Source organism: Mesocricetus auratus, unplaced genomic scaffold (genome assembly GCF_017639785.1).
Source record: "Mesocricetus auratus isolate SY011 unplaced genomic scaffold, BCM_Maur_2.0 Super-Scaffold_100020, whole genome shotgun sequence".
Taxonomy (NCBI): domain Eukaryota; kingdom Metazoa; phylum Chordata; class Mammalia; order Rodentia; family Cricetidae; genus Mesocricetus; species Mesocricetus auratus.
Window position 1 is genome coordinate 41383086 of NW_024429201.1, and position 72089 is coordinate 41455174.

The 72089-nt window shown below is 40.3% G+C and overlaps 1 long non-coding RNA gene across 1 annotated transcript; it reads left to right on the forward strand.

Moving 5' to 3' along the window:
- The first annotated feature begins 13958 nt into the window (after positions 1 to 13958).
- Positions 13959 to 56848, forward strand: LOC121133212. Its single transcript, XR_005870005.1, has 4 exons — positions 13959 to 14079; positions 30302 to 30362; positions 55416 to 55517; positions 56811 to 56848. It is a non-coding gene; the product is annotated as an uncharacterized LOC121133212 (long non-coding RNA).
- The last annotated feature ends 15241 nt before the right edge of the window (positions 56849 to 72089 follow it).

The following is a 72089-nucleotide window of genomic DNA, read 5'->3' on the forward strand; positions in this document are numbered from 1 at the left end:
AAAGAAAAATGTAGATTTTATGTTTTCAAATACAAATTGAAAAATAATTTGAGTGTTGAGTATAAAATTAATATCAGGGTATTAAAAGAATATGAACCAAATAATAAAGGATAAACTTAAATATAGCTAAAAACAGCTAAGAATAGTTTTTACAATTGTGTAGAATATTTAGCTTGCAAGGCTCAGTAGCTAATAAAAAATGAAATGTACTTGGGAACATTTTGGTTGCTTTTGGAAAGCTATGACAAAAACACCCAGCAGCACAACTTCAAGAAGGAAAGATAATTTGCTCACTTTGTCAGAGGCTTTGGTCCCTGGCTGCTGAGCTGCTGAACCTAGGTAGAGAGACATCATGGTAGTAGAGGCGTGTGTCGGGCAGGAAGCAGAGACCAGGAAGGCAGAAACCAAGGACCAGATACAACATTCAAAGATAGGCCTGCAGTAACTTCCAATTAGGAGCTACCAGCTGGGATCAAGAGTTTATTATGTGAGACTGTATATTCAAAGCATAACAATGTGCTATAGACTTCCTTCCTTCCTTCCTTCCCTCCCTCTTCCTACCCTCCTCCTTCTCCTTTTTCAAAAAGGGTTTGTTACATGTATTCCAGGCTAACCTGGAATTCTCCAAAGTCTTGCTTCGCATTCCCTCCTGAGTTCTGAAACCATAGACATGTGTCATGACCAGCTGCCTTTCATAAACACAAAAGTGTTAATCTATCTCAACAGTAAGATGTTGGAGGGAAGAAGCTGGCCCCAAGGTGTTCTTGTGCTGCTTTCAGATGGGCAGCAGAGACAATGATCCCTCATTCTACTAGTTCTTGAGTATGTATTTAGATAATACTAAAACAGTGCCTCAAAATTGGCTGAGCAATCCTAAACTTCTAATAACTGCTCTATGATAATTTTCCTCTCTCTGATGAGTCCATTTCATCTTCTTTCATGCCTTCTTTCACAGTGATACTTATTTTCATGATTCTGATAATATTATAATAGTTTGTCTAGAGACCTACTTATTCTAAAATTCACTTATAAAAATACCAACACTGAAAAGTTTAGAGAAGGGCACCCTGGCATGTAATTACACTGAACCAAATGAAGACAAATATTATCAGACTGTCACACTTGTTTTTGACGTGAATCTGAGTCTCTCATGCAATAGCAGCTATCTTAGGGCTTCTATTGCTGTGAAGAGATACCATAACCATGTTAACACTTATAAAGGAAAACATTTAATTGGGAGTGGCTTACAGTTCAGAGGTTTGGTCCATTATCATCATGTCAGGAAGCAATGTGGCATGCAGACAGACATGTTGCTGGAGAAGGAGCTGTGAGTTCTACATCTTGATCTGCAGGCATTTGAGTTCTCACAGCCCACCCCCTAGTGATGTACTTCCTCTAACAAAGCCACGCCTCTTAACAGTGCCACTCCCTATGAGCCTATGAGGCCATTTTCATTCATACCACCACAGCAGTGATTAGCAAACTTGGTGTACGCAAGAACCAACTCTAGCATTTATTAAGATATATGTACATATCCCTGTGCTCCCCAAACAGATATTCTTTTTCAGTTTGGCTGGACTAGGGCTCAGGATGATTCATTCTAATAACTTAATTAGAATTCATATGCAAGCAATTCAGAATACAGCTGCTCTACAGACAGCACTTTAAAAACATTGGCCTGTACTTGAACTTCTTACCTATCTCCAATTCTTATTTATTCACACTCAGTGGTACCTGGTACAGTATTTTCTTAATGGCTCAGTGTATTGTAATAAGTGGCAAACTGTATTTAATATGCTAATTTACACATTGGTGCTGCTCAAAATCATGCTATAAAATTATAATGCTCTCCCAGTACCAGGCTCAATTTGTTGGTCATGGAAATATAAGAGATTACCCAAACAATATGGGCTGTTGCCATTGGTTGCCACACAAGAACTGGAAAGTAGAAGGTAAGATATTATTGTTGACTGGAGGAATTGAGCTAGAACTTCCTCCATAAGGACTAGCTCTCATAGTAACTGAAGGTGCTGTGAAAACTGCCAAGGGAGAAAAGTAATTGACGATCCTACCCAAACATAAAGACTACGAACCACAACAATGCCCTGCATAGCAAGATATCCCCGAGGATGCAATAGTGGCACTTAATATCTTGGGGGTTAACCAACAGTCAAATAATTGGACTTAAAGTCTACAAATAGAATAGATTTCATGCCTAGTGCTACCTATAAACTTAACTAATTATCCATGGCTGGTGAGGTTATAGACCCTAGAGGAGAGCCTATAACTGCTGCTTTTTCAAACCAGTATAATTTCTAACTGCATTCTAATACCCATTTTTATATCCACAGATAATGGTATCCCTCACTCCCCATCAAAGAAGTTTCTTTTTTAATTAGACAGAAACCATTACAGAATTCCATAAATGGTCAATATTCAGAGAATGCCCAACTGACCATGGGATGCTCAACAGCACTGGTATGTCTATAATAACCATTACTAAACCTAAGGCTCAGGGAACATCACAGAAGGTGTAGAAAGATAATATTAGCCAGATGACCAGATATCTGCTGGGAGACATTATCTTTCATACATGATAAGGAGATGTTCCCATGAAATATCAACAAAATGATCACCTAAACAAGACCAGCACAGTGACAACAGCAGTTGACATGCCAACTTGGGTGGGGGAAAATCTCACAAGGCCCCACTCTTAGATGGAGAGTCACATTGCTGCTGAGAGTGCGATTATGTCTTCCCGCTGACAGGCACAGGCCCCCTGGTGGGTTATCCAATCCCAAATGGCCAGCCTTATTAAACACACATATGTATGAGCAACACTAAAATGGACTGGTAAGGATGCATCTCTAAACTCTGTGTGTGTGTGTGTGTGTGTGTGTGTGTGTGTGTACCAACTTTAAAAGGAGTCATAAATTTGAGAGTGAGAGAAAGAGTTTAGAGGGATGAAAGGAAGAATGAAAATATAAGTTAAGAAAAATGAATGTAGGAAATTCTCAAAAAACTTAAAAACTAAAAATCATCTAAAATTCCTTCATATGCTTATTATTTAAAAAAGAGAGGATATAGTTACATAGTTCAGGCTTACCTGGACTGCCCTTGCCTCACCTCTTAAATGCTGAGAACACAGGCATGTGCTACATACTACCATGTGTGTTTTTGCAAATATTTTCCCGCTGACTATTAATTCCCTTTCTTATTTTATTAATTGGTTTCCTTTGTAATGGAAACATTTTAATTTTTATGGGGTCTCATTTATCTAGATTGTTATAGAATGTATTTTTGATGTATCTAAAATAATTTTGTCTAATTTAAGGTCACAAAGATTTTCTCCTTGTTTAATTTTCTTTCTTTTTCTGTTCAACTCATACATTTACATATATGATCTGATCTAAGTTTTAGCTAATTTTTATGTGTGGGGTGAAGAAAGTCTCCAAGTTCATTTCTTTTTAAATATAGATATCCAGTTCTCCCTTGTCTCAGATTTCAGAACTGAGTGCTTCCTTTTGTGGCAGGCAACACCAACATAAAGGTGAATGATGCAACATTCAGCTCCACACACTTTACATACAGCAAAGAACATGTCCACAACCCGGGATATTAGAGTACAATGTAAGACTAGTGCCTTTCAGACAGATGAGTCTGAGCTTAGGAAAAACAAAACAAAACACCAAGGGATTGACTTTGACATCTTCGGGGAAAGATATGTATATGTGGGCTTCATATCATACAGTGGCTTCAGGGAAAGACATGCATATGTGAGCTTCATATCATACAGTAGATTCAATTTCTTTGGCTTCTTTGTTTTCTTAACATAGTAGCTGGCCTGTAACATGAAATAATATAAACCCAGAGACAGATATTGGGGTTCAAGCTGAAGATCAGAGAAGCAATGCAGCCAGCCATTAGCTCTTAACTCTACCTCACACTAAAAGGGTGATCCTGGCTCCGTGAATCCTCAGAGTGCAATCCTTCCCCTGTCTGGAAATGAAATCTCACATGAGACTGTTTGCTTCTTCCTTTTAGGCCTCTCTAGTGCTGGGATTAAAGGCATGAGCTCTGCTATTGTTTTTGGCTGATTCACTCTTGTGTAGCCCTGGGTGGCCTTGAATTCACCCATCTGCCTGTGTCCTGAGTCCTGGAATTAAAGGTGTGTGCCACCACAGTCTGGCTAGGGCTAGCTAGTATGGCTGTTGGGATTAATATCACTACTGCCTGACCCTATGACTGTGGTTAGCTTTGCATTTTGATCCCTAGGGCTTTATTAGATCATAAACAATGTATCGCCACATTGGCCACTGTTTATTTTTATACATACCTAAAACTTTGAGATTAAGAAAAATTCAAATATTGATGTCTGCTAATGAGTTCACACTGGGCATGCTTAAAACTGTGACCATAATGGTGTCTTAGAACTAATTATGCCTCATGTTATGCATCAGGACATTTCTTCTATGTGGACATTATAAAAGTGCCCCCGAAGTGTTCTATATATGTCATAATTATGCATATTGAAATGCTTTACCTTAGTCTCTTAGTCTGGATGCTTAGTTTCCAATGATAGAAATCACATTCTGATTATGCTGAAGCAAAAGTCACATTTATTGTTGGCTCTTTTAACCACAAAGTCTAGGTGTGGACTTGGTTTTAATATGGCAAAATTCAGGTTCTCTCTAAGAGTTCTGTTTACTGTGTAATTTAATTCGGCATCAGCCTCATTCTTGGTCAGTTGCTCTACAGGTGGTACTCAGTGATGTCACAGCAGCTCCAGACTTAATATTTGGAAGTCAAAATCAGAAGAGGCCTCTGGAGTTTATACAGAGGATGCCACCAAGAGATTCTGGTCAATGCACCTTGAGCCCTATGTCTAAGTCTGAAGAGCAGAAGACTGGCTGTTCTAGGAAAAGGAAAGTTTTGACAAAACTCTTCAGACATACAGTACGGAGAGAGGATCAAGTCTCCTGTGCATGTCAGACACAACACAGTGTATTCTAACATGTGAGAGGGTGCTGCTAAAGAGTTCACTGGCTGGCTGGGTGTTGGTGGTGCACGCCTTTAATCCCAGTTCTCGGGAGGCAGAGGCAGGCGGATCTCTGTGAGTTTGAGGCCAGCCTGGTCTACAGAGCTAGTTCCAGGACAGCCTCCAAAACAATACAGAGAAACCCTGTCTCGAAAAACCAAAATAAATAAATAAATAAATAAATAAAGTTCACTGGCCACAAAGATACAAATCTGCTAGTAGGATTATTGCATTGTTTATTATTTCAAATATAATCTATTTAACTTATTCCTTGTTTAATATTTTGTGATAATGTGAAAGCTTTCATGTATTTGACATACATTTTATTGGTATTAATTTTCAAATTGTGTCATTTTATGAATATTCTCATTGAACTTTCTTGTATAAACAATGACACTTTCATAATAAAACTACAAATTTTAGTGAGAGACATAATTAAAACATAGTCCTCTCTGATAACTTAGATCTGCTGATGGTAGTTATTTATTGGAAATTAAAAAAGAATTTTAATGGAATTTATTTCAATGCCTCGTTGAAGACTAAAAGAAGGAGTTTTTAAGTAACCACAGTTAGAAGCCTCCAGTGAACCATACTTCCATGCTGAGAATATTTTCAGTCTCAGATTGTGAGTCTAATCAACTTTTAGAAATTGGTGAACATATATGAAGGAATTATACTCGTGAATTTTAAATAGCAACTCTATGTACAATGTTTCTATCCTTATTAATATAATAGCCACTTTTAGTACCAAAGCATGTCATATATACAGATCAAAAGAATTTTTAAATATAGAAATATTTGCCTATCAAAGTTAAATGATAAAATGTAAGTTGACTTGGGTTTTAGAAAGCATGGAGGGTAGAAGGGAGAAGTACATTCATTGTTACAACATGCCCTGTTCTATTATCATTAGACCTTCTTGGACCATGTCCAGAGCTGTGTGTGTGTGTGTATGAATGTGTGTGTATAACCAGAATTCCAATACCATGGTTAATTTAAGCAAACCACATCTCCTTCTTTTAATGTTTGCCATACAGTCAGGAGCATTATGTGTGAGGAAGGATTGTTCCTAGGAAACACACTGACATATTTAGTGGAAGAGGTCAACTTACTCTCTGATGGTTTAGAACAACAATGATCATAACATGATATTCTAGCTAATGAATGTCCCATGATTTAACCAGTACTATGCAATAATTACATGTAGATGCAGATGAGAAAGCTGGATAACAAGCTCAGGTAATTAGGCTTTCGTCATGTGGCTTTATTATTTGACTGGAAATGCTATGCCTTCTAAAATTTTACTCCACAGTCATAGATAGTAGGTAGGAAGGAAAGAACAGCAGTGCAGTTAGAAGTGGTCCACTGTGTCCTCTTGGCAGTGACTAAAGAGACTATCGCAGGACAAGGCTTCAAAGCATTGCAGCTCTACAGGAGTAGAGAGAAATGCAACAAGCTCTCAGACCAGTTTAATGTGAATGAAAACATTGAAAATACAAGACAGAATAGAACAGTGGCATCAGATAAGAAAATGCTTTCCAACAAGAATTAAATCATCACTAAGTCAATTGCAAGGGCAGAATTTCAGATGGGAAAGATTGGTAAACATCATCTCCCTTGAAACTTTTCTTAGAAGTCCACAGAAACAGACAACTAAAGAAAGACCAAGTCCTCTGCCCAAGACACAGGGATTCAACACAGAGATCATTAATAAAATGTCATGAGGCATCAAGTCTAGGGGGCAACTGAGGCAGCAGACTAGAAACTTCATGGTGCAAGAAGAGAGAGGAAGTGACACGTCTCGTGAGGCTGCGCCACTACAAAATGATGACAGTGTGGTGGATCTGACGGTATACGTCAAGATTATTAGAACCTGGAGTAACAACGAATTAAGGAATTTTAGTGCCAAGTATCGTTTTAGACTGTTTAATAACTAAAAGAAATACCAATACTGACAGAATTGATTAGTCATGGGAAGAATGCCTAGAGACTGATAAATAGGACTACCAGATTATTTGGTACTATTTGATTATGTCATCATGTATATCAGTTGTTTTGATTAAATATTAAAACCAAGGTAAAGTTGAAGCTGTTCAATATAAAATAAGCTATTTAAAGATATTGATAATAGGAAAAACTAGATGTGTGATATCCTCAACTGTTATAAAAAAAGACAGTTGTAAGGCTGGAGAGATGATGGTTCAACTGTGGAAGGCTAGGCTCACAATAGCTGTTTTTAAAAGACAAACAAGAAAATGAAGCAGCGCTCATACACAGCATATGACATTAAATATAACACAATAAATTTAAAGACCATCAACATACATTATGTTGTTGATAAATATTGTCTATACACAAATATTTTTAATTATTCAATATTTCCAATGTCAAGTTATTATTTTTCACAGAAACATAGGCTTTAAAATAATATCTATGCTTAATTAACTGGCAGATACTTTTCCCTTTAGGGGATTAATATAAATTTGCATCATAGCTATTCAGTTTTCCCTCTTCACTCACATTCCAGTATCTTAAACCCCATCACTTCTGCCAGAGTGGTTGGGGAGGATGTGGCAATGAGTGTGAAAAGGGCTCAGTCGTATCTGAAAAGTGTGCTCTCTGGGGAGTCTTGTTGCTTCCATGCTCTAGTCAGTTTGGCTTAGACCAGGTTCAAAGGTAATCAGTAATGGCATAGTGAAGGAGGAGAGCTGATGCTTATCTCTTCTGAAGCTGAGACTGGGAGTATAACTTTGACCTTGGATTTCAGAGCTGTCTGATGCCTCTTGTTGCTGTCATCAGCAGACACAAAATGAAAAGTTCAGTGAAACAAAAGCATGCTGAACATTCAGTGTTCTTTAACACCTTGTAAAGGCAGTTTTGCTTATGTCCTTTCTTCAGATAGTTCTAAATCCCCCTTTATGTTTTTAAGTACTAGAATTTTCGGGAAATACCTCACATACCCTCTTTTCTCTTGGCAGAAGTAGCAAATGAAAATGAGAGCCCACAGTAGCTAAATATCGAAGCTCTAAGAATGTATTGTAAAAGCCCTAATTGGCATAATAACCTATAATTTTCTTGTCTTTTTTGGCATCATCCATGTTAAATCTTGTACTTCCAGTTTCCCTCAATCACATAATTATCTGATATTCTTGTGGGTTTTAAAAGGAGGTTTTAAAATCATATTCTTCAATTAATTGACCAGTGTGCTTCCATTAAGTGTAATCTCCAGTGCCTGGATGGGACATAGTCTAGTTTTGTAGTAAGACACTGTGAGGGCTTTTCCTGTCTTTAGCAACATTTCCTTGTTGGATGCAGCACAAGTAGCTGGCTGAAGCAAGGGATTTTAGGGGTAGTGCAAAGTATTGTCCCTTATTTTAGATGAAGATTGAGCTGCTCTTTCTGGGTACAAACTGGATTGACCATCTTTGGTTTTGTTGATTTTCACCATTTCAGTAATAGCTAAATAAATAGTTTCTTTGAACTTTCCTGATTTTTGTTATAGTTAAGGACAGAATTCTAATACCCCACCCCTGCCAGCATTTATATGTTAAGGCTTTTCACCTCCAATGCAATGGTATTGGGGGTGAGGTCTTTGGGGGGAGTGACCAAGTTTAGAAGCAATTATGAAGGCACACTTTCAAAGGGGGGCCTTAAGATATAGTAAGCAACCAGTACCTGTTCACTCTTTCTGTAGCTGCACACCAAGGAATGGTCATGTGAGCAGAAAGTAAAAGGTGGCTGTCACCAAGCCAGGGAAAGGGCCATTGACAAGAGCCAAATCTACTGGTTTCTTGATCCTTGATGTTCTATATTCTAAGACTATGACAAATATCTGTTGATTAATCTATCCAGTTTGTGGTATTTTGATACAGCAGCCTGGGTTAATTAAGACACAGGATATCTCCTATATTTCCAACATCATATTGAATTCAGTATAAATATAATAGAAGTAGACTCCCTATAGATGGAATAAGGCTGATATTACTGTTGAACTTCCTTTGAACCTAGAACTTATACTAGCTCCAGGACCATAAAGCCAAATAAAATTAGACTATTTTGGAGGTTTCTATAAATTCCTTATTTATCCTTTCATTTCATCATGCTCAGATTTTGTCATGCTCGGTAAGTACTTAGGCAAATATGATGTTTTTCTTTCCCCTGGTTCCCCTCCCAACCTGGTTATAATGCCTACTGTACTTAGAAAGTCACTATTCCCATCTTTACTTACTTCATCAATGACTCAAGGGGGAAACATTTCAACAACTCTTTTTTAAAAAATGATTTCTTTTATTTTTTGAGATTATAATGTAATTACATTATTTCTTCCTTCCCTCTTCACCTCCTTGTTTACCCTACCCACACTCTCAAATTCGTTGCCATTTTGTTTGTTTGTTTTTAAAATCATATCTTCGAACAAGGACAGCTAACTGTATTGATTGGTCTGAGATGAGCATATAACTTATTTCAGGCCAATGAGAGATAGACCAGAGGTCTTTCTTGACATCAGTGGGGCAACAGCTTTAAACCCCTACAGAGGAAAACAGTACTGAGAGATGTAATAAGAGAGAAAATTTAGGTGATATTGCTTCATTGCCTGGATCCATTTGTATACCAGCTTATAGTGAATTTTTGATCATGTAAGTAATAAATTCCCTCTTTGCTTTGGATGGGTTCAAATTTTACTTCAATTTAAGCCAAAACATTGCTTAGTAACATTATTAACGAGTCTATAGCCATCAAAAAGTATGCTCAGCTAGTCTGCCTGTGTCCTGCCTACTCCAAATTGAGCCACTTTGCTCCATCACAGTCAGGCTGCCAGGAACTGCCAGGATGCTCTTGCCTTACTTCAGGACTATAGCAGTGCAGTCAGGTGACCATGGACTGAAACCTCTGACACCTACACCTACACTTTCCCTACAAAGTGGGGTTGCTTTTGTTTTTTAACAGGATGCTATTCAGTGACCCTTTGTTAGGCTCAGACCTTTATATTTTTCCTAATTTGAAAAAAAAATTAGTTAAGCTGTGGGGTACTTTCAGACTTTACTTGGGTTTGTTACGATATCTGGATACTGGTTTTGAAAGAAAGACTGACCGACCAACACATACACACACACACACACACACACACACACACACACACACACACACACACACACGGGGTGGGAGGAGAAGTCAGCACATTAGTTACTTATATTTTTAGAAACTAAATATCTTATACTATGTACTTAGACACATTCTTATAACATAGTTAAAATTCCTTTTTGACTTTTTTATCCTAAGTATATTTTGAGATTGACAACTCCTTTTCAGAGCTTCTTGTTGCTCAGGTTACTCAGCGCTTTTGATTGTCCTAATTTTTTTAGAGCTCAGTCACCTCATGTATAAATGGCATTGGGTAAAGTTTGGTCCAGAGCCCTTCCGGTCCTAGGAATTCATAGATGTATTTTTTCCATCCCATTCTACCCATGTTCTATAGACACTGATAACAATTCTTAAGTAAAAAATGTGTTCATAGAGTGCTGAATCTTTAGAAAAATGATGCCTAAATTTTGCTATGACTCTCAGTTCTAATTTTAGAGTATCTTGAGAGATATGCAGTCAGTGATTAGAAGCTGTCATAGAGTGAGTCATGGGCTCTTCCCAGCATCCTGGTCCTTACATTGTCTTTGTTGTAGTCAGGGATATTTGACCAAACTGCTTGTCTCTGGCTAACGCATAGGAGCAGCAGTTGTGCCGTTTTCAGCCTAATTCTTTAGAGACTTTGCATGCTTCTCCTTCCGCCGTATATTTCTGATTCTGTAAGCTCAGGAGCATGACACCGGAAGTACATATATGTGTCTGAATGGGAACTGGAGCTAGTATAGGCACTGAAAACCGAAGCCAAGCCTCTTCTGTGAGACCAGCTTGATCAGCTGACCTGTGTTTTGAAGATAAATAATTTTCAAGTCTCATGTGATCTAAGACAGCATTATGTGACAACTAATTGACACAATAGGCACCCACAAATACAATTATAGAAAGGTAGACAGTGAGATGTTTTGCTGTGTATCCTGCTCCCCCAAACCCAGGTTCTATCTAGGGTACCAACAGCACAACTGCTTTCTTAGTTTTATATATATATATATATCTTCCTACAGTTTCTTTATAGCAATGCAAACCAACATGAATATATAGCGACATGTATGTGTATATACACATGTAATATTTAAGAAGATTATATATCTTCACTCTTTGTTTTCTCCAAGTTGCTTTATCTATAATACCTTGGGTATGTTTATGTACAGATCACTACGTAGAAAACATTTTTAGCTTTCTGCAGCTATGTAATTGATTGCCTCTGTTAGGGTTTTTATTGTAGTGAAGGGACACCATGACCAAGTCAACTTTTATAAAGGAAATTTAATTGGGTTATCTCACTTCTAGTTTCAGAGATTCAGTCCATTATCATCATGATGAAGGGCGTGGCAGAGTACAGACAGATGTGTTGTAGCTGAAAGTGCGACATCTTGGCTTGCAAGCAACAGGAAGTCATGTGACACACTGGGTAGTATCCTGAGCATAGGAAACCTCAAAACCTACTCTTACTGTGACACTGGTCCTCCAACAAGGCCACACCTCCTAATAGTGCCACTCCCTATGAGATTATAGGGGTCAATTACATTCAAACTACCACAATGATATTACATTAGATAGCATTATGAAAGAATCTACTAGTCCATTGATGGATACTTGGCTTGTTTCCCAGGTTTTGCTATAATTCAATAATGTATAGAGATATATGTAAGAATATTTGTAGGAAAAATTACTGAGGATAAGAAGTGTTCAAACATCAATTTTTTTTTTTTTGGTTTTTACGAGACAGGGTTTCTCTGTATTGTTTTGGAGGCTATCGGTCCAGCCCAGCCTCGAACTCACAGAGATCGGCCTGCCTCTGCCTCCCGAGTGCTGGGATTAAAGGCGTGCGCCACCATCGCCCAGCAAAACATCAAATTTTTGACGTCCTTTTATGATTAATTTATTTTTCACATTCCAATCCCAGTTTCCCCTCCCTCCTCTGCCCCCACTCTCCCATTCCCCTCTCCTCCTATTTTTTCCTTGGAGAGGGTAAGATCTCCCTAGGAAGTCTACTAAGTCTGTCCCATCATCTAGTTGAGGCAAGATCAAGGCACTTTTCTACCCCCAACACCCCTGTGTCTAGTCTGGACAAGGTATCTCACCATATAGAATGGGCTACATTAAGTCAGTTTGGGCAGTAGTGTTAGTTAGATCTTGGACCCAATGCAAGTGGCCTCATATATTGTCCCAGTCACACCAATGTCACCTATATTAAAGGAGTCTAGTTCAGTTTTATGCAGGTTCCCCATTTGTCAGACCTGAGTCACTGATCTCTCACTAGCTTGGGTCAGCTGATTCTGTGGGTTTCCTGTCATGGTCTTAACTCCTTTGTTCATATTATCGCTCCTCCCTCACTTTGATTGTACTCCGGGAGCTTGGCCCATTGGTTAGTTGTGGATTTCTGCATCTACCTGAAATCTGTATCTGGAAGAGGGTTCAGGCTTCTCTGAGTTTATGAATTGTAGACTAGGTATTTTTGCATTATGTCTGGTATGCACTTATGAGTGAGTACATACTATATTTGTCTTCTGGTTTTGTGTTGCCTCACTTAGGATGTTTTTTTTTTCTAGTTCTGTCCATTTGCCTGTGAATTTTAGGATGCCGTTGTTTCTTACCACTGAGTAGTACTCTATTGTGTAAATATACCACAGTTTCTTTATCCATTCTTCAGTTGAAGGGCATCTAGGCTGATTCCAAGATCTGGCTATTACAAATAATGTTGCTATTAACATAGTTGAGCAAATGTCCTTGTGGTGTGAATGTGCCTCATTTGGGTATATGCCCAACAGTGGTATTGTAGGGTCCTGAGGTAGGTTGATTTCTAATTTTCTGACAAATCTCCATATTGATTTCCACAACGACTGTACAAGTTTGAACTCCCACCAGAAGTGGAGGAGTGTTCCCCTTTCTCCACATCCTCTCCAGCATAAACTCATTGGTATTTTTGATTTTAGCCATTCTGATCGGTATAAGATGGAATCTCAGAGTGCCAAACATCAAATTTTGATAGTTACTTCATAGGGAAACAAGGTTTTTTTTAATAAGGTTGTTATTTTATAAGAGATATTGTAAGCTAACAATGAACTGAACTCCTGGAATCCAGTGACAGAGAGGGAGGAGTGATGAGCAAAGGGGTCAAGACTGGGCTAGTTTAGCCCACAGAAACAGCTGACTTGAACAAGGGGGAGATCTTGGACCCCAGACTGATGGCTGGGAATCCAGCATGGAACAGATCCAGACCCTCAGAATGTGTGTGTCAGTGAGGAGGCCTAGGCAATTTATGGGGATCAGTATCCACAATGAGGGATACTTTCCCAGCCTGGACTCTTGGGGAAGGGACTAGTCCTTGCCCTGAATGAAATGATAGTCTCTGGAGATCCTCCATGGAAGGCCTCACCCTCCCTAGGGATCAGAGTGGAGGGGAAGGGGGAGGAGTTAAGGGGGAGAGAGCTGGGATTGACATGTAAAGTAAGCTTGTTTCTAATTTAAATAAAAAGAGAGAGAGATTGTAAATATCTGGCAGATTTTCCTTTCACTTGGAGGGGAAAACCATCCAAAAGACTTCCCAGGTCATGATGTGCTTATCATATTGCTGTCTAAGTAACCATGCCCACAGAATAGTGCTGCTCACAGCTTAGGTTAGTGGCCTTTTGTGATGTCAGATACTCATAACCAATCACAAGACAGAGAGTAAGTGACTGTTGGCAAGGGATACTTATATATCCCTTCCTCTAAGGTTCGGGGAACATTGCAGAAGAAGAATGTAAAGTGGAGGGCGGGGGTAGGGAAGATGGGGAATGCTGACTTCTATGCATGGCATGACTGTTGAACTCTTGAATTCACGGGAGCTATGGCAACCTGCTCAAGATCTCCGTCAGAGTGGTCCCATCAAAATCCTGTCATGGAGGATTAATGTATGGATAAAGGTTGGTGGGAGAGACAGAGACATTTTCTTGGTACTGTAATCACTGATAAGGTGTCCATATGGCTATCAGCCAACTCAGTCAAGCTCTTGTAAGCAACCATAATGAAACTCACTGGGTTAGGCAAGGGAGAGTACATGCATGGGTTTGCATGCAGACTCACACACACACATATACACACTTACACACACACATACACACACAAAGTGAGAGAGGTAGAAGGGGAGCTAATTAAGAAAAGGGTGTTAGCAGGAGGGGCAAAGAAATTACAAGGTGTACGTGTGAATATAGTCTAAATATATTTTATGTACAAGTAGGAAAATGTCAGAATTGAACCCATTACATATAATTAATATATGGTAGTAAAAATTAGCATATATTAAAATCTGTAATTATAAATACTGGTTGAATTTTTTTCTTTTCTGTTTTTTAAAATTAGAAACATGCATGCTTCAAATGACAATCCCAGCTCCCCCCCCTTCTCCCTACCAGTCCGACCCCCACCCCCCCATCCCCAGCTCAATCCCCACATATTTCCCCAGGGAGGGTAAGGACCTCCTTGGGGGGATCTCCAGAGTCTGCCATTTCATCCAGGGCAGCCCTTCCCATGTGTCCAGGCTGAGAGAACATCCCTCCATGTGGAATGGGCTCCTAAAGTTCATTTGTATGCCATGATGAACACTAATCTACTACCCAAGGCCCCCGAGATTTCTGAGGCCTCCTCACTGACACTACATTCATGGAGTTTGGATCAGTCCCCTGTTGGCCCCTTAGCCATCAGTCTGGAGTTCAAGAGCTCCCCCTTGTCCAGTCAGCTGTCTTTGTGGGTTTCACCAGCACGGTTTTGACCCCTTTGCTCATCACTCCTCCATCTCTGTCACTGGGTTCCTGTAGGTCAGTTCAGTGTTTAGCTGTAAGTATCTTTCTCTGCTTCCATCAGTCCCTGGATGAAGGTTCTAGGATGTCATATAAGGAAATCATCAACCTTATCATTAGGTAGGGGCTATTATTGTAGTCTCTCCTCTATTACTTAGTTTTCCTGTTGGTGTTATCCTTGTAGATCTTTGGAAATCTCACTGGTGTCAGCTCTCTTCTCAAAGCTATAATGACTCCAACTATTATGGTATCTGTCATCCTGGTCTCCTCTACTCTTACCCCGACTCAACCTTCCTGCTCCCCCATGTCTTCTTCTACTCTCCTCTTATCCCCCTCTCTTTTTCCTGGTTCCCTCCTCTCCCTCCATGTTCCCAATCTGCTCAGGAGATCTTGCCTCTTTCCACTTCTCTGGGGTATAATGCATATCTCTTGGGAACCTCCCTGTTTCCCAGACTCACTGGCCCTGGGTTTGTAGGCTGACACTCCTCTGATCCATGTCTAAAATCCATATATGAGTGAGTACATACCATGTTTGTCTTTTTGTGACTGGGTTACCTCACTGAGGATGGTTTCTTCTAGTGCCATCCATTTGCCTGCAAATTTCAAGATTCCATTGTTTTTTCTGCTAAATAGTACTCCATTATGTAAATATATCACATTTTCTCTATCCACTCTTCAGTTGAGGGGCATCTAGGTTGCTTCCAGGTTCTGGCTATTAGAAATAATGCTGCTATGAACATAGTGGAACAGACATGAATGGGTGTCTTTGGGGTATATGCCTAAGGGTGGAATTGCTGGGTCGTGTGGTAGACTGATTCCCATTTTCCTGAGGAATCGCCATGCTGATTTCCAAAGTGGCTGTACAAGTTTGCACTCCCACCAGCAGTGGAGGAGTGTTCCCCTTTCTTCACATCCTCTCCAGCATAAGCTGTCACTGGCGTTTTGATTTTAAACATTCTGACAGGAGTAAGATGATATCTCAGTGTTGTTTTGATTTGCATTTCCCTAATGGCTAAGGATGTTTCTCAAGTGTCTCTCAGCCATTTTAGTCTCCTCTATTGAGAATTCTCTATTTAGTTCAGTCCCCCACTGGTGTTTTGGAAAATAACTTCTTGAGTTCTTCTTAAATTTTGGAGATCAGCCCTCTGTCAGATGTGGGGTTAGTGAATATCTTTTCCCAATGTGTGGGTTGCCTTTTTGTCTTGCTGACTGTGTTCTTTGCCTTACAGAAGCTACTCAGTTCCAGCAGGTCACATTTATTAATTGTTGATCTCAGTGTTTGTGCTACTAGTGTTATGTTCAAGAAGCGGTCCCCTGTACCAATTCATTCAAGGGTATCTCCCACTTTCTCTTCTAACAGGTTCAGTGTGGCTGGATTTATGTTGAGGTCTTCGATCCATTTGGATTTAAATTTTGTACAGGGTGACAGACATGGATCTATCTGCAGTCTTCTACATGCCAATATCTAGTTATGCTAGCACCATTTGTTGAATATGCTATCTTTTTTCCATTGTATAATTTTAGCTTCTTTGTTGAAAAGCATCTGTTCATTGGTTTGTGGATTAATCTCAGAGTGTTCAGTTCAATTCCATTGGTCTACCTGTCTATAATAGAGCTTGAAGTCAGGGATGGTGATGCCTCCAGATATTGCTTTGTTGAGTAAGGTTGTTTTGGCTACCCTGGGTCTTTTGTTTTGCCATATAAAGTTGAGAATTGTTCTTTCAAGGTCTGTGAAGAATTGTGCTGGGATTTTGATGGGGATTGCATTGAGTCTATAGATTGCTTTTGGCAGGATTGCCATTTTTACTACATTGATCCTACCTATCCAAGAGCATGGGAGATCTTTCCATTTTCTGGTGTCTTCTTTAATTTCTTTCTTTAAAGACTCAAAGTTCTTGCGATACAGGTCTTTCACTTGTTTGGTTAGCGTTACTCCAAGGTATTTTATGTTGTGTGTGGTAATTGTAAAGGGTGATGTTTCTCTGATTTCTTTCTCAGCCCTCTTATTGTCTGTATATAGTAGGGCTACTGATTTTCTTGAGTTGATCTTATATCCTGCCACTTTGCTGAAGGTGTTAATCAGTTGTAAGAGTTCCCTGGTAGAGCTCTTTGGATCACTTATGTAAACTATCATATCATCTGCAAATAGTGAAAGTTTTACCTCTTCCTTTCCAATTTGTATCCCCTTGATCTCCTTTTGTTGTTGTATTGCTCTAGCTAGAACTTCAAGTATAACATTGAAGAGGTATGGGGAGAGGGGACAGCCTTGTCTTGTTCCTGATTTTAGCCGAATCGCCTAGAGTTTCTGTCCATTTAGTTTGATGTTGGCTGTTGGTTTGCTGTATATAACTTTTATTATGTTGAGGTATGTTCCTGTTATCCCAGATCTCTCCAAGACCTTTACCATGAAGGGGTGTTGGATTTTGTCAAAGACTTTTTCAGCATCTAGTGAGATGATCATGTGATTTTTGTTTCTCAGCTTGTTTATATGATGGATTACATTGATAGATTTTCGTGTGTTGAACCATCCCTGCATCCCTGGAATGAAGCCTACTTGATCATGGTGGATGAGTTTTCTGATGTGTTCTTGGATCCGATTTGCCAGTAGTTTATTAAGTATTTTCACATCAATGTTATAGAGGGAAATTGGTCTGAAGTTCTCTTTCTTAGTTGTATCTTTGTGTGGCTTGGGTATCAATGTTATTGAAGCCTCATAAAAAGAGTTTGGCAAAGACCCTTTTGCTTCTATTGCATGGAATACTTTGAGGAGAATTGGTAGAAGGTGTTCTTTGAATTTCTGATAAAATTCTGCACTGAAGCCATCTGGCCTTGGGCTTTTTTTGGTTGGGAGACTTTTGATGACTGCTTCTATTTCCTTAGGTGTTATAGGTCTATTTAAATTGCTTATATATTGATTTAATTTTGGCAGGTGATGTCTATCCAGGAAGTCATCCACTTCCTTTAAATTTTTGAATTTTGTGGAGTACAGGTTTTCAAAGTATGACCTGATGATTCTCTTGGTTTCTTCAGTGTCCGTTGTGATGTCCCCCTTTTCATTTCTGATTTTGTTAATTTGCATGTTCACATTCTGCCATTTGGTGAGTTTGGATAAAGATTTGTCTATCTTGTTGATTTTCTCAAAGAACCAACTCTTTATTACATGATTCTTTGTATTATTTTCCTAGTTCTACTTTATTGATTTCAACCCTCAATTTGATTATTTCCTGGCATCTACTCCTCCTGGGTGAGTTTGATTCTTTGTGTTCTAGAGCTTTCAGCTGAGTTGTTAATTCTCTAGTGTAACTATTCTCCAGTTTCTTCATGTGGGCACTTAGTGCGATGAACTTCCCTCGTAGCACTGCTTTCAAAGTGTCCCATAAGTTTGGGTATGTTGTGTCGTCATTCTCATTGAATTCTAGGAAGTCTTTAATTTCTCTTTTTTATTTCTTCATTGGCCCAGGAGTGGTGCAATACCACATTATTCAATTTCCATGAGTTTGTAGGGTTCCTGTAGTTTGTTTTGTTGTTGAACTCTAACTTTAATGCATGGTGGTCTAATAAGATACATGGAGTTATTCCAATTTTTTTTGTACCTGTTGAGGTTTGCTATGTTACCAAGTATGTGGTCAATTTTTGAGAAGGTTCCATGTGGTGCTGAGAAGAAGGTATAATTTTTTTGTTTGGATGGAATGTTCTATATATGTCTGTCAAACCCAATTGGGTCATAACTTCTATTAGTTCCTTTGCTTTTTTGTTAAGTTTCTGTCTTGTAGTCCTGTCTAGTGGTGACAGTGGGGTGTTGAAGTCTCCTACTATAAGTGTTTGAGGTTTTATGTGTGGTTTGAGATTTAGTAATGTTTCTTTTATGAATGTGGATGCCTGTGCATTTGGGGCATAGATGTTCAGAATTGAGACTTCATCTTAGTGGATTTTTCCTGTGATGAATATGAAATGATCTTCATCTCTTTTGATTGATTTCAGTTTAAAGTCTAGTTTGTTAGATGTTAGGATTGATACCCCTGCTTGTTTCTTGGGACCATTTGATTGGAAAATCTTTTCCCAACCCTTAACTCTGAGGTAATGTCTGTCTTTGAGGCTGAGGTGTGTTTCTTGTATGCAGCAGAAGGATGGGTTCTGTCTTCAAATCCATTCTGTCAGCCTGTTCCTTTTTATGGGCGTGTTAAGGCCATTAATATTGAGGGATATTAATGACCTTTGATTGTTCATTCTCATTTGATTTGGAATGGTTGTTTTTGGTGCAATTGTATGTGGATTTCCACCTCTTTTCTCTTTTGGGTGTTGGTAAAGTGGGATTATCTTTTTCCTATGTTTTTCTAGTTGTAGTTAACTTCCTTGGACTGGAATTTTCCTTCCAGAAGTTTCTGTAGGGCTGGGTTAGTGTATATGTATTGCTTAAATCTGGTTTTGTCATGGAATATCTTGTTTTCTCCATCTATATAGTGATTGAAAGCTTTGCTGGGTATAGTAGTCTGGGTTGGCATCCTTGGTCTCTTATTATTGGTAGAATATCTATCCAGGACCTTCTGGCTTTCAGAGTTTCCATGGAGAAGTCAGGTGTGATTCTAAGTATTCTTTATTCTGTATGCTTGGGGTCTTGATTATTATGTAGTCAGGGGACTTTTTTGTGTGATCCACTCTATTTGGTGTTCTATAAGCTTCTTGTATCTTCATTGGCATCTTTAAGTTGGGAAAGTTTTCTTCTATGATTTTGTTGAGTATGTTTTCTGCCCCTTTGAGGTGTGTTTCTTCACCTTCTTGTATACCTATTATTCTTAGGTTTGGTCTTTTCACAGTGTCCCATATTTCCTGGATATTTTGTGTTAGGGATTTGTTGTTCTTAAGATTTTCTTTAATTGATGAATCTATTTCTCCTAGTGTGTCTTCAACACCTGAGATTCTCTCTTCCATCTCTTGTATTCTGTTGGTTATGCTTGCATCTGTAGTATCTGACTGTTTCCCCAGTTTTTCTCTTTCCAGCATTCCTTCAGACTGTGTTTTTTTTTATTGTCTCCATGTCAGCTTTCTTGTAATTTTTGCTTTGTGTTTTCCTCCCTTTCTTGCATTTGTTGGATTTTTTTGGTTTGTTCTTTCTTCTATTTCTTGCATTTTTTGGTTAGTTTTTTCTTTGATTTCTTTAAGGGATTTTCTTACATCCTCTTTGAGGGCCTCTATCATTTTCATGGAGGTGTTTTTATGGTCAGTCCCTTCTGCTTTATCTGCATTGAGGTGTTCAGGTCTTACTGGTGTAGAATCTCTAGACTTTGGTGGTGTCATATTTGTTTTTCTGTTGCTGAGTGTGTTCTTATATTGCCTCTTCCCCATCACTTCTTCCAGTGGGTGTAGAAAGAGTCTCTTCCTCTCCTGGTGTGTAGGTGATCAGGGTTCCCTTTTAGTGGGTGCAAATGAATCCAATATTCTCTGGCCTCTGCTGTCTGTCCTCTGCCCTCTAACCTGAGTGTGGGCAGAAGTGGACCAGCTCTCTCTGAGGCTCCTGGTTGATTGGTCGTCTGTGGGGGGAGGGGTCGACCTGGCAGCAGTCCCCAAGCCAGGGGATCACAGAGAGGGCGAGCAGGAGGAAATCGGGTCTAAGATGGGGACCAGATGCTCACCTCAGCCCTCTGCCCTGAGTGTGGGCAGAAGTGGACCAGCTCTTTCTCAGGCTCGTGGTTGCTTGGTCGTCCATCTGGAGGGGAGTCGACCTGGCTGCAGTCCCTAAGCCAGGGAATCCTCTGTCCTCTGCCCTGGGTTGAGCAGAAGTGGACCATCTCTTTCTGCAGGTTCCTGGTCGATTGGTCGTCTGTTGGGGGGGGTGGAGTCCACTGGTTGAATTTTTTTTGTTTTGTTTTTTTGTTTTTCGAGACAGGGTTTCTCTGTATTGTTTTGGAGGCTGTCCTGGAACTTGCTTTGTAGACCAGGCTGGCCTTGAACTCACAGTGATCCACCTGCCTCTGCCTCACGAGGGCTGGGATTAAAGGTGTGTGCCACCAATGCCCAGCACTGGTTGAATTTTATAGAGCATGGTTTTGAAAATGCATGTGTCTTAATTTTACAGTGGATAACTCAACCCTGAAGCAATTTAAAAAAATCACCTTGGGTCTGGAGAGATGTTAGCCATTAAGCTTGTTCACTGTTTTTTTTTTAGATGACCTGAGTTTGGTTCTTAGCACCCGTACTGGGTGGTTAACAATTGCCTGGAATTCCAGCTCTAGGGCATTCAATCCTCTCTTTTGTCTTCCATCACACACACATCTGTTTCTTTAAAGAATGTTCGTTTAATTCTCATAAGTGCTCGTACGCATGCCTTGGGTTCAATCTCTCTCTCTCTCTCTCTCTCTCTCTCTCTCTCTCTCTCTCTCTCTCTGTGTGTGTCTCTCTCTGTGTTTCTCTCTCTCTGTGTCTCTCTCTGTGTTTCTCTCTCTCTGTGTCTCTCTCTTGGTCTCTCTCTCTCTCTTTCTCTCTCTCTCTCTCTCACACACACACACAATCTCACATTACTGAGTTATAGAAAAATATGCTGGTTTTACAGAAACTCAGAGAAACAGTTGATTTTCTACTCTCACTCTGATAGTAAGATGATAATAAAGTAATATCTATTGAAAATTTACTATATACCAAACATGTTCCTGGGCCCACTTTTTATGGATCATCTTAATTTTCAATGCCACCAGGTAGTTACTCTTTACAAATAAATAAGGATTTAAAGAAACCTGAAGACTTTCTCCTGCCTGTTCAGCTAGTGGTAGTGTTAGATGCATAGTCCCCAGGTTTGTTACTTTGGTCACTTTGAAGTGTGAGTTCACCAGATGCTAGTATTCAGAGCATAGGTAAAGCTGTGAGGGAACATTGTAGACGTGATTCAGGTCCATCTTCTGTTACCTTCTGTGACAGAGGTTATCCTAGATCATCTGCAGCAGCCTGACTCAGTCAGTTGAAAGGCCGTTAGGACAGGGCTGACACACATCGTCAAGGAAGGAATCCTCTCTATGGGCTACAATCTCAGCTGCCTGAGGCCTCTGGTCTGCCCTTTCCAGTGACTTGCGCTGGGTTTCAGATTTGCCTAATCAGCCCCACATTTTCGTAATCTAATTTTACACACAACTCTGTGAACACTGAAGTCTTTGTTATTGTTTTGGTTTCTGAGTGAATCTCAAGCTAGACTGGAACTCATAATCCTTTCCCAGCCCCTGCTGGGACTGCAGGCAGGTATGCAGGGCCACACCCAGCTTACGATTCTCATAGTTATACCTCTCCCGCTGGTTCCAGCTCTGTGCTAGTAGAAAGCTCAGGCAATAACTAGAGTGCTGTACTCATCCTTGTATATAGCAAATTAGGAATCTGAACCGTAGTCCAGTACTCTGTGCACACGCTTCTGAGTCACTCATTGTGTTTACCATAGCGTGTCTCTTCCGTTCAGTTTCACATTGCGTACACTCCAACATGATATGCGCTATGAAGGAAGACACCAGGTTTTACTCACCTGACTTTCCCTATATTGTGTCCTACAAACCCAACACAACCGTATTGTCAAATTTGCTGTCTCTTTCTTTTTCATTGCTTCAAGTGTGGGGGCAATCTTGTTTCTCATAATTTTTCTTTTACCTTTCTACCTTAATCTTTACTTTTTAGTCTTCTAAGAGTTTAGAACTTAATGTTGCCATACTTTCTCTTATCTATGGTTAGAAATTATCCTAGGAAATTTATTTATTTATTTTTTATTATTTATTTTTAAGTTTAAATTTAGATTAGAAACAAGGTTGCTTCACAAGTCAGTTCCAGGTCCCTCTCCCTTTCCCTCCCCTCCTCCTGTGCCCTCCCCCTAACCCCTCTCCAATATCCCCTTTTTTCCCCAGGGAGGGTGACGCCCTCCATGGGGATGTCCACAGTCTGTCATTTCATCCAGGGCAGGGCCTAGACCCTCCCAAGAGTTCAGGGTGAGAGTGCATCTCACATTGTTGGATGGGATTCCAAAGTCCATGTGTATACTCAGGATGAATACTGATCTACTGCCCAAGGCTCAATAGATTACCTAGGCCTCCTCACTGGCACCCACATTCAGGGGGTCTTGATCAGTCCCATGCTGGATTACCAGGCATCAGCCTGGGATTCAAGAGTTAACCCTTGTCAGGTCAGCTGTTTCTGGGGATAAAACCAGCCCAGTCTTAATCCCTTTGGTCATCAGTCTATCCTAGGTAATTTAAACCTCAGTGATGAAAAGAGGTGAATGTCTACCGGCATCCCCTGGGGCTGGTGTGCTTAGCTGTTTCAGTCTTCTAGGGTGGACCTCAGGCAAATATTACTGAGTCAAGTTCCCCACATTTAAATTCCCTAATGAGTACAGCTGTGTCCAGAGATTTGTTGTACCACAGATACTCTGGATTCCTAGATGAAAATGCTATCCAAGAGCAGATATGAGGCATTTATTAAATGATGGATCCTCAAACAACACTGGCTTTCCCGTCTTTATTTGTATTCTTCTTCTTAAGTAAAATATATAGCTTAAAACTTTCTGTAATGTCTTATCAATTAAGCTCAAAATAATTCCTGTAATAAAAATACAAGAGAACCTCTCAACTTTCCGTGACTTAGCAAGCACATTTTTAACTGTTAAAATTCTAGTTAATACTTTCATTACTATGGTCTCAAGTTTCAAGTTCCCAGAAATGTGGCTGATACTGAAAATATGCATTTATTATCAAGAGTCAACAAACCTTTGTTCTGGAGTCCCAGCAAAAAGACTCACTTTAAGATTTTTATTCTAGTAAAGACTCAGAAAAGTAGATAGAAAACAGTTGGTCTCATATTAGCATCTATCAGCCATAACCTAAGTGGAGACTAGAATTTCACTTCTGGACCTAGCAATAGATTAAGAAATTAATTTTATTTGTATAAATGGATCAAAACTCTAAGAACTGACAAAAGGTGAATATTAAAAATGTGTACTAGAGCTTCGATGTGGTGGTACTCGCCTTTTTTTTTTTTTTTTTTGATTGTTTTGATTTTTCGAGACAGGGTTTCTCTGTATTGTTTTGGAAACTGTCCTGGAGCTCACTCTGTAGACCCCAGGATTAAAGGCGTGCACCACCAATGCCCGGCAGTACTCACCTTTAATCTCAGCACTTGGGAAGCAGAAGCAGGCGGATCTCTGTGAGTTCAAGGACAGCCACGATACACAGAGAAACCCTGTCTCAAAAAAAAAAAAAAAAGTCAAGGCCAAGCTGGTTTTGGCTGCCTCTGGATTGTGGGATGCATGGACTGGCTTGATGAGCCACCTGTGTTACCTGCTGAAGAAGTGGGGGAGAGGCCTGTGTTCTCAGTCTCTTTGCCAACCCCTTTTTCTGCTGTGGAACTTGTGAGGAAATACACCCCTAAGCTGGAGTTGTTCAGAGATGTAAATCTGGAAACTTCCCCCATTTTTGGCAAAAAAAAAAAAAAAAAAGCATTGTGACATCTAACCCAGTAAGGCCCAACCAATCAAGCTGTCAAAAGACCAAGCCACATTTATTCACAAATCGCAAACAGGTTATTCATTTATTTATTTATTGAAGTTTATTATCTTCAGTTTTCCCTTAACTCTTTTTAAAAGTATTTCTTTTACCTTTTGAGACTGTAATAAAGACATCATTTCTCCCTTCCCTTTCTACCCTCTAACCCCCACCCCATGTATCCCTTCTTGCTCTCTTTCAAGTTCATGGCCTCTTTATTTGTTAATTTTTGTTATATATGTGCATATATGTATATACACATATTCCTAAATACTTGGGTAATCCTTGGAGATGGACTAAATGTGTTTTGTATAATGAAATGTCAGTGAACCTTTAGAGCCAAAGGCAGAATGTCATGATTTGAATAGAAATGCCTTCTAAAGACTGTGTTTTGAACATTTGGTCCCCATTGGGAGACTTGTGTTAGTAGGTGGAAACTTCAAAAGTTGGCCTGACTGGGGAAACAGGTAACTGAGGACATGTCTTTGAAAGTTCTCACGGCCCCTAGTTTCAAGGCTTTGCTCTTTGTCTCCATGAGGTAAAAGTTTTCTCCGTCACATGCTCAACCATTACCACGACGCTCTGCTCAAACACACCGGGCTGAGCAACTGATGTAATGTCACTTGTATTATGTGTTCAGATGTTTTAGGGTTAAGTAAGCACACACATGGGGCAGGAATGCCAGCCGTTATCACTCTGGAGCCTCCATTAAGGCGATACAATATTATAATTTGAAATAGCTGGGTCATCCTTTCCTCTCTCTCCCCTCCCCTCCTCTCTTCTCTCCACCTACACCCTTCCTTCTCTCCTTTCCTTCCTTCCTTCCTTCCTTCCTTCCTCCCTCCCTCCCTCCCTCCCTCCCTCCCTTCCTTCCTTCCTTCCTTCCTTCCTTCCTTCCTTCCTTCCTTCCTTCCTTCCTTCCTTCATTCCTCCTTCCTTTCTCTCCTCTCTCTCTCTCTCTCTCTCTCTCTCTCTCTCTCTCTCTCTCTCTCTCTCTCTCTCTCTCTCTCCTGGAACTCATTAAAGTTCATGTAAGGTAACACACACACACACACACACACACACACACACACACACACACACACAGAGAGAGAGAGAGAGAGAGAGAGAGAGAGAGAGAGAGAGAGAGGAGAGAGACCCTGCACTTAAAGAAAAACAGCTCATGTATTTGAAAGACAGCAAGTTGGCAAGGTACATGGAGTGTTTGGAGGTTAAAAAAAAAGCAGGGGGTGGGGGTTGGGGTGGGGGAGGTGAAATTATTTTAATCTCATAGAGTAATTATTAAAATATGTAAACTCATGTGTAAATTGATTTGAAACAGGATGGGCTCAAATTAGTAATCTTCTACCTTAGCCTCCCAAATGCTAGGATTACATAGGTGTGCTGCAATATTTGTTTCCAACATTGTTTTCTTAAAGTGGGTTCTGCAATGCCAAAGAACATTTTACAAAGATCAGGGGCTTTTCTAAGTGGGACCCACTTAGTTCTCTGCAGTATATGAACTGGAGGCCTCTGTAGTCCTCCTTATAAACCCTGTTATTAGGTGATATCAGTCTGAATCCTGCCATCTCACGCTCTAGTTGCATGATTTGTCTCGAGGTCCGCTCACACTGCTGGACTGCCATCTCCCGTTTTAGACACGTGGCAGGCTTGCATCTCGGGAAGTGATTCATGGTCATGTGACTTTAGGGAGGGGAGGACTCAAGCACAAAGCACCAAATTCTCTTTGCTTTGCATGGCAACTAGCTTCATTTCAGACAGCACATACGCCGTGTTCTACGCCCCTGAGTGAAAACTGCAAAGAGCAAAGTCCCAGACGTGTCACGGTGGCACGAATGACAAATAAGCATCTGTTGTTTGGAGCCACTGAGGTCTTGTGGCTGCTGATTGTTATGATCTCACTGCCCTCACTAACACAGTGACCGTAGACAGACATTTAACGTCTGTTAGTTTTCTTATCTATGGTATAATAATAGCATGTAGTGGGAGTTTGTGCGAATACTAAGGAAGTTTATTCAGTTAAAGCACTTAGCACATGGCCAGCCCTTAATTAGAGTTGCTTACTATTATTTTCATCATTTTGTAGAATTGTGTAGAAAGACATATGTATTTTTAAATCACATGCTTACTCCCTTTAACACACTCCTTTAAAAAAATCGTTTCTTGACATATTCTAAAATGTGTCATGTACTTCTGTACCGTAACTAGTTTCTAAGAGTTTAGAATCATCATTTGGGAGGTCAGTTAATATGTAACTGGACTATGAGGTGCATGACAGGATGTAGTACAGGAGACTGGACTGTGCAGACAGTCTGTGTTGTAGTGTTTTCAATTTGTTTCTATGTACTTCCATGGAATCTTTTTTCTGTTATTTTTGCTGTTTTCAGTGTGCTTTAGTCAAAATTTATTTTAAATGTCTTTGAAGCAGCTTTAATTCTGCTGTAATATTTGAAAAATATTAACCAGTTTTGTTAGAATTATGAACAACTTAAAAGAAATTAGTATGAAGTAAGCCATTTGGCAAATAGAAATTGCTATAATTTGTTGATTATATTCTTTGAATAGAAATGCCTATTGATATTTTTTAAAAAATATTGTGTGTATGTGTGTGTGTGTGTGTGTGAGAGAGAGAGAGAGAGAGAAAGAGAGAGAGAGAGAGGCACAGAGGCAGAAAGTCTTTTCTATTTCTGTGAAGAATGATATTGGAATTTTAATTAAGATTGTATAGAAATTCTTTTTATAAAGGAGAATCTTTGCACTTATGCTGTCTTTTCCAGCTCTCTTTCCCTCCCTTCTGTCCTCTCTCTGTCTCTGTATCTCTTTACCTCTTTTTCTCTCTCACTCCCTCCCCTTTCTAATAAAACTAATAATAAAAAAAGAGAATCTTCATAATTTTAAGTCTCCCAATTTATGCCTGCTCTGCTTTTTCCTATCAGTTCTTATAAATCTGGAATAAACCATGCCACAGCTTGCATACTTTGCTGTGTTGAAACTCCATTTGTCAAATGAGCCCATAACTTTTAAATTCAGCTCCCTTCTAAGTCTTAGGACATAGAAAAAACTGCAGATGATTTTTGTCATATTATAGCATAACTAGTCTCTAGTCTAATTCCCAATATAGTCCTTATTTCCACTGGAAACTTTATAGCATGCCTTTTTACTACTGACACTTCTATAAGCATTCTGGTCTGAATTCTCAACAAATTCTCCAGTTAACACTGCTTACAATGTCTGATACTTTCTCCAAAGTTTTCCAAATCTCTACTACAAGCCAATTCTTGTAGACAACTCTTAAGCACATTATGGTCAGGTTGGTAATGTCAATGTCTCTATTTCTTTGGTACCAACTTTCTGTGTTTGTTGCTTTCCTTGTTACTAGGACAAAATTAAATGTCCGGCACAAAGGTTAAAAGGAAAAAAGATTTACTTTGCTTCCAATTGCAGAGGTTTCTGCCTGCGATGGCTTGGCCCCTGCTTCACCCCGTGTGCCTGGACGGAACATTGTGATGACAGGAGTGTGTGCAAGTGGGAAGCAGGGACGAAAGAAGGGACTAGGGACAAGGCCACACACCACGCTACAAATGCGGGCCAGAGCCCCACCCTTGGAACACTCTACTACATCCCCAAATATTGCCACAAGCTGATGAGCAAGTGATGAACACACGGGGCTGTGGGGACATTTTATTCTCAAAGCACAAGAGAGCACTGACAAGGTAGCAAAGTTTCTAATTCATCTTGTCTAATGAGACAAGGAAAGGGAATATTCTGTACATGTATGATTTGTTTTTCTGTATTGGCATGCGTTTCTCCCCCCATGAGTCCTGCTGAACTTGCGCTAAGAGAACAGAGGTGAGTTAAGAGGGTCCTAGTTTTACTTACCCAATCAAGGCACTTGGATTTTTTCCTTGAGTTTTAATCTTTAGTGACAGAATGACTGAAATCACTGGAATGGAATGATTAAGGCAGTAAAATGGAAGGAAAAAGCCAATGTACCCATTTTTATCAGGTCCCTTCCCCGAACTGCTGCGTGGTCTCTAACCTCCTCCAGGGAACCTGGGGTACTTCATTCCTATTTATTCCACTTTCTTTTGACCAGTACACTTCTGTATAAGAAACTTCTGCATTTTAAATTTCACAGGAAGAATGAACACTAACAGATATTTTAAATGTAAATTTTAATTAAAATATATAAAACAAGAAGATACATCTCATTACATCAGAACTTGAATGCTTTTGAATAAAGAAAATAAGTAAACTTTTCTACTTAAGAAAAACACGTAGCATTTAATGATCATGTCACTCTCGCCAACTACCATGCTAAATTCTTAAAAAATAAAACAGATATGTGAGTATGTATATAGTTAATTGATTCTACTCATATTTAGATTGTATATAGAGGTAAATATTTTTACATTTTGGTGATACAGCAGATGTGACATTAAGATTTTCTTTTTATTTGCATACGAAGAAAGTCACATTGAGAGTGACTAATTTGGCAAAGCCTGAGCTGGAAAATGGTAAAGCCAGAATATCTACCTAGGTTTGTTGGATTTATTCACCCAATTACATTAAAGTTGACATAATTGTGGGGAGCCTCAGTTACAAGATCACTCTGGTCAAGACATTTGGATCCTTAAAAAAAAAGAAACTACTGTTCTGAGGGAAAATCAGAATAAATAATAATAAAAAACAATCAATAGACTTTTAGAATCTCAAAATTTGGAATGGCTTTAAGATTAGTCTACATTTACAAGATTCTGTCCATGTTATTTTCAAAGGGAGATCTTTAATTTAGCTACTTTAAATGATTCTAAGGTTATAAGTTTAAATTTTTATTTTATTTTCCAAGTTTATTTGTAATAAACTATTACAAATCCCAAAGTCACATAATCCATTATAGTATTGTGGAAATTATTATTATATAACTAAAATTTATTATAAATTATTAGCTTACTATAACTGTATGCTTTCTTAAGATCCCAAATATTTAATGATTGAAAATTAGCCAACATAGAACATTTTTACAAAAAGAATATCTAAAGTATGTTAGTGCTCTTAAGTATTTAAAGTTCTAAAACCTTACTGCAACTTTGTAATAAAAAGTGCCAGTGTAGCTGAGTGGTGGTGGCGCATGCCTTTAATCCCAGCACTGGGGAGGCAGAGGCAGGTGGATCTCTGTGAGTTCGAGGTCAGCCTGGTCTACAGAGTGAGTTCCAGGACAGCCTCCAAACAATACAGAGAAACCCTGTCTCAAAAAACCCAAAAACAAAAACCAAAAAAAAAAAAAGTGCCAGGGTTTGGTTGTCTCAGGTTGGTGTTTTACAGTGTTTCCATCAATGAGCACTTCCCGTTCTCAAAGTTCAGTTTTGAAGTTTGTACAGAATTTTCTGGGAAATAATTCCTCCTCTCAAAAGAACGACTCATCTCAATTAATGTGAACTATCTAATTAAATGTAGTTACTTTAACTGCATCTATGCTTAAGCACTACTGTAGTGAAGTAAATAGATGTCAACATATATGTGTCTTCCATGACTTTCCCTGGGGAAAAGCAAAGCAATACCTCTTACTTGGGTCTGTGTGAGCTGTCAGGCTCTAGGTTCTTGGGGATGTAAAACAATGAAACATGCACAAACAGCTAACACTACTGGTGGTGGAACTGTTTCGTAACTTTGCAACACCATGCATGTGAAGGTAATGCATGCCATAATTGTGAGCATATGTATTACTCATCATATATATTACACATATGATTAGTAAGGTCTTTCCCTTGGTAGGCTGCTTTAAGGACAGTTTGGGCCTCACTGGGCTTGTCTAAGATGATCTTGTTTATCTCTCTCTGTACCAGGATGTACCTGACCACAAATTATCCGCTGGGGAAGTGCTGAAGAGTGGCCAACCAGAAAGAGGTAGACTCACGTTGTTCAAGGGGAAGTTGTCCCAGGTCACTGGAGTCTCTTTTTCATAGGGCCTATGGCTATGGCTTCTGTCTCTGTTTCTATCATACCTCATATTTACCTAAGAGAGGCTACTAATAGACCAAAGAAATGCCTCTGCCCAAGTCCAGGTTGGTGAACCAACGAGTTTATTGAGGTTTACTTATAGGAATATGGGCAAGGAATATGGGTAATGAGAAACTGAAAAGTAACCGCACCCAGCATGGGTGACAGCTTCACAAAAGTAGACTCAAGCCTTCCCTTAACCTCCCACCACCTGTATACTGTCCACACCAAGAGCTTGTGTAGCTAAGGAGAGCCTGGGATCCTCCACTCTGCCCCTTCTACAGTGGGATTTTTTACTTTGCTTGCTTTTGCTGCTACCAGAGATTAAATCTAAGTCCTTCATTCATGCCAGTCAAGAGTCACTGAGCTACATACCCCCAAGGGGAGAGAGAACGCTTGCAATCCATTACCATTACCAAGGCCTGGCCATCAGTGTCCATAGATGGACTAGGAATTGACAAGGACATGTCACCAGAGCAATTTAGCCTCATGTTAGACATAGTCTAACTACAGCCATGTTGTTAAAGATGAGACAGGTTCTTGCAACAAGAAAAGGCCTTTTTCTTGCCCCAAGGGAAGGATAGTCTCTGCTCTGGGAAGACCCTGGCCACTGACACCCTGGCTCTGCTGGAGAGAGCTGCCCCTCCCCCACCAACACAGACAACTGACCTTTTTGTCCAACTTGTATGTTCAGGATTAAGGAAACTGCCAAACTTCCTTGGATCGAAGACTTCTGACTACTCAGGAGTCGGGGTGGGGACCAGGGCTGGAGCTCCCCGTGTATCCCTGTCCCAGGGACACCACTCTGTCATATCCGTATGTCTGGGAGCCAGACTGTCCAGGGAACCAGCCCTTCTTTTCTATATACTCAGCCACAAGGCTACCCGTGTCCCCCACTGTGCCCAGCTGCCCTTTTGTAAGTATGTGAAAAGGAAAAATGCAAACGTCAGAGTAGAGTCTGCTGAAGCCTTCCCTCCAACCAGGACTTTTAACCATGAGATAATATACAGAGACCTTGTTGGTTTTCGCAGACTCTGTGTGGCTGTGCAATTTCTCTACATTTAGAAATATTAAAGATTTATGTAGCTACTAAAAAAGAAGAGGCCTTGTTATTGTTTCTTAGCATATGTTAACTGTAGAAAGTGAGGACCTCACTATGACTCTGCCATGTATGCACATAGCGTATGTGGATTATATCTACCCCTTCCCTTCTCTCTGCTCACTCCCACTCCACTGCATCATGGTGGAGGAGAACTTAATTATGCATATAATTATATATCACGTCTTCTTTTTCCATTCATCTTTTGGTGGACACCTAGACTGATCCCTTTATTTGGTTATCATGAATACTACTGAAATAAACAGCATATGCAGGCATGTCTGTATTAGGTTGATTTTGATGCTTTTAGTATGTACACAGATGTGATTTATCTATTGCATCTGGAAGTAACTTTTAACTTAAACATTTGCCTAGACACTTTGAGATCTTCCTGTGGTGGGAATGCAGCTAAGCCTCCCGTGCACTGGTCTCCGTATCTGCACAAAAATGGTAGAAAGCAATGTTTTGGTTTTCTTTGGGAACCCTTGCAAGCATTAAACACGGTTCTTGGAATCATAGTTCTTCAGTACGAGCGGACCTCTCTATTCATGCCACTTTCTCTTAACTCACAACACACAATGCAGCGAGGAAGGAGCAGAGATTGAACAAGACCTTGTGCTAGTCAGGATTCTGCAGAGAATAAGGAAAAATGTGATTATCACTATTATCTCCCTGCATATTGGTGGTGTTTATTTTAAGAAACTAACTAACTAACTCATGTCATTGGTTACGTGCAAGGCAGACTGGCTGGCCAGGTAGAAGACACTCAAGCAGAAACAGCTTCACTCTGGAGGTGAAATTCCTTCTACTTTAGGAAACCGCAGGTCTTTGCCTGTAACCAATTACTGGGACAGGCAACATTAGCAAAAGGATTGCTTTACTTAACAGTCAACAGCTTGACCATGCTAACTATCTCCAAGTACCTTCTCAGCAACGCCGACACAATCTGTGTATGGGTGGCTGGGGAAGGGAGGGGCCCACACACCCTCTGTCCTTCTCCCAGTTGGTCTAGTCCTTCTTCCTCAGTGCTGGGCAGAGGACCTTGTGCTTCCCACAAACTAGACAAAAGAAGATTTGATGACTTCTTGGAAAATTGGTGGTAAGAAGTCAGTATTGAAAGGGTTTGGTGGAAGCTTCTAACAAGTAGCTCTTGTGTGGTCAGTGTGAAGGGTGAGAATTTTGGGGGAAAATGAGGCCCTTGGTTTGATTTTATTCAAAACAACAAGCATGAAGTTTTGCTTTGAGATGTTATGTATGTGAACTGTTCTAGGCATTTTTTTCTGACTTTGGCTCAAGCCTATAATCTTCAGTCACAAATTAATACTATCATCCTAGGGGGATGTCCCAGTGCTGTGGTGTGTATGTGTTGGGGGTATCTGCATCTCTTTTTTAACTTTCAAAACCTCTGAAATGTGTTTTTCATATGGTTGCTTTGTGGGGTTCTCTGACATAAAACAGGGACAGTGATGAAAGCATTAAGTCATGATAAGGATAAAATCATTTACTCTTTAAAGTTTTTGAAAGTATTAAAAGTATAGCTCATGGAAAGTGTAAGGACATAGCGATGCTATTAGAGAAGCTCACTTTAGAATTTTGTGTGACAACTTAGTTAAATAAAAGAAGTAAGAATTAAAAAACACCCAAGACTTATGCAACAGAATAAGGAGAAATTTGTTTCCAAGTTTACCTTCAGCAGTATTGGGGAGTTAATAAAATCTTATGGGAATAATTTTGCTTATCTCCTAGAAAGCCTCACTAATGAAAAAAATTGAAGTATCACACTCATTATGTGTAACACACACACACGCACACACACACACATATATATACATACACGTATATGTGCATACATGCACACATATATGAGGTACTTTGTCTTAAACATTAAAGTTTTTCTTCCCAAAGGCATTCCATATATACATAGTGATGGACTGTGAAATGTAGCGTTGAAACACTAAATAAGAAAGACTTTCCTTTCAGAGAACTTCTAGCTAAGAACTGAAATTACTAAAAACTCAGATTGATACCACTTGAAAATATGTAGGAAGATTAACCATGCTTGCCATGAGGGATTGCCAAAAAACAGATGTGGAAAAGAAAGTTTAGCAGCCTGTATGTTGTTTCTCTAGAATACTAGCAAAATGTATATTATTTTAAAGGTTTGCCACATATTTATATTACATCCAAGCTAGCACCTAACAAGTTAAGTTTTTATAATTTACCTATGGATAAAACAACAATCCCAAAACAAATCTGGGTGAAGAGTGGGAGCAAGACACATTGAAGAACTCTTCTTTAAAAGTAAAAGTTAAACCATTTTTTTCCTCTGAAAAATCATGGAACAATTTCAGTGACTGTTCACTTCCTAGTTGAGGTCACCTTGAAAGCTATGTAATAGAGCCATTTGGAGTCCCCAATAATTTCCCAAGATTCCTTTCTCTGCTATTCCCAAGCATGAAAGAAAGTGCTTTGTATGGTTCCAAAGAGAACTCCAGAGACCATCAGGTGAAGTGACTGCATCTGATTGGTTAGTTTTTTTTTTTTTTTTTGGCTAGGAGCAAGATGACAGACCATCTTAGAACTTCTACTTCTGGTCTGTCACCATAAAAACAGATAAATTTGCCTTTCTACTAATACTGTCTCCTTAATGCTATTTTGTTGAAGCAAAGACTTCAAAACAACTTGGCCTTGTTTTCACATGAAAAAGAAAAAAAAGTCTATTTTTCCTTGTCTGTGCTCATTTTCTCAGAACTTGATAGGACACTTCTCATGCCAGAGCAATTGCAGGGCTGCAGCTGGGAGCCAGGCCTTCTGGCGTGGTTAAATGTCATTCGCTAGGTCATAGTTTTCCTAATTTATTCATTAACAGATTCTCTGCTCCCGAGTCTCAGTAAGATTTCTGGCTGGGTCAGTAAACCAGTGCTGGGCCTTAAGTTTACTAGTGTGACACAGCTTCACATCCCCTAACTGAGGTTTTAAAAATTTTGGTTTTGTGTCATACTCTGCTCAAACTACTGTAACAAATCACCAATATCTAGGTGGCTCATGTGATGGTCACGGCAGTAGAGGTTGGGAAGTCTGAAGTGGAGGCACATGATTTCCTGTTTGTGGGGCTGGTCTTGGTTTAGTAGAGGTTGGGAAGTCTGAAGTGGAGGCACATGATTTCCTGTCTGTGGGGCTGGTCTTGGTTTAGAAGTGGCCATCTTCCCTTATGCTCACACAGAGGGAAGAAAGGAAGAGCAAGAACTCCCATAGCTCTCCTTGGAAAGGCCGAGCTTGCCACTAAGGCTACTGTGTAATGTATCTGCTTTTTCACGTCTTTGGGATACCTTGGGAAGAAAAACTTCACATGTTAAGGACAAAGTACCTCATTCCATCCTTCCCACTCCAGTCACATAGGCACCCAGAAACTTTGGAGAATGAGGTTCCCTGTTTGACTGTTTTCAACTTGGCTTCTTGCTTTTAAAATGAATTTTTCTGTTACTTAAAATAGATGACTCAAGCCTTGAAGGTTGTGATGTCAATGTCCAGTTTTTGCAGTCCCTCACCCCCATTAAAGCACAAAGACGTCTTGTGTGCTGAAAAAGCAGGGGCTGAAGGGGAGCATGACCTGCGCCCCCAGATGTGAAGAGCATCGAGAAGACGCAGGAAGGCATCACTATCACTTGCCGGTTCTCCTAGGCTGTCGGGTTTTCAGCAGAACAGAATGGAAAGCCGTTCTATAGTAAACATGACTCATGGTCGTGTTGCTAAGTCTTGAAGAAAAAGGTTTAGGAAACCTTCCGGAAATATCTGTTTGTGTTTCCCTTGCAGATGTGTGTCCAGGTAAAACTTCATGTTGAGGAAAAAAAATCTTTAAGAACTTACAAACTGTGACTATCTTCCTAGCACCCACACAAATCAGTATTTAAAATGCTTGATTTGGGAAAATTTTTCTATTGCTTAGGTTGGCTGTGTTCTTTGCAAGCATTTAACATTTTGCTAATACAATGAAAATATTATCTTTTTTCTGTTTTGTTTTGTTTTTCGAGACAGGGTTTCTCTGTATTGTTTTGGAGGCTGTCCTGGAACTCACTCTGTAGACCAGGCTGACCTCGAACTCAAAGAGATCTGCCTGCCTCTGCCTCCTGAGTGCTGGGATTAAAGGCGTGAGCCACCAACGCCCGACCAATGAAAATATTCTAAAGATTCCTATAATACACATGTCTACCATTAAAGTTTAAATTTAACATTTTCCACAATTTTTAAGGAGAATTCACTGCAGCACAGGTATAAACAGATAACATGGAATTGTGTCAGTGGTCAAATAGTTTTCTGACACAAAAAATAAAGGGACAGGGCTAGTGAGATGGCTCAGTCGGCAGAAGAACTTGTACAAGCCTAGATACTTGAGGGTGGTTCCTATAGCACACATGAAGGAGGAAGAAAGGACTCCACAAAGTTGTCCTCTCTCTCTCTCTCCCTGTCTCTCCCTCCCTCTCTCTCTCTCTCTCCCTCTCTCTCTCTCTCTCCCTGTCTCTCTCTCTGTGTCTCTCTCTGTTGCTCTCTCTCTGTCTCTCTCTCTCTGTCTCTCTCTCTGTCTCTCTCTCTCACACACACACATACACACACAGACACACACATACATTCACACAATAACTAACTTAACAAAAAGAAATTTATTTAGACTTTAGAAAACATTGTCTAATTCTTGATTAAGGTCTAAAAGCAATGAGGAAAACAAGCTCAGGATATTGTGTCTATCTGGGTCAGTTTTAGCTCCAAGAACACATCTAACCTTACAGTGAGTGGCTTAACTAACAAACAGAAGTCTGAGGTCAGAGTGTCACCATGATCTGAGTTCTCCTCTTCCTGGGCTTCTCACATGGAGGGAAGTGGGGTGTCAGTACAGAGAGCAGTCATAGTCATGCGATTCTACCTTCGTGACCTAACTACAGCTCAGGCTCCCCCTCCAGACTTCATCATTTGGAAGGTGCGTGCTCATTCTATTCTGGAGACTCATGAAATTCACTCTATAGGAAGCCCATTGATGAATTAAATCTTGTATTCCCTTAAATGGGCCAAGTGCTGTGATGTAATGTCGAATCCAAACACACACAGATGTAGTCCTGATGTCAATTCCTCTCCATGGAAGGAGATAAACAAACAAACAAACAAATAAACAAACCTAATTATACTGCAGAAGTAAGGTAAGATGATCACGCACAAAACAGAACAAGAACAAGATTTCATTGGAATGTGTATGTGGGAAATCTAAACTATAGATTTAATGATGGGTTGGAAGAATAAAGCCATTGTAAATTGAAAATACCCTAGGTCAACAGTGTGTTTAACACAGCAGAAATCGTGGTTTGCAGCACAGTGCACAGTGAAGGATCAGGAGTGGGCCCTGTGGTGGACCGAGGACATTGTCACTCAGAAAAGGCAGGGTTCGGAAAGAGTGCTACGCTTCATACTGCTAACTTGAGACAGAAACATGCATACTCTAGTTCTGTTGCATACATGCCCCTTCTGTGCTACCTTAAAAACGAAGTGTGAGCTAACCCACTGTAGGTGCAGCCCACCTGAAGCTGAGTTTCTGGAGGGATGTTTCTCTGTGGAAGCTATTGCTGATGAAATATGAATAAGAGCTACGGAGCAGAGGATTGCATACTATGTCAGGCAGCAGAAACAGTGTGAGGGTTGGACTGTCTGTCCTCATTAGAGGGCCCTCTGTCTTCCTTGCACACTAAGGGTTAGAATATGTAAATGTCTGAGGTTTGTTCTCAGTTTAAACTCTGAGTGACTTCTGAGTTGGCTGTGAGAGTAAATTAATCAATAGGTCCTTCAATTGGGTTATGGTTGGAGGGATTTTTATGAGGCAAGCACTGAGAGGAAAGTTAGGACCAGGCATGGTGGTTCAGACTTGCAATCCTAGCACTTTGGAGGCTGAGGCAGAAGGATTTCTGTGACTTAAAGGCAATGCTGGGAGACACAGTAACTTCTAGGCCAGCCTGGGCAGCAGACATAGACTCTGGCAAACAACAAACACAAATGAACAGACAAAAAGCAAGGAAGGAAATGTGGGCAGGCTCAGACAACATCAGCATTAGGATGAGAGACAGAGATGCTGAGCCCTGTGTTTCAGAGGACTCCTCCAAATAGACTACAAAAGACGATCCTAAAACCGGAGTCTCATAACACTCATCAGGTGTCAAAGAGAGGTTTTCTGCATTTTTCAACCTACCTCTTTGAAATAAAAAAGCATCCAAATGCCATGAAGTATTGTGAGTTATTTTGCTTATATCATGAGAAAGGGATCAGGATCCAGGGGTATTTGAACTGTAAAAGCGCTTAAGTAGAGAAAAGGCAGATGAGTTTATCATTCTTTCTAGCATGCATGCAATAGTTATTTTCACAATAAAGTTCTACTTTCCATTGATGCCAGCACAAACTCTTATTTAATGAAGATCTAATTATTAATCATGAATAATACAAGCTGACAAGAATATTATTTTACAAATCCTTTTTATTTATAGACCAGTCAAGTAAAATCCTTATAATTGCATACTAGCAATTAATGAGTTAATTACTAGTCAAGTAATTAGAATAAAAAAGAAACAATTTTATATAAACTGCAAAACAGAAACATCTCTGACATACTTGTTATAAGCTATAGAAATTTCTTGAAGATTGTCTTGAAACAGCAAACTGGGAAAGAAATTTGCCCGAAGTTTGACTTGGTAGTGACTTTGGAGTGGAGAATCATTCGTTTGAAAGTCTGAGAATGTACTGGTGGAATGCATTCAATGATTGTGATTTTCCATGAATGGCTATGACAAACTTCCTATCTTCTGTGTTTGCATAAATCTTACCACTGCAGCCAAAGAATTCCACCCTTTCTTTTTATTTCAAATTTCTTCACACAGGAGAACGTAGAGTCTACCTTTCATTGCCCCCAGTTTAGGATCTGTTTCATTATTCACATTACAAGTGTCACAAATAAGACTCAAGGTAGACTTCAGACAATGAATAGATTTGACAGAATGCAGGCTCAGTTAAAGTATCAGGAAGTCTGGCTTGCATACCCATGCACACACAGGAGCTGCTATGTGAACTGGGGTTTGTTAACAACAGCAGCCCATGAAGTTGGGAGGGAGATGGGGCGGCAGTGTTAAGGGAAGTTGGAGGGAGGAAATGGTAATGGGTGGATATGACCAGAAGATATTATTTAAATGTCTGAATATTTCAAAGAAGCAATAAATACTATTTACTAAATCACAAAATGTCCTTTATGCACTTGTGCATAGTATAACCGTGTCCAATTCTAGCCTCTACTATTTATCAGTTGTCCAACCTGTGTTATTGTGTTACAGTAGCACAAAAGAAATAATGCCAGAAAAGTCTTCCCAAGAATGTATTACTGGTATAATAAATATCTGAAGATGTGACAGATAAATGAGCAGAGAGACCGCCAAGCCAGATTTTCATGAGCCAGGCAATAGGGGAGATGGTGGTTGGGGCCTAGAAGAAATGAACAGTGATAAGGAACGTTTGGAATGTCTTGGAGATCATTTTAGCGGTAGCAAAGCATGGGTTGTAGAGGCCGTTATGACGCGGTTTCAGGAAGACAGCACGGCAAAGTGCGGTAAAGTGTATAAAGTGCAGAAATCACAGTTTAACAGCCCAGTGGGACGAAAGCTCATGACTGGACATCTAGCAGAACCAACGAGTGAGCGGCAAAGGAGCCAGATGCTGTGCGGCCTCTCTTGGTTGCTTAGAGTAAATTGAGCAAAGCGGCAAGCAACTGAGCGGTGGGATTTATAATTGCAGAAGAAAAAACTTGGAAACAGTGAGGCTGACTTATGAAGACTAAAATGTCAACTTGGGAGAAAATTAAAGGAGCGTCAAGGGACCTTCGCTGAAGAGGTCACCCTAGATGGAAAGGATCAAAGCTATGGGAGCAAGACCCCGAAGGCATTTCTGAAGTCTTCTGTGCAACCTTTCCCATCACAGACCAGGGCAGAGCTTTGAACCAAGGCTTCCGGGAGCCCCTGAAAAACTAAGGTGCAATCCGGCCCCTGCTGGGTCTTGGCACTTCATTCTCTGCGGTCCAGTGTTCTTCCAGTAATAGAGTTCATAGACACTGGAGAAATCATTTTGCTGTTTTCCCTGTTGAATTTTAATTCTTCCTGGACTGTTGTATTTTGGAAGTTAGGAACTTCTTTTGACTTCACAGGGTCACAACTGAATAAAATTTGTATCAGGGTGAACCATGCCCTGAGTGCTGCTCACCTCCGCTTTGGGTGGTGCTTTGGACATTTGATTGATGCTGCACTGCTAGAGGGAGTTAAGAGTTCAGGGACAGGTCCTCTGTCTCCTCATCCCCTTCCTTCCTCCCTCTTGACCTCCCTTTCTGTCATGCAACCCAACACATCATGATGCAACAAGAAGCCCACGAGAGGCTGCCCTAGGATCTTGGACTTCAACTTTAGGAAGTATGAACTGAATAAACTTTGTTTTTCTTTTGAAAGTATCACCTTGGGAGCCCATTCCACATAGAGGGATGCTCTCTCAGCCTGGACACATAGGGAAGGGCCTAGGTCCCGCCCTGGATGAAATGACAGACTCTGGAGATTCCCCACCAAGGAAGGCCTAACTGAATGAATTTAATATATTCTGCTGTTTATACTTTTACCAATATTCCAAAATTGAGTAATACAAAAGCAAAAGCATAAAAGTACTTAGTTTTAGTTTTAGTTAGGGTTTCTATTGCTGTGAAGAGACATCATAACCACAGCAACTCTTATAAAGGAAAACATTTAATTGGGGCTTGCTAGCAGTTCAGAGGTTTAGTACATTATCATTATCATCAGACACAGCAGTGCAGACAGACATGGTGCTAGAGAAGGAGCTGAAAGTTCTATATCCTGATCCGCAGGCAGCAAGAAGAGTTGTATGTCTCACTGGACACAGCTTGAGCATGTAAGACCTCAAAGCCCACCTCCACAAGAGGCACACTTTCTCCAATGAGGCCACACCCACTTCAACAAAGCTGCACCTCATAATAGAGCCACTCCCTACGGGCCAAGAATTCAAACCCATGAGTCTATGGGAGCCATGACTATTCTAACTAGTACAAGTAGCATGTTAAATTAAATATTGTCATAAGAGTTTGTGGAAATAACAGTACATGAAAACAGACAATAAAATTGAAATACTGCATAGGGAATAGTACTTTATCTTTTATACACTTGTTATAATGTTTGAACATAATTCATGAAATAATGTTTATTTCTGAGCTACATATTGCTTTGCATTAAGAATTTTATTACAGGGTATGAATGATGGCTCAGCAGATAAAGGTGATTGCTACTAAGATTGACAACCTAAATTCGATCCTTAGAACTCATGTGGCAGAAAGAAACTACATCCTTAAATTGTCCTTTGACATATGTGTGCTGTGGTATTCCTTCCCAACCCACGTATTACACACACACACACACACACACACACACACACACACACACATGCACGCAAAAATAAATAAATAAGTAAATAAATTACCTCAAAAAATATTGTTACAATTCCAGTTGTCACTGTACAGAACTAAGTTTCTGTAAGTTCAATTAATTAGAAGTGTATGATAACTGTGACAAAGGAAAGATTGTCTAATTTTGTATTCTATGCTAATGGAACAAAAGTTAATTTGAAATTTATGCAAGCAAAATACCCATATACATAAAAAACGAAAATAAATGGTTTTGAAAATTCTACTTCCAACATGGTGTATACTCACTCATATATGGATTTTAGATGTGCAGCAGGGGATTTCCAACCTACAATCCCACTGCCCTTGCCTGGGAAACAGGGAGGACCCTAAGAGAGATATGCATGGTACCTCGGAGAAGGGGAATGGGACAGGATCTCCTGAGGGGATAAGGAGCATGAGGGGAGGGGAGAGGGAGCTGGGAAAAAGATAGGTGGAGAAGAGGAGGGGAGAGGAGGACATGGGGGAGCAGGAAGGTTGAGTCGGGGGAAGAATAGAGGAGAGCAAGGTGAGAGATACCATAAGAGAAGGAGCCATTATAGGTTTGAGGAGAGAGCTGACACTAGTGGGATTTCCAGAGATCTACAAGGATGACACCAACTGGCAATCTAAGTAATAGTGGAGAGGCTACCTTAGTGCCCTCCCTGAATAATGTGATTGATGATTACCTTGTATGCTATCCTAGAGTCTTCATCCAGTGGCTGATGGAAGCAGAGGCAGACACCCACAGCTAAACACTGAACTGGAATCCTGTTGTAGAGAGGGAGGAGGGATGAGCAAAAAAGTCAAGACCTGGCTGGTGAAACTCACAGAGGCAGCTGGCCTGAACAATGGGGAACTCACGGACACCAGAATGGTGATTGAAAGCTTAGCATGGAACTGATCCAGACCCCCTGGATACGGGTGTCAGTGAGGAGGACTCGGCAGTATTTATCAGTATTTATCCCTGGCATACAAATGTACTTTGGGAGCCCATTCCACATGGAGGGGTGCTCTCTCCTCCTGGACACATGGGGGAGGGCCTAGGTCCTGCCTGGGATGATATGACAGACTTTGGGGATCCCAGATGGAGAGCTTCACCCTCCCTGGGCAGCGGAGGGGGGATGAGGTGGGGGGTTAGAGGAGTCGGTGGGGGGCAGGGGAGGAGGAAAGGGAGAGGGAGCTGGGATTGACATGTGAAGCAAGCTTGTTTCTAATTTAAATAAAAAGGAAAAAGAAAATAAATTCTGCTTCCAAGTATATTGGGAGAAAGGAAAATACCTTTTTAAAAATCTTTTAATCTTTTATTGGCTGACATTATGGCCAGAACAAAGTTGTTGTTGGTTTTTTTTTTTTTACCTGTATCACATTCTACTCAGCTCAGACAGATGTATATTCACTCCTTTACTTAAAAACCAAACAGCGAGAAATTTATTTCAGCATAATTGGTAACTTTGATGAACCAAAAGGCAAGCAAACATATTTTATAAAATAAAGTACAGATCCTGTTCCTGTTATTCCCCAGCCGACACTGTAGGCACAGACAGGCCCTGCCCATTCAGCACAGGCATTTGCTGTTTTGCTGAGTTTTCAATCATATGAAACACATTGCCTTATTTATATCTGAAGAATATCATTTTTATGAAGCTGTTTGTCAAGATTAGGTAGTAGGATATATTTTACCTTATAGTGTGGTAACCTGATTTATGGCTTTTTATATTTGTATTTCTGTCTATCCTTACAAATGTTAGGGGTATGGCTGGGGGAACTATTTTCCTTGATCATTTGAGATTCATAATACTCAGAGGACTGGATGCTGGACAGAAGGTTATGGACAACCTGGAGTCAGGCTATGGGCACAGGTAGGCAATATTACTGGCAGTCCCTTGAAAAGACATAGGACACAGATAAGAGCATAATAATATCAGATGCTTAGATATGATAAGGGTATAAAAGTTATTTTTTAATGTTATTCTGCATCTTTCATTTCTAACCAAGATTTGTCATAGTAAAAATCTGAATATTATTCAGATTGAATCCCAGTGCTTGCAAAATCCATTTATACATGTAATTGCCCTTGTTTCCCTGTTTAGAAACTGTGAGTTTTCCACCTATTTATTATAATATATTGTTTTGATAGATCATAGATAAAAATAATTATAAAATACTTGACATGAAATGCAAATGAGTATGCCGTGGTAATATCTGATATCCTTGCTAATCATCAAGCTATGATCTATTTGCCATAAAACCATTTGATTATTACTTTTGGCATGTGTTTTTATGGAGTTGATCAAAAAGATGAGATTCAAAGTAACTTGTGTCAGACCTAATTACAGAATTTGTTGTTCAGAGCATGCAAAAGAGTGGGAGGAAGGAAGGAAAGAAGGAAGCAGTTAAGGAAGTGGCAGGAATAGGAGGTAGAGGGTGGGAAAAGAGGAAAAGAAAAGTCTACCGTAGAGAAAACTGAAGCTCCATTGATTTTCTCTGTCTGGTTCTGTAGTAACCAACAGATGGTCCTTGTGTGTCTGGTAGACCAGCAGACAAACGGCCTGCAGTAGTTGACATCAGAGCTGTATGTCAGTCTGGGGCAGCCCTGACTCTGCTCTCAAAACCACTTCTTTTGCTCACTTGGTAGATTCTTGGTTCAAGCATCAAATTCATTAAAAAACATTTCCCCATTTGATTGTTGAACTAACTTTATTCTTCTATTTCCCCTGACTTTTCTGGTGGGGAGACCAGGCTTTAAGAAAACAGACAAAGATTGACTGCCAATACTTGGAAAGTGTAGTTAAATAAAGTCCTTCAAGTTTCCTCCTTTAAAAGCCATGTTTTGTGGCAACACAGATCACAAAAGAGGCAAATGTTAACCATTTTATTCATTTAGATGAGAGAAGTCTATTCTATCTGTATAAGGACTCATAACAGACTATTGTAACAGTGGCATATCCCAGAGTTTCTGTTGATCTGGGATTTGGAACTGTTGAAGGAGGTTGTTTGGGAGGTCATCTCAGTGACTCCAGATGTTTCATAAGTCTGCAATTACGACATCTGTGGGTCTGTGGTCACCCGAAGGATAGACAAGGGCCCAGATAAGGATAGAGAAGATGCTCTTAAAGTATGGCTTTTTTGTTTGTTTGTTTGCTTGCTTGGTTTTTTGAGACAGAGTTTTTCTGTATTGTTTTGGAGGCTGTCTTGGAACTCACTATGTAGACCAGGCTGGCATTGAACTCACAGAGATCCACCTGCCTCTGCTTCCCCAGGGCTGGGATTAAAGGCATGTACCACCAATGCCCAGCTAAAGTATGTTTTGTAAGATTAAAAAACAAGCAAACAAAAGCAGGATAAAGACAAGGTATGTAATAGTCTTTTTTTTTAAAATACAAAACAACTATCAATGAACATTTTCATTTTAAAACAATGATTGTGTGTGTGTGTGTGTGTGTGTGTGTGTGTGTGTGTGTGTGTGTGTATCATGGTACATGTGTGTAAAATCCAAAGGCAACTTTTGGGAATTGTTCTTTCTTCCAACATGTGGGATCAGGGGATCAAACACAGGTAGTGACCAATTAGAGTTGAGAAATTTGAATAAAAGAGGAGGGAATTATCAGAAGCAAAATAAAAAATATGACCTACAGTATATTAAAATACATGTAATATTTTCTACTTAAAATGGGTTAATGTACTCTTTTAAAAATATTGTATTGTATTTTTTATTTTGTATTTGTGTGTATGTGTGGGTGCTGACCTCAGGAAGTCTTGGGGAAGTTGGTTCATTTAACATTTATGTTTTGGAGACAGAACTCAGGTCATCAGGCTTGATGCCAAGAGTCTTTACCTGCTGAGCCTTCACCCTAATCTAATTTTAACATTTACTCTGATCTGGAAGTACATATCCCCATCCAACCTCCTGTCTTATTTGCTCCAGGAAATGTACAGTATGTGTCTTCCATGGTTAAATGGACAGCTGTGTTACTAAACACCTATCAAGGTGACAGCAGAGGTTCAGAAGGCCAAGATGGAGAAAGGCATTTCTACCACAGTTCTGGGAATCATTTCAGGTTTCTGGATTCACAAAGATATAACTCCTTAAAACCTCTGTTTATATGCTTGCTTTCTTATAATTAATTCATTGTTAGGCAGGCAGAAGGTACTTGAGATAAAATATTATTATTTCTTTAATATTTTTTACTTAAATTAGAAACAAGCTAGCTTAAAATATTATTTTTTAAATTGTCATTGACACCCTTAGAAAGTCTATTTTTTGTGAGAAGCAATGGTCCTGATTAGAAGATCTCTGAGAATCCCTGAAGACAACTAACATAAGAAAGAAAATTCATTGAAATTTTGTCATGTGTGTCATGATGCATAATTTTAACTGTAGGCTGAGCATTAAAACTATAATCTAGTATATTATATATATATATTTAGTTGTCCTTTACTATATCCCAAACTACTTGAAAATTTAGAGGCTTAAAAATATATTGCCATTACTTATAGTTCTGTGAGGTCTCTTATGGCTACAGGCACATGGTGGCTAGGGCAAGAATAATCTGAAGGCTTGACTGAATAGTGACAAAGATGGTATGTCAGTTTACCATTTGGATTCTCAGTGGGAATGGCTGGAAGAGCTACAAGTTGGTATCTATGTCTTTCTCTGTACACATGGCCCATTCACGTGGATACTTCAGGATTTTTCCTACTACTCAGTCTAACTACAAGTTCTTAGCATTCTACTTTGGGAGCAGTTTTCCCTGAGTAAGTTCAAAGGACCCTGAAACAAAACTACGTGTCTATAATCATGCTTAAGAGGTTATTTATGTGCTACCACTTTTGAACATATTCTGTTTTTCAAAGAACAACTTGTGGAAAGGCAGTACCTACTTGCAAAAATTTCATCCAAAGTATAATATTTGGATCTGTGAATTTATGGCAATATAAACAAACTTTTGTATAAATAAGTAAATAAGAATAAATGTCCTCCAAAAGAATTATCATTACTTATATATATTCTCCATTCTCAAGGAAGAGAAGCATAAATGTTCATCCCTTAAATATGAGCTGTTCATGTTGACTGCCTTCTGAAGACCACAGTAGGATGGGGGGGGACAGTATTTCAGCTGTGTGATTAAGGACAGGATGTGGTCTTGACATGATATGATGGAAAACTACTTTACTTCTGGGATCTTTGTCCTCCAAATCTTTAGTGCTAGCAGAGTCATGGAAAAGCATCAGACAAGGTCTCCCATCCAAGAACTAACCAGGCCTAACTCTACTCAGCTTCCAAGATCAGATGAGGTTGAGCGAGTTCAGAGTAGTATGGCTGTAGACCAGGCAAGTTCTAATAGACGGGGATCTGACAAAATACTTGACTAGTATTCTGTAAAACTGCCAAGATCATCAAAAAAGAGGAAAAGTCTGAGAGCTACAGCTATAAAAGAACCTATGGATAGACTCCTGAACACAAAAAGCTATTGACAAAAAGTAAAGAAAATATAACTGTGGACTTTAGTCAATATTCATCTTAACATACATTTGCTAGTTATAACAAACAGAGGGTATTAAGGGGAAATTTGCTGAAGAAGTAGATGGAAATTCGGTCATACTCTCATAAACCTATTCTAAGAAAGTCGTAGGGCCAAACATGATTTGAAGGTGGGAGCATTCGAAGTCTGCAAACAGATGTGTTCATTAGGGGAAGGGGTGGCTTTAATGGAATCCATCCCATTGATTTACTTCTACCCCTACTCAGTTCATACAGCTCTAACCTTGATTCCAGAGCTAGAGACTCTGGCCTAAGAAATTCAACAGCTTTTATCCCTCTCATCAGAGTTGTAAAACCCTACAGTCTTTGCCATAGACTGCAGATTGAAGCTAACCAGTGACTTGATTAGGTTCATAGTATTCCTAGAAGGTTGCAAAATCCCAGTGGTGTGGCTTTAAACTTTGAGGTGGGAGATGCCGGCTCTTGTTTTGCTATCTGGGGGTTGGGGAAGAACTTGACTGGGAGGGGAATCTTGAGAAACAAAGTGGTACCAGCAGATGACAGTGAGAATAGATCCAAAGGCACAGAAGGAAACTGGGTGCTGGAGCTCGCAAATCAGTCCCTGCGCGGGTGAGCTCTGACTGGAGACTTCTTGGTTAGATAAGCCAGTGGCTCCCTTCAGAGAGTGGAAAAGGTTTCTAAAGGACACAAAGGGAAGATTGACTTAAAACTTATTTTCATGTCCACTATGATTAGATTTTATTTTTTGAGAACTAGTCCAGTCCGGCCTTAAACTCCTGGTCCACTTGCTTTGGCCTTCTGACTTGGGGACTTTCACAGATGCTTTATTAGCCTGGCCACTTTCTGAATAATAATTTGGAATAGCAGTTTATGACTGCTGTTCTTCCAAAGCTGCTCTATTTCCTTTCATATAATTATGAATCTCAAAATAAATTTGTGAAAAGTAATTTGGCTAATACGCTGAAAACAGAATGAGTGCATAGCACGAGGCAAGTCTATGTTTTTATTTTATAGACTTTTACTATATACTATACATTTACAATAAAAATCAGTTTTGAAAGACTAAAGCTCATTTTGTCTGCCTTGGAGATTGGGTTAGATTCAGAAGCAGAGATACTATGCAGGAAGACCAATTTGGAACCTACTGCAATAGAGAACTGCTAACACAGCAGGAAGAACGTGACGTTGGAGCCAAGGAAACATAAATTTGTCTGGGTTTAGTTCTGCCACTCTGTACTGTGCAACCTCAGACAGCTACTGTTACCCTTTGAATACCAGTTTTCTTCTGTGAAAAATGTGGTTATAATACTCTTAACATTGTTCACTGCTGTGAGAAATTTTGTGTTACTTTCCTAGCATCCAGTACTCTGATTAGATGTGCTTATTATTTTTGTCAGTTAAAGAGCTTGAGACCATGAGAATATGGAAGACAGAAGAGATAGCAACATTGTTTAGATGGATTGAGCAACCCCTGGAGACTGGTTAGATGCATAAGTAAGGCAGGGTGAGAGGAGATGCTGTATTGTATAGGAATCTTATCAGTGAATATGGGCAATAGAGAGAGAGAGAGAGAGAGAGAGAGAGAGAGAGAGAGAGAGAGAGAGAGAGAGAGAGTAGAATGAAGAGATGACACAGAGACAAATCTATGAGTTTATAGCTCACATTTACTCACAGAGCCCTACAAATAGAACTTCCCAAGACAGGGTTCTTAGGGTCATGGGTAGGAGATCAAAGTTAGAGCCATGAGAAAATTAACAGGGAGGCAACAGAAGAGAAGGGGAAGACAGCAAATGAGGACAGGAAGTATCCTGAAGGCTAAGTAGAGAAATAGGAGATCTAACACCAGAGAGAACTTTTTCAGAGGAAATGAATTCTGTCTGTTTTCAGCTGCCATGAATGTTTCTGATGAAAAACTGAAGCATCAGATTTAGCTAATGGTCTCCACTGGTCAGACAGATTGCCAGCTGTGGAAGATTACGTGGGAGGTAAGAGGTGAACATGTCAAACTGTGCTCTGAGAGTTCTGGAAGATTGGCTGACAAAGGGAAGATAGACAAGAATGGCGTAGTTTTGATTGTTGGTTTTAGTGAATGTGTGTGCAAGTAACCAAATGCATGTGTGAGAGAGCAGAGCAGAGCAGAGCAGAGAAGAGCAGAGCAGAGCAGAGAAGAGCAGAGAAGAGCAGAGCAGAGAAGAGCAGAGAAGAGCAGAGCAGAGCAGAGCAGAGCAGAGAAGAGAAGAGAAGAGCAGAGAAGAGAAGAGAAGAGCAGAGAAGAGAAGAGAAGAGCAGAGAAGAGAAGAGCAGAGCAGAGAAGAGCAGAGAAGAGCAGAGAAGAGCAGAGCAGAGAAGAGAAGAGAAGAGCAGAGCAGAGCAGAGCAGAGAAGAGAAGAGAAGAGCAGAGAAGAGAAGAGAAGAGAAGAGCAGAGAAGAGAAGAGAAGAGCAGAGAAGAGCAGAGCAGAGCAGAGAAGAGAAGAGAAGAGCAGAGAAGAGAAGAGAAGAGCAGAGAAGAGAAGAGAAGAGAAGAGCAGAGAAGAGAAGAGCAGAGCAGAGAAGAGCAGAGAAGAGAAGAGCAGAGAAGAGAAGAGAAGAGAAGAGAAGAGCAGAGCAGAGCAGAGAAGAGCAGAGAAGAGAAGATGAGAGAGGGCATAGGGAGAGACATGAAGGAATAGGGGCAGGGAAGGAGAGAAACTGAAGTATGTGGTGTGGGAGGGAGTGGGATATGCCAGCACAGATGGAGGAATTAACCAGGAACCTATAGAAGAAGGTCACTTCCTCTGGAATTAGAGAGATGCTGACATTGGTAAGGGGTGACAAAAATAGAAAAAGTGTGGGTCGGGTGTGTAGGCATGTGATGAGATACTGAGGAAGTTCAGCTGATCATGTCAGAAGTGTGGGGAGGACACTGGATGTGGGGCTGGGGAGGGTACGGTCTCCCCAGTTCCTGGGTTTAGAAAGGGGTGAGTGCTTTGGTCCTGCTGGGGCTGAAGGTATCACTTCCTGCATCAGTAACTCCTGCTGCAGCTGCAGGGCTAATAGTGACAGCTGACCAGAGCCTCTAGGAAAGCTGGGTAGAGTCAGAGGTGAGGGCTAAGTGTGCTGCTGAAGGGAGAGTGTGGGTCCAGAATGAACCTAAGTCCAAGAATTCCGACTGTGGTAGATCTTTTAAGGAAATTGAGACATTAGTTTTTATAAAAGTGGGTCACTCTTTTCCCCACCTACCCTCGCTGGGGTATGGCGCATGTGTGGCAAGTGACACGGTTGTCCAAAAGGCTATTTTTTAATCTCATGATCTTTGTCTACTGGAGTCATGAAACGTTTTGCTTCTTTGAGGGGAAGAGGTCACAATTTCTCAAAAACAGATTAAAAATTATTTACATAATTTGAAGTTATTGTACAGAATAAATCCTTTTTGTTTTTACTTTTATTTTTGGAGACAGCATTTCTCTGTGTAGCCTGGGCTGTCCTGGGATTTGTTCTGGAGACCAGGCTGGCCTCAAACTCAAGAGATTCACTTGCCTTTGCCTCCCGAGTTCTGGGATTAAAGGAGTGCACCACCACCGCAAGGCTCAGAATAAATCTTTTAAAAGCCAACATTTACACATGCATTACAAATAGCTTGGGACCTAATTTAATTAACCTAATGAAAACATTGCAAGACACTGTATGATTTCTATTTTTTTTTACCCTGTGAGAGGATATACAACAGATTACAAACTGATATTGATATTTGACTTATTCAGGCTTCCTTTCTTTCTGGATTTTTAATTATCTATTTTATTTTGTATCATTAAAGGAGTGTCTCTGCAATTCATGACACTATATGACAAATATAAGGGCCAGGCAGACAAAAGTAGGTACCTGTGGGAACTTCTCTCTCTCTCTCTCTCTCTCTCTCTCTCTCTCTCTCTCTCTCTCTCTCTCTCTCTCTCTCTCTCTCTCTCTCTCTCATAGGAATTAAACACTTCAGGAATTTATCTTTCAGAGAACATTGTCTTTAAACTCCCACCAAAGGTGGGTAGGGAACAAGTGACAGCCTGGAGTCAGAGAGAGTCAGGCAGTTCTGAGGAGGCCAGCATCTGACACTCCACCAGTAACTAACATTATTGTGTCAGCAAAGGCCTGTTTCCTAGTACTGTCCTTTAGAAGAGTGCTTGTCTCTTTTGTGGGTTCCCTTCCCAGGGTATCTTGATCAGGTCAGAATAGAAAAGGAAGATGTAATTAAGCATTCCAGAGGAGTCCATTAATGAATCTTTTGAATGAGAGCGTTAGTGTGATGGCAGCGAGATTTACAGGGGAAGCAACCCTCACTTGTGCTTTGAAAATACCAGGGTGACTGTTCATAGTCTCACTGCTTCCAGTATTCCTACTTGGAAGCACCAAAGCACCATCTATATAATGAATAAGTAAGTATATAATGGTTAATTCTTACAACGGAGTAATGTTATGGGCGATATACCAGCACCATGTATTTAAAGCCCACAGAACAGTATCTCCTTGGGTCTTTCTCCAAGATAGACACCCTGGAAAAGATTACCTGGAAGAAGGAGTATGTGCGCTTACAATTTTGAGAGATACTGCCAAATTGTTCTTCAAAATCCCTTGTTTTACTATTCTGAGCCTTGTTTCTTTCTTCACAGTCTCATCATGAGTGACGATTATCGTCAGTTTCTTGGCTTAACCACCTGACAAGAGCTGGTCCTTGTTTCTTTAATAAACCAAGTTTTAAGAGGGACTCCTTACTGAATTGGAGACATTTTATGTTTATAGTTCAGTTAATTATTGGTTGGTATGTGTCTAAAATTTCTTTGGCAACAAGTGTGCCCTGTGAATGCTTTATTCTCTGTCCTTACCTAAAACATGAAACATGGGAGTGGGAAGGAGGCTACTCACCTCTTTCATGTGCCAGGTAGTGGAGTGGTGTCTTCACACACTCTCTCTTCTCTCTTTGAGTTATACTTCCTGGCAGCCTTCTGAAGTACCAGAGAGACTTAGATGTGAAGACTTTGATCTAGTCATGCAGATGGATAGGGTTTAACTCTCAAAGTCCATGTTATCATTTTTCTTCCATATTTATTTTCTTAATCTAAAAAAAGCAACATTCTGTTTTAGTGATTTGGCTTTTTGATGGGTCTATTCTAGTGCTTCTCAAGGTTGACTGCAAATAGGAACCACCTGGAAGCCTAAAAAACTGTTGCTAATACCTCCATCATTTTCCAGAGATTGTGATATGGTCAGTCTGGTGTGAAGTCTGGACATCTAGGGTTTTGGAAACTCTAGGGGATTCTGATGTTCAGATAAAGGTAGGATGCACAGGGAATCCAAAGACCCTTACACTTCTGTAGATTCTCATCACTATAATTCTATTTGTGGCATTCTTTGGCTACTTTATCTTCTAAAGGATTTGTGACTTCACCCTTGGGTTATTGTGAAGCTTGTAGGTGGCATCCCTTAGTAGCTTGGGAATAATAGGAGATGTCAGAGTGTAATGTGAAGGAAAGCCTATCAGATGTTGCTGGGAGAATCTATCCAGAATTTTTACAACTTTAAAAATCACTAAGCTCATGGCAACATTGTGTGAGCAGAAGAGTATAGCAAAATATTAGCATTACTAATAACCTTTTACATAGTTATGGACTAGGGCAGGAAGACTGCTTAATAAAAACATATTACCTATGATCAAAAAAATATTATTCAAATGGTTCAGTTCATCTGGGTATAGTAATCCACTACTTTGCAAAATTAAGATATACCACATACATAGGCGAGTATCATTGGGAAAAGCATTTCTGTTGCTTCCCCCTTTGTGAAGCTTCAAAAAACTAGACATAGTGATTTTGGTAGCTCTACAAGATTAGGGATACTGCTAATCTATAAAGGTGGTTTTTTTCCCCTCTGTACTGCATAGGCAAGGACAAACGGTCTAAGTATAGTCTCAGCTCTTTGTATTAGTTTTATTTTGAGACAGGGTCTCACTAAATTTTCCACGCTGTTTAAACTCAGCTCCATAGTCTAAGCTAGCCTCTAATGTGTAATCCTCCTGCCTCAGCCTCCTAAGCAAGCCCAGATGTTGCAGTATATTCTTCATGTGTTTTCTCTTTAAAATAAGTCAGGGTAGTACAGATGTCACAGAGTGTGGTGTGACCGTAGAAGAGCCCTGTGGTAATTCTACTAGAGACCTTGCTTTTCTCTCTACCAAGCATTATTTCAGTGGGTGGTGTTCTTATGGCCGTGTTCAATGGAACTGGGATTCTGAAAGCTTCTCCTCTTTCCATGTGTGTTTTCCCTTCTTCAGTTTTCGTTTGTCTCATTCACTATGGCCTTGTGCAGAGACAAACTTGGTGATAATGTATGTGCTGAGAAAGGTGCCTAGAGTGGTAGACATTTCCTGGGCAATTTTTGCTCAGTCTTTGCCATAATTTCCTTACTGAAATGGAGGTGATAATGCCTGGTATCCCTAACTGAAACAATCAATAAATATATTGCCATGTGTGAAAATGCTTTGACTTGTATAAAATGTGGTGCCTTCTAGTGCTACTTAACTCTAGTGATGTACTTTCCAACTTCTACAGTGTTACTAAAACAAACAAAAATGATGGTTGGGTTGTACTATGATGGATAGATAGTGTACAATGTGGGAGGCCTGGTAAGAACCATGGAAATGGCTTCACCTCGCTCTTGATGTCCATATTACAATGAAGATAATACAGCCATCTACCTCCGTGAGCTGGGACAACTACTCTAGACTAACCGTTCTAAAGGAGAAGTGGTTTATTTTGTTTCAGGTTGGAAAATTTCAGTTTGTGGTCAGTTGCCCCATGTAGAAGGGAGGGTGTGATGGAGCAGAATTGCTCATTTTGTCACACAACTGAAAAAGAAATGAGAGAGGCCAGGGAGAAGGTACATCTTTCAATGGCATGACCTCAGTGACCTGTATCTCCAACTTGAGCCCATATCTTATTTTTCACCCCCTACATTATGAATACAGTAGGGAATTAATCCATTAAGTAGGGACCCTTAAGACCCAGCCAAGTCTCCGTACCTGAACTTGTTGGGATATTTCACATTAAAAACAGAAAGTCATCTCAGGATGAAGGTGACTCAAATTCTATATAAATGTGAAAGTACTTATCAAATAGTAAAACACCCCACAATCGTTAGCTAAATCTTCATTGAAATTTGGGTACACATCCCACCATTGAGGCTCTTAAGCTGTATCCTCCAAGCCCAGAGTCTCCTCGTTAGCCTAGAGGCACAGATGCTGTTCGGTGCCCTTCCTCCCATCGTGGCAACCCTCTGCTGGGACATCACCCGGGGCATTTCTCCCTTAGACTTTCTTTCAGCTTCTTCACTCCCATCCAGCCTCTAGATAATGTGCACATGTTCTTCCCTGAGTTTTGTTTTATTCCCTCTTCAGTTACACTTTTACTCATGCAGAATAAGGTGGTGTTAATCATCTCACAATCTATTTGTTGCAATCTGTGGCTAGAGTTTTAGATAGCTAGCTGATTTGTTGAATTATTGAAAAATAGGTGTCACTAAAGGATGGCATTCTTCCAGAGAAGTAGGATCTAAAGGATGTTGTATATAAAGAAACATTTCAGGTCTGTGTTAGGCTTTAGGCAAATATTCAAGACAGACATGCCTTTAATGGTTAATAGTAATTGTCAACTTGGGCATGCCTGTATGAGATTACCTTGACTGTGCTGATTGGGATGGGAACTATTTTGGGCAGCATCACTCCCTGGCTGTGATCCTGTACTATATACATGGATAAAGGAAACTGGCAGCTGTGAGTGTCAATACCATGTGACCAGTGGCTTAAAGTTTCTGCAGACTTTACCCTGCCCCCCGTTCCCCACGATAGACTGTACCCTTGAACTGTGAACCAGAATAAATCCTCTCTCTATCGAGTTGCTTTTCCAGAGTGTTTTATTACCACAATAGGAAACTGAAATATTACCAAAGTAAAGGTCATAGGTGCCTCAGAATGCTAAACTATAATATCCTGCTGTTTATGGATGACACATAAACACCCTTACGGATTTTCTTTTTACAGAATTCCAACAAAAATTAGCTAGTACTATTTTGGTTATATTTTAACAACACCATTTGTTATGCTATATACTATAGATAATTTTACTGAACTTTCTTTTTAATACATATGGTAAACTTTGATGGCTCATATATAATACCCATGCCCCCAAAATGCTTTCAAATTCCTTCCCCATTTTAATAGTGTTCTACAATGATTTTATGCAAAACTAAAAGGCAAATCTTCAATATTTTGTTGTTTTTTAGTAAACACTGTTTCTAATTGACTATCCCTTTATTTTTTATTTTATTTTATTTTTTTGAGACAGGGTTTCTCTGTATAACAATCCTGGTTGTCCTGGAACTTGATGCTTTGCAGACCACAATGACTTTGAACTCACTGAGATATTCCTGCCTCTCCCTCCAAGGTTCTGGGGTTAAAGGCATTTGCACTATCTTGGCTATCCCTTTAAATGGAGTAGCAGAAATTAACCTCTCCCCGTACCCAATATTGAGCAGTTGAAATAATAGAAAAAACTAAAAACAAACAAAAACCCAACCCCACCAAGGAAACATCTCTAATTATCTTTCTAGGACTTAACTTTTGCTTTCTTTAACTGTTTTTACTTTGTCATAAAATTTGACAATATTCAATCATCTCCCCCAAAAAAACAAGGTTGGTTCAGTTGAATAAGTAGTGTCTTTTAGAACATTTTAAAATAAAAACAATGCCTCTTTCCTTTGGGATATATGAATGTTTGGGTTGAAAGGAATTGAGGAACTATTTAGTCCCCAACTGCTGTATTTACTTTCAGCTGTTGAAACTGGCTCCAACAAGTTGGCAGTTTATCTAAATTCACGCAGATGAGTCACCTTACTGGAGGTTCTTGAAGAGGAGGACACATTCACATATCTAGGTAAGAGACTAAAAGTGCTGAGGTGTATACTGTTTGTTAATGAGGCACAGGGCACTTCTTCATTCAGATGCTATGTCTCTAAGCTGCTGCTTTGGGGCAAGGTAAAATCTTGGACACAGGACCACTTTCCTATCGCTGTCTGAGCAGAGTTTTGTGTGTAATATAGATGTCCATATCAGGGGGGTAAAGGCATATTCTTTTTGAAGGTTTACTCCTTTCCTAGCCTCAGATGGTCTTAGTTTTTAACTACTAACCTTAGAAAAATGAGACTTAAAGTATGTGTATAGGGACACTTAGTAAGGTGTTACCTGGTAAGTGTGGTGCCTACCTTGGCCTCTATGTTTTCAAGCGCATGTCATTCCTGGCTCTACTTGTGTCAGCTCTGCCTAGGTTTTCACTGTCTCCAGTTGAAGCCCACTCCCTGTCATTTCAGCCCCCACACTCTAGAGCTTTTTGTGTACACTCTGATTCAATGTCATTAATCCACTTCCTTCTTTCCCATGAAGCCCTATTCTTTCTGGACTCACTACCCTTATCCCTCAGGTTTCTCCAGAAGACATTATTTTCAGATTTCTGATTGCTATTTTCAGGACTCAGTCTTGTTTTAAATTTGTGCCTTTTAGAATGTGAGGCCCATAACTGACTATCTCTCCAGATATGGTTGTTCATTGTGGGATCTATGGAGAACTACAACTTCTGCCAGTGAAACTGTATTTGTACCAACAGAGACAAAGACTGCGTTCTCTATTTTGGTAGTTGCCTTATATGACAAATATTAACCTTGGAAGCAACTAACCTTCCAGGATATTTTCTGCATGAAATGTTGTCATATCAGGTTTCCTCTAGTCTATATTTATGCAATTAAAAATTTTGAACCTACTATCTCTTCCTCTTCTTCCCCTCTCTATTTCCCAGCTCCCCCTCCCCCCCCCTCTCCTTGTTCACCATCTGTTCAGAGGATCTTGCCTCATTTCTCTTCTCTTGGGTACCATGCATATCTTTTAGGTTCTTTCCTGTTTCCCAGTCTCTGTCAGTGGAAGTGCAGACTGGCACTCTCCTGATCCTTGTCTAAAATCCATATATGAGTGAGTACATACCGGGAACAGGAAGGTTGAGTGGGGGGGGGTAGGATAGGGGGAAGAGAGAATCATAGGTTAGAAGACAGATCAGGCACCATTGTGACCTCTAGTGATCTAAAGGGATGACACCAATTGGCAAGCTAAGCAATAGTGTAGAGACCACCTCGAATGCCCATTCCTGATAATGAACTTGATGTCTATAACCATCCTGTAGCCTTCATCCAGTGACTGATGGAAGCAGAGGCAAACACCCACAGTTAAACACTGAACTGAACCCAAGGAACCCAGAGACAGAGAGAGAGGAGCGATGAGAAAATTGGCAAAGAATGGGCTGGCAAAACCAGCAGAGACAGCTGATCTGAACAGGGGGAGAGTTCTTGGATCCCAGACCGACAGCTCGGAAGCCAGCATGGGACTGATCCAGACCCCCTGAATGTGAGAGTCAATGAGGAGGCCTGGGCAACCTATGGGGTCCTGAGCAGTGGATCAGTGTTTATCCCTCGAATACTAACAGGCATCGTGTGTCCATAACACAAAGAGGGATTCTCTCTCAGCCTGGACTCTTAGGGGAGTGCCTGGACACTACCCTGAGTGAAATGACAGACTCTAGATATCCCCTATGTGGAAGGAATTGGCAATAGGGTGGGAGGATGGGGGGATGGGGGGTGCAGGAGGAGGGGAGGGAAAGGGAACTGGGATTGACATGTAAAACAAGCTATTTAAAATTAAAATAATAAAAAATAATCCAGTTAAAAATTTTTGAACCTGTATTTATCTATGCTAGATGTTATATTTTGCCTTCATTGTGACACAAATATAGACATCCCTGACCTTGTTCATGATTGAAATAGGAGAAAGCGGAAAGATCTTAAATGTTGAGATTTGGCAGGCCTTCTCAGCAGCAATTACAGAGCCTGTTATCTCCTACAGCTTGAAGGCGAAAGTGCTGAAAAACCACATCCCAGATAGAATTTTACGAGCACCATAACACACACACACACACACACACACACACACACACACACACACACAGTTACATTTTGAGTCCTGGTGAATTTACAATGCCAGCTTAGGAAAAGAATAAGTCTAGATTGGGTAAAGAATAAAACTCTAAAATTTGAGCTGGAAACCTGTGGATGAAATCCTCTTAACCCTCAGCTCCTGGGCTTGTGGAAAGACAGTTTTTTCCTGCCGGAGAGGAGCAGTCGTCCACCTGCAGGCAAAGTAGGAACCTTTGCCTTGACCCTCACTTGGTCATTCTCCCCACACCCTAAGATCTGCTTTCATCTCCTTGCTATTAGTGCGCTAGGTCAAGTCACATGCCTGGCTGAGATGAATGTGAGCTCACTAAGGAAAGAAAGGAACTAAGTTCTCCAGCTGCAGAGCTAGAACTTACAGTATGGAAAGAAGAGGTTGAGGCCCCGGAAATAAGGGCTCACAATACCATGGGAGAGGATGGTTCTTCCCCTAAGGACTAAGGGTCATTTTCTCATGCAGCTGTGTACGTGAGCAGCTGGAATACCCACACGTTTTAATGTTTAGAGTCCAAGAGTTCAAGTTGAGCTTGATACCTTGAAAGCCAAAGCTCCCTATTTGGGAGAGGGGGAGTCAGGGAGGACGTTGGTGCATAGAAGTCCATAATGAATGACCTTCTGACTCAAGACCAGCTAGCAACGTGATATCTTTCTGGCATCCTAGGTATATAACTTGGATGGACATAGCCTGAGTTGGCACAACCACCACATTGGTTCTTTGGCCTATGGGATAATACCACGGTGAAGAAGGTCAATTTAAAGGCTCCGAAGATGAGAGTGAATCTAAGCAATACAAAATCCTGAAGACATTGGCAGATTTTAGTGTCATCCTGAACCTTAAAGGATATAGGCATTCGATTTCTCCATCCCATTTACCAGTCTAGCTTAGCATATTCAAACATGTAGGTCCTGAAGGTTTAAAGAACTCCAGTTTCCCCCCTTTTTCTGATAAAGGTGGACAGCTCACCAAAGGATAATCATACATAAATTTCCCCATCCTGTAAAACTTTCATGCAAAGGAATTCAAATATTTTCACACACCACAATCTGGAAAACTTTTATGTGCATCTTTTCTTCTCTCTTGTAGATAGAGACTTTTCTGTTGTCCTGCCCTATCCTGCAGCAGCTTATAAGATAATCATTCTGAGGCTTAATATTAACTATGATTGTTTGGCCAATGGTTCAGGCTTATTATAGCTAGCTCTTTTTTTAATTTAATTTAATTTTATTTTTTGGTTTTTCAAGACAGGGTTTCTCTGTGGCTTTGGAGCCTGTCCTGGTCTAGCACTTGTAGACCAGGCTGGTCTTGAACTCACAGAGATCTGCCTGCCTCTGCCTCCCGAGTGCCGGGATTAAAGGCGTGCGCCACCACTGCCCGTCTACAGCTAGTTATTATGTTTAAGCTAATTCACTTCTATTAATCTATGGATTGTCACATGGCTGTGGCATTACCTTATTTTCTACATGTCTTGCTTCCTCGGTAACTACTAGCATCTTCTCTTGGCTTCACCTTCTTTCTCCCTGTGTCTCTGCTTGGATTTCTGCCTAGCTATATTCTTCCCTGCCGTAGGCCAAAACATCTTTATTCATCAGCCAATAAAGGCAACACATATTCACCGCATACAGGGCATATCACATTATTCTCTCACCTGGTAAAACTTTTGTCTACTCAAAGACCTTGCTGCATTCTCAGAACTTAATGTCCTCAAGCCACTGACCCTTCCCCTGTATCTGCATTTCTTTTGTGCCAATTCTTTTAAAACTTGCCATCCATGAAAAACTCTGAGGCCGGATCCCAGCCAATGGGGATAAACTAGAGTATTCTTGCTGTTAGGACAACCTGCCTGGGATCTCCTGTTCCATGTACTTACTGGCATGGTTTGAGTCATGGTGCAACCTTTTGAAAAAAAGAAAAAAGCCTTTCTGGGTAACTTGGTTTGTATGCTTCTTGGTGAGACAAAGAGAATATCCTTTTTCCAATATCAGGGTTAGAATGGACTATCTGCAAATCCCATCAAGCATAACACAATTACCTTTAAACTCCATCTCCAAAAATAGCCACATTGTAAGATAGGGCTTCAACCTATGAATTTTAAAGACACACAAACTTCAGTTCACAATACCCCTTAAATAGAATCATAGTGTAGATCCCTGGAATCTACTGTCTGTAATGGAGGATAATATATCATTTACTAAACACTTTGGGTGCTACTGGGCTATGATTATGGGATACTAATGATGCTGTGACCAGAATTGTCTGTTATGAACTAAATTGAGTCACACTTCCAATGTCAAGTTTGGTGAGGCCAAAAATAATGAATTATAAATAAAAGTCGTGCATTGATTAAGTCCATGCCATCCACAATTACTGTTTTGGTGTTTTTTTCTCTTAGCCCATATATAGGACTGAAGACACATGCAGTCCTTATAGGTAGCTAATAGAGGTGGAAAAATCTGTAGCTTCATTCATCGATTAATTGGCTTGAGATGCAGATACAACTCAAATACAGACTTGGATATATGAGAGCTTCTTGGAAAACATTCTGAAAAGTGTGAGGAAACTGTCCCAATAGGTGTAGCTGTGGGTGATATCTGTCTCACCGTTTCTGTCTCTCTCGGTGTGTGTAAAGATATAGCTTGAAGTGAAAATACTTATAAAATCTTTGACTTCAGAAAAATGGTTGGTTTATATAGTTGACCAAGCACCTCTAAGGATAATTAGTGGAAGGTTCTGGATAAAAATGTCTGGGTATAATCACATAGATCATCATGTAGGAATGGACAAAAATTGCAGATATTTGTATTTCCTGTCACCTTTCTTTATCAGCATCCATCATGGAAGAGGTAATATGAATGTCTAACCAACTAGACAGAATGAATTAGAGGACGTCAGCTGATCTGTGTTATTGTCCCTCTCGGTGCTGATGCAAGAGAAACAGCTATGGTGGTAGTGATGGAGGGTAGACATGTTTCTAATAGCATGAACTCTTTCCCTCCGCAGCATCCAGATCATTAATTCTATTGTTATAATGCCCATAACCTAGCACAGACACCATTTCTGAGTTGTCTGTATTATATTGAACTTTTCATATTGGAATCAGTATATGTTCTGGGTGTAGGTTTGTCTTCTACAGAGAAGTACTATTTGATACTTTAAAGAGTATCAGAGCTACTAGACAGGGTTGGTAATACATAACTTCAAACTAAAAATTTTCTTAAAGTGAGATGCGAAAGTAGACATATAATCATTGTTCTCACTGGCTATCATCTATTTAGTGGAGAGATGGATGACCTTGCAAAGACACAAATGAGGTACCAGGTTGGAGAAAATAACCTATAGAGATGGAATGCCAGTGCATCAACATCTCAATATACAATGCTGTATGTCCAAGTGCTAGAATACATTGACCAAGAGACAGAATTTACTAATGTTTCTTTCAGCATATTTGGAAAATTTGAGCTTTCTTTCCTTACGGGCGATGAGATGCATGGTTTTAAAATTTTTATTTGCTGCCAGGGGACCATTTCAGTCAAGGGGTAACATAGTTGTCTTATTAATTTTTAACTACAGTTCCCATATCAGCATTTAAAATTCCTCAGAGCAAGAGATGAGTAAAGAAAAAAGTTTCCATCTTAGCAGGGGAAATTGAAGAGAAAGCAGAAAGCTAATTGGTCTGAAGTTCTCTTTCTTAGATGTATCTTTGTGTGGCTTGGGTATCAATGTTATTGAAACCTCATAAAAAGAGTTTGGCAAAGACCCTTCTGCTTCTGTTTCATGGAATACTTTGAGGAGAATTGGTATAAGCTGTTCTTTGAATTTCTGGTAAAATTCTTCACTGGAGCCATCTGGCCCTGGGCTTTTTTTTGGTTGGAGACATTTGATGACTGCTTCTATTTCCTTAGGTGTTATAGGTCTGTTTAAATTGCTTATATGTTCTTGATTTAATTTTGGCAGGTGGTATCTATCCAGGAAGTCATCCATTTCCTTTAAATTTTTGAATTTTGTGGAGTACAGGTTTTCAAAGTATGACCTGATGATTCTCTGGATTTCCTCCATGTCCATTGTGATGTCCCCCTTTTCATTTCTGATTTTGTTAATTTGTATGTTCATACTCTGCCGTTTGGTGAGTTTGGATAAAGGTTTGTCTATCTTGATTTTCTCAAAGAACCAACTCTTTGTTACATTGATTCTTTGTATTGTTTTCCTAGTTTCTGCTTTATTGATTTCAGTACTCAATTTGATTATTTCCTGGCTTCTACTCCTCTTGGGTGAGTTTGCTTCTTTGTGTTCTAGAGCTTTCAGTTGTGCTGTTAATTCTCTAGTGTGAGTATTCTCCAGTTTCTTCATGTGGGCACTTAGTGCTATGAACTTTCCTCTTAGCACTGCTTTCAAAGTGTCCCATAAGTTTGCATATGTTGTGTCTTCATTCTCACTGAATTCCAAGAAGTCTTTAGTTTCTTTTTTTTTATTTTCTTCTTTGACCCAGGTGTGGTGCAATAGCACATTATTCAATTTCCATGCGTTTGTAGGGTTCCTGCAATTTGTGTTGTTGAACTCTAACTTTAAAGCATGGTGGTCTGACAAGATACATGAAGTTATTCCAACTTTTTTATACCTGTTGAGGTTTGCTATGTTGCCAAATATGTGGTCAGTTTTTGAGAAGGTTGCATGTGGCGCTGAGAAGAAGGTATATTCTTTTTTTTTTAGATGGAATGTTTTATAGATGTCTGTCAAACCCAATTGGTCATAACCTCTAATAGTTCCTTTGTTTTTTTGTTAAGTTTCTTTCTTGTAGTCCTGTCTAGTGGTGACAATGGGTGACCCCCTGGAACCCATTGACAGAGATGGAGGAGTGATGAACAAGGAGGTCAAGACCATGCTGGTGAAGCCCACAAAGACAGCTGACTGGACAAGGGGGAGCTCTTGAACCCCAGACTGATGACTAATAGGCCAACAGGGGACTGATCCAGACTCCATGAATGTAGTGTCAGTGAGGAGGCCTCAGAAATCTCTGGAGCCTTGGGTAGTAGACTAGTGTTCACCATGGCATACAAATGAGCTTTGGGAGCCCATTCCACATGGAGGGATGCTCTCTCAGCCTGGACACATGGGGAAAGGCCTAGGTCCTGCCCTGGAAGAATTGATAGACTCTGGAGATCCCCCCAAGGAGGGCCTCACCCTCCCTGGGGAATGATGTGGGGATTAGGCTGGGGACGGGGGGCTGGAGGTGGGGCTGTTGGAGGGAGAAGGGGGGAGCTGGGATTGACATTTGAATCATGCATGTTTCTAATGTAAATAAAAATACTTTAAAGGAAAAAAGAAAGAGTCATTGTGGTTTCTTGGTAGATGGTAACAGAGCAGCTACTTAGTTTGATTATTTGTTAAAGATAAATTCTACTATTAAAGGAGTTTTAAATGACATTTGATTTGAGTGTGCTACTGTCCGTACAAATGAGAATGTAAATGATGTCAAGAAGATGGTGTTTTTTTTTTTTTCTCTCACGTTGACCAGGTCATTACAAGGCAGTCATGGCTCTCTGACCACTTGCTGCTTCACACAATAGTGGCCGTTGAATAGAATTTAGATTAAAAAGTGAACAAAGTGTGAACCTCATTCTCCAGAGTCTCTAGTTTTTGACTTTGATAGTTTTGTACAAAGCTAACTCTGGTCATATTCTTTCAGAGCTGCGGAGGGAAGGGCCATCCGGTGTGCTTGCATTCCTCATAAAGTTTTCATGTTTGTACTCTTTTGTATTTGTTTTTTTGGGTTTTTTTTGTATTTTGATTTTTGAGAGAGGGTTTCTATGTGTAGCTTTGGAGCCTGTCTTGGAACTTGGTCTGTAGAACAGGCTGTACTTAGACTCACATAGATCTGTCTGCCTCTGCCTCCCAAGCACTGAGATTAAAGGCATGCACTATGTTATGAGTGCTGTCTGTCTGTATCTTATTGTATTTGTGAGACTTCTCTTCATATTTCCTTATTTTCACAAATGGTACTTATTATCTGTGGCTTGCATTCTGTGGCATACAATGGGAAAAGCCACCTGCTTAACTATTTAAATAGTCATAAATTTGCAGTTTCCTGAAATAGCCTAGTCTAACTTAAAAAGGTATGAAATTCTCTTTTCTAAGAATTCTTCTGCTTCTGATTCTTGCCTTCAGATATCTTATTTCCAAGTTAACTGAAATAAAGAAAAAAGCATACACATACATGTATGTATATGTATATGTATAAATGTCCTCATAAAAAACAGATAATTCAAATATCTCTTTTCCGCAGCCTATTTATCTTTTACCCACTGACATACATGTGGGTCATAGCTATATTTGGTTATATCTTATAGTTTTAAAAGTTGAAGGCAAATGTTCTTCCAATACATGTTCTTGCTTCCAATAGAGATGATTTTCTCCTAAAAGTTTCTTTGAAAATCCCTGACTAGCCAATGATTTTGATGACTGTTTTTCTCATCATTGTTTCCTGAAATTTTGAAAGCAAATCATTTTCCCAAATCTCATTGGAATGAACATAACTGCAAGCTACTTTTTGGATCAATACTTCCATTTTATTATTTACTATAGTCTCAGACAACAGAGGCTGAACTGGAACTTCTGATTTTCTTGTCACCAGCTCCCAAGTGCTGGTATTGCTAGGGTGTGCCATAAAGCCCTTAAATACTGTAAAGAAAATAATATTGAGGGGAGGTACCTAAGAGACTCTTTGAGGAAGCAGGATGCTTTCTACCCTGATCTGACTGTTTGATCAGACAGGTGTGTGTGTGTGTGTGTGTGTGTGTGTGTGTGTGTGTGTGTGTAGAAGCTGTGTGTTCAAGCTTTGTGCTTTACACTAGATGCAAAGCATCCTAATATGAAAAATAAATACTTTCTAGTTTTGAAGGTTTTTTGTTTTAAGCATTTAGAGCATGAGATAAAGTAAAAACCCCCTTTATATGTATTAAGGCAGCATGGTTTAGAAACACAGTTAATTTATTTAGTATACAAAGTAGGCTGTCTTCCATCCTTGAGACATGCATTAAATCCTGAGTTAGCTCCTCTTTTAGCTGGGTGCCAAAAAATGAGCTCTGTGTTTGCCTTCTCAGAGTGTGTCACCTTCCTGTGACTGTGAAACAGCATGCATTGTCCTGGAATAGTGGATAAAGTATCTAGTAGCTGGAGAGGAATCCAGTGGAGTCAGAAACTGTCTCAAGGTTGTCTATCACGGCTGGGGTGTGGGGGTGGGGGCGTGGAGTGGGGGCAGAGAGTAGCAAGGAGAACAGACTAGAACACTTCCATTCCTATGCGTGCTTTATTAAGAATCTGTGACTGGAAACTGCTAGTGCTGGCAGTTAGTGGAGAAGAAAGTCTGCTCTCTGAGTCCTAGGGACATTATTGACAAAGGTTTAAAATGTCCCTGGTAAGCTGTGCATTAGTATTTAAGCATCTGTACTGGCCTGCCCTTGGGGTTCTGACAGGATATGTCCTCAGCTGCAGCCACTAAGGGTATCTCCTGTGCACATTCTCTACGTTCCCTTGTAGTGGACAAGTCTCACCTCCCATCTCTTTCTCTTTTTCCTGTCTCTCCCCCTCTCCCTTTCTCTCCCTCCCTCCTTCTCTCTCTCTGACTCTTGTTTCTTTCTCCTGCCACTCCTGTCCCCAGAGGATAGTCTTCCCACTCTCCTCCTCTTTTTCCTATTCCCTTTCCCCAATAAAAATATACTCTCCATGGAAGCTCTGTGGCATGATCTTTCTTTCTTTCCTTTCTTTCTTTCTTTCTTTCTTTCTTTCTTTCTTTCTTTCTTTCTTTCTTTCTTTCTTTCTTTCTTTCTATCTTGCTCACTCGATCCATGAACCCAGGCCATTTTATAAACAACAACATTGCTGTCCCTAGACTCAGCAGGCTCTCTGAGCATCCTGAGGCACACCTATATCCTGGAACCTTGCTTCTCCAACTAATGGAGCACTAGGCCCCTCCATCTAACACCAGCGTGACTGGTGAGCCCCCCTCTTCTCCACCTTTGGCCATTTCCGTGAGTGTGGATTTGTCTCTCAAGTGTGGTTTCCCACCTTTCGGCCTCTTCAAGTCCTGGTGCCAGGCACCCTTGGCTCTTCCCAGCTCAGAGCCCTTGGCCCCTGTTCTTGTGTGACAATGACAGGAAACAGCTTGTGCCTACTCAATCTGATCCTCCCTGGGTCCCTGGGGTGCCAGAGTATTCAGGCCTTTGGATCTTCTTTCACTTCGTCACTCACGGGAACTGAGTCAGACCTGGTTTCAAATACCCCTTAAATACCAATCCAAAAGGCCACTTCTGGTACTCTACATCCCGGGGGACCTTTGCAACATTCTGCCAGCAATCTGATAGACGGAAGGAGGTATCACCTTTTCACTATTTCACTCTTCCACTTCCTCTCTCCCCCAATAAAGTTCCTCCTCTAGCTCTGTTGTGGCGTGTTTGCTTAGTGGAAGGGCCCACTGAAAGGCAATCACTTCACACTGGGACCCTACCCACCTGCTCCGCCCTCATAGATCTGCCCAGTTCACACTGGGACCCTACCCACCTGCTCCGCCCTCATAGATCTGCCCACTTCACACTGGGACCCTACCCACCTGCTCCACCCTCATAGATCTGCCCACTTCACACTGGGACCCTACCCACCTGCTCCGCCCTCATAGATCTGCCCACTTCACACTGGGACCCTACCCACCTGCTCCGCCCTCATAGATCTGCCCAGTTCCACCTGCAACAAATGTGCTTTCTTGTTCACTGATGGCTCTGCCTTCCATTCAAAACCAAAGACTGGGTTTCTGGCAGGGTTATCCACCTCTGACGATTCCCCTGGATGTGTTCTCAAGCACAGTGCTCTCCTTACCTTCTGGCTTTTCTCGAAGTCCTGGTACCAGGTGGCTGTGTCTCTCTTGGGATTAGAGCCCTTGTACCCTGTTCTTGTGTGATGACATACTGAAACAGCTTGTGCCTGCTCAGCCTTCCTCTGCCTCACCCTTGGGAACTCTGTCATAAACATCCTCCAGCGCTCTCATTGGGATGTCTTTTGGAGACCCATTGACCACTCCTTTTAAATCAAATCTGGCCTCAACATTCTTTGAACCAGACAATCAAGAAAGAATTCTCCACTTTCTTTGCTTCAGAACCTGCTTTCTACTGGATTGGGAACCCTAGGGAGTGGATGCTTTCCTTCCTGACCCCTCTCTTTATTCTCCTATCTTTAACAACCACACCCTGTTTAACCAATTTCTTCTCTATGTGTCTCCAATGGTACATTAAAAAAGTCTCCGATTGAACAATTTATCAGCTATTGTTACAGGACCACCAACTGTTAGCCGCAAGCTGGAGGTGCAAGGCTACCAAACATGTCTGGGTGGTGAGAACTAACAGCACCACAGAGGTATCCGTGTCCCCCAGATTCAGAAAAAAGACTCACGGAACAGATTTTAATGAAACTCTCTACTATTCCTTTATTTAAAAGGTACTCGCTCTACAATGACTGCCCTCAGTAATCAATTACCTGGTAAACTGGATAGAAAGAGGGTGTCCAGGGGATGCTGTGGTGATAGGAAAGGACCAGGTGCTTTAAGATTCAGGCAGTCAACTTGGATCCACCTTGAATAGCATCTTTCCAGGTCCAAGAGGCACTGGACAGTCCCACAAAGCCTGAACAGTAAAGTGAAATAGCCAGTTGTTACTGGACTTAGCCAGGACCCCAGCTTTCGCAGTTCCTCAAAGACTGGGACGCCCCAGTCAGCAAGAAGCCATCTCAAGAGCACCATGTCCTTATTCCTGTCTTACCTGTTACCCCTTTCTACTGCCTCACCTTTTTATAATAAGCAAAAGGAGGAATGTTAGCACTCAGGCATCTGTACTGGCCTGCCCTTGGGGTCTTTACAGGACACACCCTCAGCTGCAGCCACTAAGAGCGTCTCCTGTTCACACTCACTACGTTCCCTTGTTAAAGGTGGGCCTTGCCCTCCCCCATCTCTTTCCCTCTCCTCTCTCTCTCTGCCTCTTTTTCTTCTCTTCTGCCACTCCCATCCCCAGAGGTCTGCCCCCTCCTCCCCTTCCCCTTACCCATTCCCTTCTCCCAAGAAAACACTCTCCACCTGAGATCTGTCCTTTTTCTCCTGCTGTTTTAAAAACAGCAACGCTGTGGGCAATGACAAGCTAAGTACAGCACCTCTTTTTAGTGTGAACATTACTGAGAGGGTCTGCTATAGTGCTCTGAGAGACAGCTTGCTCCCTTTTCCTCAGTTTGACCTGAGGATTTCTGTCTCCTCCACTAACTTTGTATCCCCATCTCGTGGTACTGCTTGTTCTGTTCCGTTTCGGCTTCATCACCTGTCTCTTCTACGCTCCTAAGTCTTACCTCACCTCTGTCTGTTTCACATTTAATCAGGATTCTCATCTCTCAGGACTTTGGCACTTATTGGTCTCATTTCCTGTTTGCCTACTCCTATGACTTTCTTTCTTCTGTCATTTTTTTCTCATTAACGTTTTCTTTCCTTTTTAAAATTGAAAATGCATTTTTTTCACATAACATATTCTGATTGGTTTCCCCTTCCTCAGCCCCTTCTAGATCTTCTCCACCTCCCCACCCACCCCAGTTCACACCCTTGCTTGCTCTGTCTCATTAGAAAAACAAAATGGTCCAAAGAAAAAGCATAAGGAACACATATAGACATAGAAATACACACACGCAGAAATCACATAAAACTAGAAAACGAGGAACCAATATTTACAAGTGAAAGACCTGTAAAGGAAAAAGAAAAGCCCAAACAAACCATTAGGAGAAAAACAAAACACCCCCAAACCTCCAAAAATACTGTTGAGCTCATTTTGTGTTAGCCATCTGTTGCGGGACATGGGGCCTGCCCGTAAGTTTAGTTTGTAAACCCAGTGAGAGTTGGCTGGTGAAAGTTTTCCTTTGGAGTTAGGGGCAGGGGCCTGTGTCTACTCCCTCTCAGACCCCATCTGGCTCAGACCCGTGCAGACTATCTGCATGCAGTCACTGTCTGTGAGTTCATGTGTGCACCAGTCCCCACTGGCTCTTACGGTTTTTCTGCCTTCTTTTCTGCAGAGGTCCCTCAGCTGGGAGAGACCAGATGGGATGGAGATGTCCACTTTAGGACTGAGTATTCCAACATACCTCCTCTGTGCATTGTCCAGCTGTGGATCTCTGGATTTGTTCGCATCTGCTGTAAGAGGAAGCTTTTCCAGTGCAGGCTGAGTGTGACCCTGATCTATAGGTCTAGCAGAATGTCATTAGGAGTCATTTTATTGTAATGTTCTTTTAGGAGAACAGTAGTATTTGGTTTTCACCTAGGTCCCTCGGGTTCTTGGCTACCCAAGCAATGTCAGGCATGGGTTCCATCCCACGGACCAGGCCTTAGATCCAATCAGATGCTGACTGCTCACTCCCACAGCTTTTGTGCTACGGTTGCACCAGCGGATCTTGCTAGAATATCGCTACGGTAGATTGAAGGGTTTACAACTGGACTAGTGTTTATGGTTTTTCTCTGGTAGTGTGCAGAGTCCCTTTCACTACCATGAATAATAGCACAAGAATGAAGGTTCTAGGTGGGCACCAGCATGACTTCTCTACGTTCAATGAGCTATTTAGGTGTTATCTTCAGGAATAGGGCTCTATTATCAGTTTATGGCAAGCATAGCCTTAGCAATTATCTGGGTTGTTTGGGAGTTCCCATGGGGCTCCTTTAGCCAACAACTCAATTAAAGATAACCCATCCCAGTTCTGGAGATTTCATTTGGTGGTGAGAGATGTCTAGTTGGGGCTTTCTCTCCCTCATTATTAGGTGACTCCATTTATGGCACCCGCAACGTGTGACATGAATTTCCACGTAGAATGACAAAAGCTTAAAAGGGATTTTAGAAACAGAAGGACAGAGAGAAGCATGGCTTCTTGATAGCAGCATTTTCTCCAGTGGGCTCTGTCTAGCTAGAGACAAGCAGAGACTTGCATGGCCAGTACTGGTGGTAAACTTATGCCTGCCATCTTGGAAAACAGCAGCTAAAACAGTGGTGGCTTTTAGCAAGACACATGGCCAAAAAAACAAACAAACAAACAAACAAAAAAACCCAAACAAACAAAAAAACCCAAACAAACAAAAACAACCAAAAAAACCACATAAAGATTTACAGTAAAGTCAGATTCAGATGATGTAAAACCTCTAAAAGGTTTTACTATGTTTAAAAATATACGTAGGTTTGGGAGAGAAAAAGAAACAAGATAATGGCTGGGTATGGAGGCACAAGCCTTTAATCCCAGCCCTCTAGAGGCAGAGGCAGATGAATTTTCACAGAGAAACCCTGTCTCAGAGAAAAAATAAATAAAAGTAAAAGAAATAGAGTAATAAAAAAGCTATGTAAAGATGAGAAACACAGAGTCTGGATGCTGTATGCTATTGTGTTGTCTTTGAATTGTTTAATTGCTGTGGAAGGAGCAACAATTGTTAAAAGACATTTGATTATCAATGCTGCTAAATTAATCCAACTTATATATTTTAAAAATTCTTTGTCTTCTAAATTTAAATATAATGACAGGTTACTTGAGAAAAGAGTTTTTACTTGTGTTTGCACAGAAAATGAAAAGCTGTGGATCCCTTCCAGACTAATATGGTTTGATGAAGCAAGACCCCCTGAAGTAGGGCCCAGGTGATCCAGCATCCCAGCAACTGGGATGATACAGCCTTATAGACTACAAAAACAAGGACCTTGCCAGGTTTCTGTGTTTTTTCATGATCCCCGTGATATGGACAGTGCCCCCAACAAGCAGGAAGCAGTTTGGAATGAACAACACTCAAATTCCCAAATATTGTTTATAAATTTTTCTTTTCATTTAAATGGGGATGCTTATAAATGGTAATGATCACAGTCAATCTCTTTCTAAAGGGAAAAAAGAGAATATGATATAGAAATGAATGCTTTGTATTGATATGGATTTTCATTTATAGATACAAATTTAGGGTCATTTTTGTGATATGTATATTCCTCCTCTTGTTTAGATATTGTGCTTGTATAACTCATTTAAAAATTTAATATGTAATTAAATAGATTATAGATAGTTACCTATAGTAGGCAGAACTTACAGTTAGGTTATTTAGGTTTTCTAAATATACAGAGATGTATTTGATATGGATAGATATTCTTTTTTTTTATGGATAGATATTCTTATAACCCTTCAAAGACCTACAAAATATATGACATTTAAATGGTTTAGGGTTTTTCATGACAGTGACACAGAACTACTCCTGACACATCAATTATGTCTGAGAAAAAAATGGGCATTGAAGAAACTTGTTATGGAGTTTGCTTTCAACATGGCAAGATTAGCCATTTGGGCAAGAAACTGCTCTTGCCTGGACTGTTTGCCTGTTGCTGTATAAACTGGACATGCAGGACCCATAGGAAAGTGATTGCTGAACTTGGACAGTTCTTCAGGGTTCCTGCTTCATGGAAGAGTCTGTTAGACATTCTTCCGGACACAGAAAAATAACTAACAAGCTGCCAATGCAGACAGAGAGTTTAAAATTTCCTGCTTTGCTGAGAAGTCTGTCAGACACACTGTGGCCAATGGGCCGAAGATGGATGCCCCAATGTTACAGAGGAACTTCGGGTGACTGTCCAGGTAGCAAGATGTCTCTGTCATTTCTAGTGTTTATATATTATCCTTCTGTGGTCTTTGATGGAGTTGAAGACAGTTATAGTTTTCCTTAATTATAATAAAAGATAAACTACATATAAGACTTTAGACTCACACAGATAGGATAGATTATAAAATACTTTCTTTAAATCTTACTAAATGTTGATGAACTAAATATTTTAACTACAGTTCTTACTTGATAACTGTTCTGTTATATATAATTTGACTATGTTGAAGTTAAAACCTTTTTTTTATTTAGACAGAAAAGAGGAGATTATGGGGGAAGTCCTTCTGTGTATATGTTTGTCCTATTGGTTGATAAATAAAGCACTGTTGGCTAATAGGGAAGCAAGATAGGTGGGACTAGGAGTCAAGAAGAATTCTGGGAGATGTAGTTTAGAGTAGAGAATGGACACCATGTGATCCCAGGAGGAGAAGATGGAAGTCTGGAGTTCTCTGTAAGATAAGACCTTATAAAAATATGTATTAGTAATTATGGGTTAATAATTAAATCAGAGCTAGCCATTAAGAAACCATAGCAAACGTCCAACAGCTTCATAATTAAATAGTGTCTTGTGTGTTATTTGGGGGCTGAGACAGTGGCAGGACCCAGGCAGCTGGGGGGAAGAGTACACGTTACACATTTAGATTTCTTTTACGTATGTATAATTTTAAGAGACTCCTACTGTTTAGGATTCCACATGACCCTTCAAATGGCCCTTAGTTTAACTGTCCTCCCCACATTCCCTTCCTTGCCCCATTTTCTCATCTCCCTCCCCATCTTATCCTC